Here is a 71,237-nt window from a genome sequence, read left to right on the forward strand (position 1 = left end):
TGAGAAACGGGTCAGGGAAGAACTCATCAAATTTTGGTGCAGATCTGGATAAAAAAAAAACTAAGAGGCTACAGTGTTGTAGTGGACAGATGGACACTAGGGGCAGAGTCGAGTTGTATATGTAGTTTTTTTGTTGGACGATTTGGTGGAGAATAGTTGAAGGACAAGAGAAGCATGTTGCCATTCCTTCTCCTTTTTTTAATCATTTAAAAACGAACAAACTAAACTAAACTAATCCGGGGGCAGATGCAGGATTTATTTTGATCACTTTCTATAACATTGCGAGATAATAACATTGTGTTGCTTTTTTTAACGATTTATTGTTCTCCCTGCACTTCATGGATCTTGATGAAAAAAAATCAGACACATTTAAAGAACTAATATCTACGAATGTGTGCAATCTGGTGCAGCTTGATTGAATTTAAGTGGAGTGATGGGCCTTGGTGCAGGTTTGCGCTCGACTGAGTAACATACTATCAATGTTTACATCTTTGTTACTTATGATGAATGATTTTTATGTAAATATTATGAACAAACCAGATGACTGCTATCTCAACACGTTAAAATCTCCCGGAGGTGTTACAGATTTCACAGACAAAAAAGGTTCTGTGTCACAAGTGTTTGTGCAGATTAAAATATCAGAGAAAATGCTGTTACTCTAGTGAAAGACATGGATTATATGTGGGTAAAATGTAAATTCATAATAATAGATACATTTTATTTAACTGTACCTTTCGAGACACCTACAACATATCCTAGACATGTATAATTAAAGTAAAACGCAGACTATAAAATGGGATTAGGAGACGTAGACACCTGTCAATACAACATATGTGACACACGAAGTAAAACCAAAGTTAAAATCAGACCAAATCTTGCATCTGATCTACAAATATTGATAAATTATATAATCATTTGAGAGCTGCTCTTTCAAGTTACTCCAACACGAGAAGAAATAAGTCACTTGATAAAAGCATCTTGTTTTTTTCCACTGATAATTCTTAGAAATCAGATGAATATGAATCTAAATAAAAATTAACTCGGATCTTAAAACTACACAATAAATTGTAATTTCTTTATCTTCCACCTTCCAACTGGTTCATAGGATTAGTGTGGGTACTCATGATACATTAATTAAGGCAACATTTAGCCTTCTTACACTGGAGCAGGAAAACACTGCTCCCTTGTGGTTCAAAATAAAATCTTTCCAATCTGTGACTATTTGATGCCCTAAACATTAAATTTGTGTCGGAGATATAAATGACCTGCAAATAGTTTACAGTCCTAGTGACATTTTTAACATATAAACTTCCATCGAATAGCATCTGGACTTAGACTATTATGCAATGAAGCTGCTTGGTGACTTTCAGTAAAAGCTGTTCTCATTGTAGGCCAGTAGCCTTTGGATGTGATCCAAACATAACACATCGGAGTTCAGTGACCGAGTTCAGGGCTGGTGAAAGCACTAGTCTTGGCCTTGAACTCCTCTAGGTTGTGAACTGAAAGTCACAGGCAGTAAAGAAACAAAAAGCTTTGTATTTAAACTTTACTACTCATTTACTTTCCATTAAATTCTGTTCGGTCTGGACAGATGTTTGACTCTTTACCCTTGAAACCAAGTGACGGGTTAACCCTTGTGCAGTGAATATAAGCACTCCTCTCACAACATTTACATTTTAAATTTGTTTATTAAAAAATCCAGACATTTTTAAATATTCTGACATCTAGACATGCAGAGGGAGGATATAGGCTAAACGTCAATAAACCTGATCTCATAACAAACCAAAAAAGACAGAAACCTGTGCAGTATTAAGAGGACGTATGATGGGGAAGTTGGTTGGTGCCTGACGTCGGCTTTGACATGTTTCACAAGATATCCTCGAGAATCTTTATGTGGTTTCTACGGACGGCAGCGAGTCTCAGCTGAATTTGGCTTTAGAGAAATCCATCTCTGGGTGCTGAGACATGAACCTGCAGAGAGACAAGGAAACCGGTCACACGTCAACAAACTCTTTATTTCCAGCTTCTTAATACAAAATAACTTCATCACCATCATGTGCCATAACCTAAATGAAATTCTGATCTTGTTCAGGGAATATTTGTTGGTTGATGCATAATTTTTCCTCTACATGTCTTAATTTATAATATCGCAGACATTCAAACCTTTCTCTTGCACTATGATTTTTTCCCCTTTAGCTACAGCACCTCCCACTGGTCAATCAGTGGTATTTTTTTAAACAGTGAAACCATGAAACATGATGCTTCTGAGATGACACGATGAGTCAACACATTTGATTGGACAGACACCATGTGAACTTTGTGTCAATAAAGAAACGGACACCTTACCAGTCACCACATTTGTATTGTTTAACTCCTATAAAAACGGTGCCAGACCTTTACAAGCAGCTTTAACAAGCGTAAAAGAGGAAGTAAACTTCAAAATAAAAGCACCCATTCTTCCTCCGTCTCTGCTAATACTGTGGAATGTTTGATGTGATATCACACAACCTCACATGTGGAACACTGACTTACAATAATCCACTTCGGCATTTTTACATCAGTGAGTTGCATCAGTTTTAATAAAATCGATCTCCCTCCATATGCAAACTAAAACAGAATGCAGGTGTTTTACCATGAGTGGGATATACTTAACATTCCTTTACGGCTAAGTTATATTTTCAGTAAAATGGTTATTTACTCCTGAGATAACCACTGGTCTCAGTTTATTTTACTGTGTAAAAGCAGATAACAGAGACTTGAAATTGTAAAACCAAAGAAATCTAGCACTGGGAACAACATGCTGTCTTTGATTTTATGTTTCTATGGTGACAATGGTTCGAGATTTAAGAGTCTTCACGTGTCTTTTTTAACCAAATCAAATATGTCAACATAAATTATTTGTAAATTAAAAAAAAAAGATATTACCCTCCTAGAACTATACCTCCTATACCTGCGCTGGAGATCACTTAAAGTGGAGCGGGGGTGGGTGTCGGAGATTTTGAGAATAAAGTCACAATGAGGCTCTGAGTTAGAGGGGAAGATCAGCCCATCGCCTGTGTTAAAATGAGTCATACAGTGGACACTGCTCATGGTGATCGTGGATATAGTGATCAGAAGTATCCATATATATGAATCTAAAAAGGTTGGGACAGAATAGTTTCTATACAAATGCTGTTTGAATAGTTTGGTTAAAGTGATCAGGTAGTCCGCTTACAGTGTTCATTATGGGTCTTTTCATACACGTTTGGACTGTGAAAAAGTTGGTTTTTTTCCAGTCTTTACCGGCTCTGTCGGTCATTTACTGCTCCTCTTTGTGTCTCTATTATTTGCCTCTGCGCCCTGCCAACCGAATCGAACCCGCCTTTTACATGTGTGTCGGTGTGTGTGTTTGTGTCAGCATGAGAGAGAGGAAGAGAGCGAACGGGACAGGCTGATGAATGGACGCGCCGCTATGAAGAAAGATTTTACTCATTTAAGAAAAGTATTGATCATTATGTGGGGATCAGTGTTGATATTGTGATGAGTTGGTTCAAGATTTTGGATCCAGGAGAGAAACATAAGTTATCCTTGCTGCTTATTCAAAAGTTTTACTTTCTCGTAATATTGTGACTTTTTTCTTGTTAAATTACGACTTTATTCTTGTAATATTACAAACATTTTGGGGAAAATCTAACCTCTCAATTTTTTGGAGGATGCTGACTGGTGCAATGAGACCGACACAGTAACAACTAAAGTGTGAAATGTTACATCTAATAGAATCAGATGCGTCTCCTTAAACCAGGTCACCGTCTGCACCAAACCATCTTTTATTAGCTTCAGTTAAAGTGAGTGATTTGGCCTTGAGGCAACACTCAAGGTAAAAACTACAGACGACTTTCAGGTTCATCCTTCATATAAAATCTGGGTACACCATAAAGCTTCTGTTAAAATGTCAGCTGACAAAGGACAAAAAGATCTTTACAGTTTGATGACTTAACACAACCTGAGCTGAACCGGTACATTTATTTGAAGGGAATGAAACACTGGACACTTACTTTTTAAGAATGTCTTGTTTCTTCTGTTCTTCAGATGTAGGCAACCCCATTGATTTCTGCCTCTGGTCGTACATCATCTTCTCCACCATACCACGCGTCTCTCCGTCCAGGTCTGACAGCTGCTCAGCGGGAAATACACACAGGATGGGGGTAGTGCAGCAAATTGAAGGAGAAGTTGTCAGTTATCTTTATATTTACTTTAACATAGCTCCTGCAGAAAGCTCCAACTCAGTTCATGTTACCTTGGAGTTCTCTGGACAGACCTTCTTGGTGTTGATTTCTGGATCTGTGGTAATAATCTTGCTCCACCACTCCATTTTATTAATCTGACGTTAAAGGAAAGTTTTTATTGAATAAATAGAACGTATGCACACATCAGTAAGCTCATCACCTTAGTATATCTTTCACAGTCATACACTTAAGCCATTTTCAGACATGAACTGTGGGAAATGTCCAGAAAATTGGGTCCGGACATCTCCCAGACATTGGCTTTCACACATGAACAATGCAGCAGGAGATTGTCTGAGTCAGACATGGTCAGAACCACAGGAAGGCGGTGCCTGTGTAGAGCATGCATTACTTTTGCATTTGACATGTGTTAGAGACGTGATCAACACAGCCACTTGCTCCCTGTGAGTTTTCCTGACATTTTCCGGCGGAATTCTCACATGGGCTCAATTTGACGTTTACCAAACATGTTACTGGGGGCTGGCAGGAAATGTCCCCCCATATATCCAGATTTTGGTGCAGGTCTGAAAGCAGCTTCAACTGTAGTTAAAAGGCTGGAACCAGTCAACGCCGCCTCTTTCTTACCTTTTCCAGGTGCACAGTGACCACCTTGCCGTCGTCGAGGAGCCAGGAGCTTTCTTCCACCTTCACCTCGTTGTAGAGCTGCCCTTCAATAATGGGAGGGTGTCCTTTCAGGCCGACTTTGATGGTTCGCCGCTGGATGTCCACCACCACGTCTCTCGCCTTAATGCGGAACTTCACATCGAAAGGCACTACCAGCTGTGGGAGGAGGATAGAATAGTAAAAGATGTAAGACGAGGTTCACACTGCAAGCCTTGGTGCTCAATTCCAATTTTTTTTATGTAGCTGTTCACATTATCTTTCAAAATGTGGACAATATCAGACTCCAATGGTAAGTGGTCATGTCCCTGATGTGACCTGCATGTGCAAAAGAACAACAAGGCGTCACACGCAGCGTGACTTGAATTCCGATACAGGTCACATGGCTGTTCAGTCTGAGGACACATTAAAAACTAAAAATATGTATCTGATTCAGAAACACACACGAAACTGGCTCAAACTTCATTTGAAAAGATCATATTCCATCTAATTTGTGTTGTTCCCATTGTCATGAAACAGTCAGATCTGGGTCACATGTAGTGGATCAGATTCCGCTGTGTGAACGTAGTCTTTGATTCTTTTTAGTTTGAAGGTATCAAAACTTTCAGAGCATGCAGGAGACACAAGAGGGTGGAATCAAGTCGTGCAGCTGCCACACTGGATTGACAGCAGGCTTACAAACGCAGTAAACATACCTACACTTCTGATTTGGTTAATTTGATACAAGAACCATGAGAGGAAGGGTGATGTTTATATATTACTCAAAGTAGCTTATGATCAATTATATAAACAATGTCTGCATATATAATTCATATGTCTGTTACATTAGAGATTTTGGAACATGGGCAATCACTTGCTCATCATAACAGGGGCCAAGGCCATTTAAACTGGGCCAGGAAGAAAAGAGGAGAAGGGATGACGCTGTCAAGGGTTTTCAGTAAACATCTCAATGCTTAAAAAGAAAAATCACTCTTCTGGGAGGCTTAGCGTACAGCCATAGTACCACATTTTGACTTTTGCCATTGCTGCTCTTTTTGCAACCAACAACCAGATGCTTCCTGTTCACACCAACACGTGCATGCTCAGTGTACATGAGTGGTCACATGAGTTGCGTTTTTAAGCGTGTTGGTATTATTGGCGATTATAACTGATACAGAACCAAAACGCTCATGTGGACAGAGATTGTTTTAGTTTGATAAGGTAGCAGGACGGATGTAGCAAGTCTGTTCTACAGAAAGAATACACAGAAATAGATCAAAGCATTATCCTGAGGTCAAAATGAACTCACATCCACTTCAGAGAGGCTCTGTGTCCACTTGTAACTGGGCAGATCAGCTCCGTTTCCTGCATTCGGCTTCAGTTTATCTTTGTCCTTCTCGTCTTCCTCTCCTTCAGATTCAGACTGTGGACATGGACATTAGCAAGTCAGTCAGCAGAGCCACATGAGACATGGACATTTCAGTGTGGAACTGTCCTGCTGTTGCCTCACCCCTTTCTCTTTTTCTGTGTCGTCAGATGACTTTTCTGCCTTCGTTGTTGTGTCCTCGGTTTTCTCCTCTTCTTTCTTTTTCTAAAATACATAAAACACAAATGAAGATGTAAAGTAACACATGAATCAGAACATCTGCAGTTATTCTTTTTATGATGGAGCATCAAAGCAGCCAGATTTCACCATATCAAGTTCAGACTGAAGTTTCTCTGCTTCTTCGTCAGTCAGTTCCTGAATCTTGGGACCGTCGTTATTCTTCTTTTTCTTCTCTTCCTCTGCCAGCTTAGCAGCTCTCTCAGCTTTCTCTTTCTTCTCCTTCTCCTGCTTCACCTGCTTATCTTTGTGGGACTTCAGCGCCAGCTTACTTTGGCTGGCGAAAGCATTCTGCACTAGCTGAAGAATAAAAAAAAAGAGATGAGGAGACATGGGAGTTAAGTAAGGATGTGCAGGGTGCAGGTTTTTGACAGCACAGTGTTGAATGTCACAGAAGCTACATTGGCGGTAATATTACTCACCTTCTCTGCAGCACCTGAATCACCGCCCGTGAAGAAATCGGTTTTGCGGCGGAGGAAGCTGAAAAACGTGTTTACTAACTGTTGAGAGAAATATAAAACCATCACACACAATGAAATAAAGAATGAAGGAATATAATGTGCTACATTCTCTCTCTTTGTCTGCGGACTCTGAGCCATCCAGTACACAAGAGTGCCTTTAATTATTAGCAAATCAAAGTTTGTTAATGTGTTAATCTAGAAATGCCAGTCATCTGACGTCACTGTGACAAGATCTAGTTGCTCAGAGCTATTTAAAAACGTTCAAACAAAAGAAAATCCTACACAACATTTTATTTAAGGGGAAACAAACTGTCAAGAAAATGAGTTGAACCACAAATACGAGATTTTAATGATTGCCGTGCTGCATTAATAGTCACGTGGAAGCTGAATTCACCACAACACCTCCCCGACGAGCAGAAGCGAGGTTATAATCTGCTCAGACAGGTGTTTTCTCACGAAGACAACGACCTGAGCTAAAACGTGCCCGATTATTGAGAACATTTGCTTAGTCGCTGCTGCACTGCTAACGGCCGATGTGTGCCATGCTAGCATAGCTGCTAACTTCATTAGCTTCAGGCAGCGGTGTGGAGGCTGTGTGGCGTCAGCAGCGGAGTGCATTACCTCGTGTACACCTCCCTCGTGTTGCTGCGCCATAACCAGCAACATCCCGTCATACTTCTCTTCGTCGTCCCCCATGTTGGTGGAATCAGAAAAGGTTTAATAAAACACTAACTGCGGGGATGACGATGCGGAGAGCGGAGTTAGAGACAGTGTGAAGGGCCACTTGTGTCGTCACTTACTTCCTGGAAACAAACCCCGCCTACGCTGGTTTGCACCAATGGGAGGAGCGCATTTAATCGACAGCTGTACTGACCAATGAAGTGAGCGCTTCGTGTCGGCGAGGGACTGAGGCGCCTAGTAAGAATGAGAACTTTCTAGAGAAAAACTTAAACACTATGATTTTACTGTCAAAGTATTTTTTAAAGAACTGTGTGTTAACCTGAGTATGATTGAGTTATTATTTTAGAGTTAATCGCTTAGAAATAATAAATTATATCAACACAACAGTAAAAATATCTAAAAATAAACATTAGTGCATATGTTAGTATTATTGTTCTGCATATAATAGATATTATGATGAAACGATCTCTTTTTAATCATTAGAAAATATTTGTATCCATTTCATTGCACATGAATGATTGAACCCTTGTCTCTGGACATGCTGTTTTAGATGTAGTGGGAAGACAGTAAGTGTCATAGATTTGATATAATAATGATTCAATATAATCGAAGGGGACAATTGTGTTGAAAACATTCTATAATTAATCCCTCGTAACATCTACAATTGAAAATATTTTCATTTTAAAACCCAATCGCAGTTTCAACTGCTGGACGTGTTTTGTCCCATGTCTCAAGAATCAGTGATACAATATCCAGACCTCAAAAGTCAGCAACAAATTCTTATAATACATTCTAAAATTTACTGGAAGCCAGTGAAGAAAAGCTAAAATATGAGAAATATGAATTTCAGCACAGTGTCCCTACTTGCCATTAGGTAAATATTCCATGGCTGTGACACCACTGATGCATTGTTTTTAACAATTTAATGACTTGGACAAACTGAGGTAGGATTTTTTTTAGCATTGTGGAATCCAGTTTGAAAACACACTTCACAGCAAGTTGTGGTTATTTTCTATTCGTAGAATTTGCACAAATGTTGGAGAATGACAGTTTCAAAGCAATGATATCGCAGTTAACATGACGTCTTGTTTGAGCATAAGCAAGCTACCGACCCATTTATGGTGTTTCGTGTAAAAACAAATGTTATGCAATATAAAAAAGATTTTTCATTGATGATTAATTTGTGACACTTCAGGCCACAAATATTTTTAGAAAGTGATATCCATAAGTGATACTGGGCAAGTTCACAACTCTGTCTGGCCCAGATAACATATCAGGAAACTTATGTGAACTTCATTCACCTTAATTAAACCCGTTATATACTACATACATATTTAAGATATACAAAACAAATCCATACCTATATCTTGATTTGTCCAAAATTCTGAAGCCCACAAAACATAAATAAATATTGTTATTATCATTGTACTGTGTGTTAAAAAAAGTCATGCAGGTACAAGGTGTAACTGGGGCACAGGTCAGGTGGCAGCCTGTGCGTTGACCCTGTCAGTCCTTGATGGAATGGTACAGGCGGAGTTGATGACTCAGGTAAACACGATAAATGTCATTCACCTCAGCCAGCTTCAGCATTTCCTCTCTGTGCAGCAGCTGAGTTTAACCACTCTTATCGGCTCCACGTGGAAGTAACCTGCATCAGTGTTCATGGGAAGTCCATGGTCACAGCTTTTATTCCTCAGTGCAGGGGCTTAAAAAGGCGAGTCAAGGCTGAGTTTGTCGTGTGCAGGTGACATCCTGGATAAATAGAGGACTGAGGTTAAACACTAAGTGAGGCGGTTTGTGCTCTCTGGAGGTTTTTCTTAGTAAATTTCCTTTCCTGCTTCACCATGTTTTCTGTTGAAGAGGACATTGCAAACCGCGCTTGCTCTGGTTACCAGGATCAGCATCCCCACACTATCCTTTACAACATCTTGAGCTGGAGGGACAGCGACCGCCTCAACGACGAAGCAAACTCTTACCTCACGTCACACACCTGCCACTGCAACCAGAGGAAAGTTCGCCTGAAGGACCCGACGGCCACCTGTCAAGTTGCCTCCAGTGTGCTCATCAAAACCGTCTGCTTCATGAGGAGCTTACCATCCTTCAGTCAGCTTCCACTGGGAGATCAGTCATCGCTGTTAACACACTGCTGGGTTCCGTTATTTGTTCTGGGGCTAGCACAGGAAAGGATTATGTTTGAAGTGACTGATGTTCCAAATCCAAGTATCTTGAGACAGATTTTGCTCAGGCCGGGACTTTCTGAAAAGGAGGCCGACCAACCAACTCTTGCCGGAGTCCACAGACTAAGAGCTAGCTTGTATCAGCTGTGGGATCTGGATCTCAGCCCTAAGGAGTATGCTTACCTGAGGGGTGCTACGTTGTTTAACCCAGGTACAAACTCTCTTTCCATTGTCTGTTTTAATGTCAAAGTATTTTTTAAAGAATGTGTGTTAACGTGAGTATGATTGAGTTATTACTTTATAGTCGTTTATAAATAATAAATTATAGCAACAAAACAGTAAAAAGTTCTAAAATAAACAATAGTGAATATGTTAGTATTAATGTTTTGCATATAATAGATATCAAGTTTCTCTTTTGATGAAACAAGCTATTTTTTGTATCCATTTTATTACACATGAATGATTGAACCCTTCTCTGTGGACATGCTGTTTTAGATGTAGTGGGAAAACAGTGTCTTAGATTTAATACAATAGTGATTCAATTTAATTGAAAGCGGATAATTGTGTTGAATACATTCTATTATTAATCCCTTATAACATTTTTCTAATTTTCATTGTTAAATCCAATAGCAGTTTCAACTGCTGGATGTGTTTTGTCCGATGTTTTAAGAATCAGTGACACAATATTATATTAGCATATTTTTGTAATTAAAAATGCATAATGTAAAAAGTTGCTCCTCCAATAGGCGGTCACATTAAATACAAAGAAATATATGATGCTGTTGTGTTTCAGTTTGTTGGATATGAGCAGAAACCTCTCTTCTCCCACTATAGCTGTTCGGGGATTGAGCGCCATGTTGCTCATCGAGAGCCTCCAACAGGAAGCACAGAGGGCTCTCCAGGGAGTCATCCACCTGCTGCACCCGGAGGACACCAGTCGCTTCAGAGCAGCCTCTCTAGCAGCCTCCACCACCCGGAACGTCAGCCACAGCTTGGTCACAGAGCTTTTCTTCAAGCCAGTTATTGGCAACACAAACATGTTGCATTTATTAACAGACATGCTGTTTGTCCAATGAGATTACAGAGAAAATGTTGTTTTTAAACAGATTGTTTGCCATTGGGCACATAATGTTTTATTCACTGCGAATTTTATTGATCTTTTTGACATGTTGTTTTTGTTCTGTTTTTATCTCTGCCATGTAAGGTGACCTTGACTGCTGTGAATAAAATGTACTATTATTAACTACAGTGAAAAGTGGATGAAAGAAACGTTTCAATCCCTTTTTAATGATGCATCGCTTCTGTGAAATCATGGAAATCAACCACAAACAACATACTTTGACTCCCTCATGTGGCCATGTGGCAAACAACAAGCAAATGCCTCCTTCTGTAGTTTCACTTAATTAACTTTATTGCTTTACAACGAGACATCAGTTAAAAGATGGTTTATTGTGAATGCCAACACATCTTTGCTGAAAATATACATTTCCTTTTGGTGAAGACCCAAGTGTTTACATGACAAACTCTGGTACAATGTACGAATGAACTGAAGATGCAGGACTTTCCAGTGGAATAAAAAAGCATGTTACAGTTAACACGTTTGTCAAGCCTCATTAGTCAATTTGCCCTTTTTGCATCATGACACAAACCAGAACAACCAGTTTTACACATTCAATTATAACAACGCTGATGTTGCAGCCAAATCATGACTCTGTCTTATTTCAAGCATCTTGGATCATGTTACCTCAAGATAAATAATAGTTAATAGTTAAACATTCCTTACACTAAAATTTCAATCTGCTAGTGATCTGGCAAGTTATGTTTAGAATAAGTGTACAAGCTACCCATGTGTATTAAATGAAGCCGTTACTGTAAGGTCCATGCCCAACAGCAACCATAAACTAATGCTGATAAGACGGCCACAGCGCTGAAGAAAGAAATCCCCTTGAGTCACCTGGACAAATTCCCACCAGGATCCAGGAGCAAACACAGCAAAGCGCATTGGTATGAAAAACAGGCTTTCACCTCGTGAGACCGCCTGATACAGTAGGTTATAGTCCTTGACACAACCTGAAGTACAGCTGCAGCTCACAAAGCCAAAAACAGTGTCATACATTAACAGCTATCTACTTCATATGAACTTCATGTTACAATATTATGACACTATGCACTACACACAACATAAGTCACAATGGAAATAAAAAAAACTTATTTTGACAAAACAAAAAAGCTAACATGCGTTTTTGGTTGTCTTAGACATAAGCAAAAAATAACAAAACATTTTTTTTAGTAAAGATGTTGTCAAGAGGCATAAAGACAAGAAACCACGGGGTAGAGCTAGATATGTCCAAAGGTAAAATGCCCACCAGCACTTTTTAAAAGGTGCGGTAGGGAACATTCACAAACATAAACTTTTTGTCATATGTGCTAAAACTGTCGGTATCACACCTAAAAAATGAGGCAGGTAATATCAAAACTAAATCTGGCTCCTCTGGCTCCGCCTAGAGCCCGTACTACAATTTGGTAGAATCCAACGATCCTGTAACTAAATCACCAATAAGAGCGAGGAGGAGTGTCTGACTGAGGTTCAATCACAATACGACTGGTTAGCATGGTTCTACTTTAAAGTTGTGAAGTGCCTAGGCAGTCAGCGGTTTGGCCATCATGTAACTGCTTGCAGAATTGGTTTATTGTGTAGCATGAGCTAGCTACATGTCCGTTTTACATGCAGTTAGCCCAGATGTCATGTCAAGCCGTTTTCAGACATGACCTGTGGGTAAAGTCCAGAGAATTGGGTCTGGGTTTTACCCGGACTTTGCCTTTCGCACGTGCACAACACAGCAGGAGGTTCTCTGCACAGACACGTTCACAACAGCATCAAAACCTCCACATTATTCAGGTGAGAGGTGGAGCAGCCGGGTACAGCAGGATGAGGCAGGAAGTCAAATATTAATTCCACTGCTGTGTGTTTACAGCACCCAGACACCGCTCTTATCACCGCAAACTCTCTTGACACCTTGAAGTCTGTGTCTTCTACGTGGATGACGCCGCTTTTGGAAAACCTTCCACAGCAGTTTTAAGCCCACTAAAAACATTTCATAACATTGTTTTTAAAAAACCGAGCTGCAAAAGGTTGTGGTAAAGAAATGATCCAATAAAAAAACCTGCAGTTAAACAACTTTTTTGTTTTTACATTTTTTTCGAGTTAATGAATAAACAAAATATTGCATGTAAAAAGGTTTAGCTCGGCCAATTTTGTTACCTTTGGACAGATCCAAGCTAGATAAAGTATTTCCATATATTTTCAGTCTAAATTCTGAGCTAAGCTAATTGTCTGTCATTGCCGATTCCTTTTAGCGTACAGACATCAGAGCAGTATTAATCTTCTCAATTAAATCTCTGCAAAAAAGCATATGAGTGTATTTTTCTAAATGTTGAACCATTCTATTGACATGTTTTTTTCCCCCGTTTGTTTTTAGATCACAATTTACAATAAAAGCACTTTCTTATTTCTAGTGTACTACCAGGCACGCAAATCATTTATGGCCCATGATATAAAACTGTCTTTTTCTTCAGGCCAAATACAACCACTTCATTATTTCGACTTGACTTCTTGAGACCTTTACTGGTCACGTCAAATAGAAATTTGTCAAATTATGAAAAGCATAATTTCTGATCATTAATCTAGAATTACTAGCTGTAAATAGGTTGTATAAGAGTACAGCTTAAAATCCAACACACAACTGTGCACAATCAAATCTACAATGATGATGTGAAAATCAAATGTGCCAAAAAAACACAACTCTTCAATTCATTTTTATAGAACTAAATTTAAGTGTCCTTTGCATAACAGCACAATAATCTAACCAGCAGAAAAGAGTCAGGAACACAACTCCTTCAAACGCTGCTGGTGATCTCCATCAAGCAATCCTTCAAATATACACATAACATTCATCAACCATAAATATCTACACACAGAGCCCTGAGTTCACTGAAGTCCTTCAAGACAATGTGAATTTTCACATTTTCTTTTCCCACTGAAAAACCATGGTCTCTTCAAAGAGCTTGGCTCAGCCAGTGACTCCTGTGCAAGTAGTGTCCCCTTTCAATGTCTCATAACTGACCTTGTGGACACAGCAGGACAAATTATTCAAGCATAGACCAGCAGCGTGGAGCAGGAATCATGTTCTCACAGAGGAGCCAATCATTGAGACACCGGAGGAGTTAGTCTCTGTGTGAGAGGGCGAGTGGGCTGAGCTAGATGTGTGACCTATAAGGACAAAAACAAGGATAGGAAAAAAAACGGCGATTAATCTAGATACAGGAGACTGAGCAATGAGCTTTGAGTTCTCTAACTGTCATCCTCATTCACACTGCACTGCAACTACAAATCATTTCACACTCACTGCTGGGATGATACAGAAGAAAGACGATGAGCATTTCAGGGAACTAAAATGGCCGCCCTGTGGTTGTATGCCTCAGGGCGGTAAGTGCAGTTTCAGCCTACATACAGTACATTTGTTCCAGACTTACATGTCGTCACTGTGACCTTTACTGAAATCTAATCAGTCAATCTGTCCAAGTGACAACTGGTCATAATTTGAAGAAATTCAAGGCAAACTTGAGATATCATGTGCAAGAAAGCAAAAAATATGTGTTGTGACCTTGACCTCTGGCCAACCAAAATCCAACCAGTTAATCTTTGAGTCAAAGATTAACTGGTTGGATATAACCATAGACTGTATATAAAGACAATGTAATGTATTAATTCCGCTGCTGAGATCACAGATTTTTGTTTACAGCACATCAACACTGGCGTCTGCCTTCTTCACCAAAAATTCTTGACAGTTTCGCTTTATATTCCTGAAATATTTGTAATCTTTCTTTTTGCTTTTTACTTGTTTTCGCTTGTTTGCAGTGAATCCTGCGGAGGATCTCCTGCCGAGTTCTCACATTGGCCCCTCCTGACTTTCTGCAGAGTTTTTACAAGGAGGTTCAGAGATGAAACTCTGGAGAAAGTCTGAAACCTCTCACTCGGACAATTGCGTTGTCAAATACAGCCCCTCTGGAGAATGTCAGTAAAGGTCTGAAAGGAGGTATACAGTTTCTGGCGTCCTAATACGGAGCACCTACCATTATATTGAAGAGCAACCAATTTAACCAGACGTTATGATCAATAGCTACACTAACTACACCTGTTCCTGAGTTGAGGGTTTAAGCAGCTCATGTAAAGGAAAATGTCTTTACTGCAGTTGTGATGACAGTGAAACATCATGGTGTGTTCGATAAAAGTTAGCGAGGGCTCAGTCTGCAAGTCCAGAGCGTGCAAATTTGGATTCAGCCAAACCTTTAGGAAGAACTAAATATGCAAATGTTTAATGAGGAAGTAAAGAATTCTGTATTGTTGTTAAACCTCAGGAACTCACAGCATGAATTTTACTGTAACCAGAAACTGAATTTACAAGGACATCCATATAATAATATATGGATGTCCTTGTAAATTAAGGAAATCCATATATATATATTCATCAAAATGAATGCATGTGTTTAAATTTGACACGAAAAGCAACTAAAAACAACTAAAAGAAACTGAATGAAAGTTAGAGAGATTTAGGATTCTAAACCAAAAATGTTCTGGCTTTAGACCCATTTTTCTTTTCTCTTTTCGTCATTCCCACTTTAAAAATCTTGTACACATGTAAGTCATAACAGCAGCATGTACATGTTCACCCTGCAGTCCTCATTTCACTGATAAAAACTATTGACATTTCAGTTCAGCCTGGTGCAGCACTCCGAACACTGCAGGTTCAGGGTAAATTTAAACAGTACCCTGTTATGGTTGTTTCCTGAAGATATAGCTGACCCAGTAAATGTTTACACATCACACAACAGTTTACATGGAAATAGATCAGGAGCTGAAATCATGGTGTCTGTCCATATGAAGTGAACTGGCCCAGACTCATTGTTCTTACCAGATTAAAGAAGTAGATACAAAATACAGAATCAAATCAATGGAACTTCACCATAAAGACTTATTTGTCTGTGCAAACAAGCCCTTTGTATTATCAGATTAAAGGTAAATTCGCATTTGTATTTTCACCTATTTTGTTAATCCCTCAACCTTCATGGTTATTGAATGGTAAAAGAAACCTTGTAGTGGTGCACAGAGGTGTCTAGACACATTTTTTAAATTAATAAAAATTTAATTTGATTACTTTTAGACCTGAATTGTATGCCTGGTAGTGAGGAGAAAGCTTATAACCTGAGTTCTGATGCTTGCATAACAATCAAAATTAAAATGTTGAAATTTTTGTATTCAAACAAAACAATGAGCAGTAGTTGGACACATTTTTTACAGGGATGCAAAGAAAACAAGGTGATGTCCCAGAAAACATATCGGCCCTTTCTGTAATAGCATGAAGCTTATCTTGCTCTCTCTGTCAGTATTGTGAAAAAAATGGCGGACAGATTATTGATTTTTTGGGTTTGTTTTTTTTGTGGCATGAAAGAAAAATAATCACAATTTAGACCTTGTTTTCAGGTCACGGCAAACAATTAAACTGAAATGAATCCATTACATATGAAAAGTTCAAATCTAGATTTTAAAAAATATCCCTGAAGCATGACCTCATTAGTTTCGAAATCATGACAACAGCCCTGCACCTACAAAGAGATCCATGTGATCTGTTCTTACTATAATCATTTAATTATTGGTTAAATCAACTTGAGGTGTTGCATTTGATGCAAGTTGATTTGAGTGCAACACCTTACTAAAGAAAACAATGCCTTGCTTAAAATTCAGCCTCTGAAGTTGATGTTAAAAGAACTTATCATGAGGAAGTCAAACCAGATTATTTACTGCTCATGCAGGACTATGCTGATATTATGGATAATCCCCTCTTACAAAAGCCAAATAAATCTTGGTATACAATATAAAAAAAATATACATACTTTTTTAAATTACAGAATACTGAGAACATAATAAAGACTGATTTCTTACCTCCATTGTGTCTCCACATCTCCCTGGCACACTTGTCAGAGGAGGTCAGTTCTGATATTTGGATGTTTGGATTTGATTTGTAGTCATCTGCAGGAAAAAGTGATGGACACTCAATGGTAGAAACAGCACCTTTACAGAGGCAACACTGATGTTTCTGGGGTCACTGTGACTGCATTTAATATTTCTCCTGGTATTTTTATATCTATTATATCTATATATAGATATAGATATAGATATATCACAACTTTCATTTGTGTTTACAAAGACCAAATTATGTTGTTTTTACTCATTATGAGGAGGCCATTGTTTATTTTGTGGTGGTGGCTGCATGAAAATAGGTTTGAACTGTAGTTGGTCCGAGGACGTCAGCAGAGTAGGGCGAACGTCATTTGTGACCCTGGGTCATGATTATAGATATGATTATCTATGTTCAGCTTGTCTTGTGTGTGTTAACTTACTGGAAACCTTTGACACCTGTGGGGCTCTGGAAGTATTCAATGTCACAGAATGAAACATATCTCTACACAGAAAATTACTCACATTTAACATTAGAAATAGATAACATGAACTTAATGACTCATCACAAAAAAACTAACTGACTGACAATTTACTGAAAGTGTAGAGGACAAAGTTGCACTCGTATAGTGTAAGTTTATATTTCTTTGAATGCTCCCCATATGATCACAATATTAATAAAGTTATTTTGAGTAGGTTGAGCATTATTTGGGCAGGAAAAATCAAAAGTGAAAAATGTTTGAAGGAGTGCTTCCTGGACTTGAAGTGAGTTAGTTTGAGGAGCTCTTTGGATCAGGATTATGGATAAAGAAATTATAAATTATTGTCATATTGACAGTTACAAAGAGAGTGCTTTGAAGTTTTTTTGTAATTTTTCCTACATTTTTAAGTGTCGGCCTCAGCACTTCATTATTGATCTAGTGACTACAAAGTGCTGACTCATTCATTTGCACATTGTTTGTGCTGACAAGACAAACAGTTTTGCTTCATTAATTCTCAATTCATGAGCATTAAATGTCAGACCGGTACATTTTCATAACCTAACCATCCTGTTAGGACAAATAGGGAGCTGCTGCACACGTACTCTCACACAAACTAACTGATAACCTGCGTTACTGTACATGCAGTGTATTTGTTCGTGGGTGAGCAATAGGGTCACCTTCCTGTGATACTAGCCTGAATCAACTACGTGAGGCGTAGAAAGGCCAATTTGTAGAGGTTACGTTTCATTGTGAATATAAATACATTGTGTGAAAATTTTACCGAGAAACTCAGAATTAGCTTATTATTATGAATGCATATGGGAGAAACACTGGCTTACTGTTGTTGCTGAATTTCAAGGAATCGCTCTCCCTCATTGTCTCATTCCCGCTGTCCGACAGAGTCCTCTCCATCCTGGACGGGGTCGGCCTCTTCTTCGCACTCTTCCGGGTGCTGATGCGGATGATGCCACGCACCAGCCGACACTCCGCTTCCTGCTCGTCCATCTTGTGCTCCTCTGCCAGCGAATTGATGAGCTGATTGATGTCCTTGCTCTTCCTCAGAAACAAAGAGTCTGAGGTGCACCTCGCCAGCTCGTCGATTTGATATTCAGAGTAGAGCTCCAGCAACTTTTTGGTAATAAGAGAGTCCAGGTCCTCTGTGCCATCCTCCCAGTCGTCGAACCTCATGGACTCATGTAGGGCCGGATTGCTGGGCTGTGTTTGAACACCGGCCGGAAACACATATGATAATTTGGGTTCGACCTCTAAATACTCCCTTGGCCTGTCCACTTTGACTCCAGCGATGTGGAGATCCCCAAGCCAGTCTGTGTGATCCTCCTCTTTGTTGTCCCCTGGGTTCACACTTTGGAGGCTCAGCTTCTCTGGCTCATCTGGAGAGCTCTCGTTTGGCGCAAGGCACGGAGCAAGAGTGGAACTCTGGCAGACCCTGTACAGGCCGCAGGTCAAAACGCTGCATATAAAGGTCCTGCAGCTCCCCGGAGAGGTGCAGGGGTTGCAGGTTTGTGCTGCAGAGGAAGGGTCGGCAGAGCCAGGAATGAAGCCAATGGTCTCGGACGCCTTCCCATTTGCGTCCTTCAGGTGAGCTTTGTGGACGGTCTTGGGCTCTGGGCTCGGCGGCCTCTCTTCCACCGGGTCCACACAGCGCTCCTCGTATGACGACCTCTGGCTGCTGCTCTGGCTTGGTCTGTGCCTGTAGCCACCACGCCCTGAGCTGTGCCTCAGACTGCCAGTGCTCTCAGCAGACATGACTTACTGGCTCCGAGGTCTGCATACACAAACAAAGAAAAAAAAAACAAACACTGTTGAACTGAAATGAAACAAGACAGTCGGTGTTGAAATGGCATCACTAAACAACTTCTTGATATTCTGCTATCAATCCAATCAATCAGTCAGACCCAACCTGAAATCACTTCTAGCCACCTGAGGGCATCTCTGTTTAAAACTGATGTGAAACTACTATCCCCAGGTGGCGGGTAAACCAACCCAACTGGTTCTATGGAGGATGTGTACGCACTAAAAGTCTCAGATCAAATATACTGCATTGCGTTATGTGGACTTCCAAAATTGAACCAAGGTGTTTCAATGTAAAAAAAAGTGGTAAAATAAAGCAAAATAAGAGTTATATGGACGTGCAACCAAACACCGAAGCTATATTTAACAATCTTGGAATTTAATGTCCCTTTGCTCATGAGGAAAAATTTGGTTTGACTATCAAACAAAAGTAAGATAAACTAACATCATTAAATCTGATTCAATCAATAAGCCAATGCAGACCTCTTTAGAGTAATACACTAATAATAATAATAATCCACCAATACAGCAAACCAGGTTATTGTTAACAAACTAAAACTACATCTCACTGGGTTTTGAGTTATCTTCGGTCGCTATTCCACCGAGTTTGAAGACGGCGACAGCAGGTTAGCAGCTAATGTTTATTTTCACTTTCATGGCGACCTGTCACTGCTGCTCTTTCCTCCATTAGAGGACGTCCGACTTCCAGAGTAAACACTGACTTACAGCAGACTCGTCCACAGACTCGCTCCCTGGTCAATGTCGTCTTCTCCGACTTCTACATTAAAGACGTCTGGATTTTAATCCATCCTCCACGTCCCTCACAGCGACTCCGCTCCACAAAACCTGCAGCTTCCTCAAAGTTTTCCAACAAATCCGTGTACCTGAGCGTCAAGGTGGAGCGAGCGCACCAGGTGGCGACAGCAAGTACACGTTCCGGTTACGGCTTTAAAAATAAATCGGGGTTTAATGACCACTTTGGCTTAGAATTGTGTATTGTACGGGTTTTACGGTTCTAATCACACATTCTAACCCTTTTGGATTTATCCCAATCACTAAAGAATTATAACACAGCTGAAAACTTCTTCTTGACACTCCTTCTTACAGTTTACACCACCAAAACGAGAAACACAATGTTAATACTTTTATTTTGAATTGGTTTCCGGCGGCATTGTTCCTGCCTGGTTGGCCTGTGTCAAGTTAGCGTCAGTCCGGCGTTGATTTACCGGATATTGTACAATTTGCAAACAATTTATCTACATTTTCCTGAATCTACGAATTGTATTTAAAGAGAAACATTAATATTGATTAAATGGTGCTATTATTCCAAATGAGGATATTTCAAAATACTCAAAATGTAACGCTTTAAAGAGACATTTATTTTTTAAAGAAAACCAACCGGAAATGCATCTTTTCCTTGTGTCAAGTTTGACAAAAGCTAATTTTGTGTTTTATCACTAAAACTCAGTCGTGAATGTGTCGCGACTAATATGTTTTATACAGCGCAAAGTTTAATGGCTGCTTTTTAATTCATGCACACAGCACAGAGTGGATATCCGTGAAAGCGTTTGGCCAGAACGTCCAGGACGGACATGACGGTATGTGGTGTTTACTGATGTTCGAGTCCGCAGCTGGATGATGTGAAATAAACACAGACACTCGGCTAACGATGGACACCAGGGAGCTGGTTGTTTTTGTGGCGAGTATTTCCAAGGACGGGCTTTAAAACAAGTACGCGAGGAGACATGGAGCGTGAGGGGCTTGTCGTTTCGAGCAGGGGGGTCTTTGGGTCATTTACGCCGGAGACCCGTGGTTAAGCATTAGCTTGTTTTCTCCGTGGAATGACGACGTGTGCCCCGCTCGGCTGCCTCCAGGCACACGGCTGCGGGTGATGCTACCTGTCCCCGGCCACACGCCCCGACTGCCCGCAGCAAACTTCACTGTGAACCATGAAGAACTGCGAGTACCAGCAAATCGACCCGCGGGCACTTCCGACACCCACCCCGACCCCTCCGCATCCCCACCAGGGGAGCGTCATGGCAGAGGATCCGAGGAGACCCAGGAGGAAGTGGGAAGTGTTCCCCGGGAAGAACCGCTTCTACTGCGAGGGACGGGTCGTCGCGGCCCGGCAGAGCGGGGTCCTGCCCTTCACCCTGGGCCTCATCCTCGTCACCAGCGGATTGTTCTTTACATTTGAGTGAGTTCACGTTTTTAACATCAGCCCCGTGACCCCAGGGAGCTGTCTGGTGTATTAGATCAGAGCCGAACTGTAGAGCAGATCACCATGACTCTCATAAAAAGCGCCAGGTCATGTTATACCTGAGTTGTTACCTAACAAATACCAGATTCTGCTTAAAACATCAGATTTCTTAACGTAGTCCTGCAAAGTTTTCCCAAAAAAGTAAATGCTAGAGCTTTATTTTTGTAGCTATGAATGTAATATGTAATTAATAGAGAATACTGCCAGAATATGGAAATTGCTTTCATCTTATTACTGGGTAGTGAAAGGGTTTTCAGTCTCCAGGGGGTGACATGGTGATTAACAGCCCAGAATAATAATTAAAACCATATCCCTTAGTGGGTGAAAAAGTAGGCGCAGTTCTAAGAGACTGGGCTGTGTTTTAATAGGTTCCCGTCCTTTGATATGGTCAGTTCATCTTCTCCCGGTCTGTGGTTGCTCCCTTTCCCCCCAGCTGTCCGTTCCTGGTCAAACACCTGACCAGCTGCATACCTGTTATTGGAGGAGTCCTCTTCGTATTTGTGGTCATCACCCTGCTGCAGACCAGCTTCACCGACCCCGGCATCCTGCCCAGAGCGACACCGGACGAGGCCACAGACATCGAGAAGCAGATTGGTGAGTGCAAACTCTGCCCCACAGCTTGGGTCACAACTACACAAGTGTCTGAAATGCCTTTGAAATGGAATTGATGGAATTTAGACCACCACTGGCCCCAGAGCTTTCCATGAGTCCTTGAATTTGATCCCTAAACACAAACTGCTTAAGCTCAGCTCATTACTTTGAGAGTTTACTCTGTAGCATTCAATTATGTCAAACTTAAGAGAGCATACTATTTTTAGCACTGTCATAAAAGCTTACGCACACTTTATTTTGCGACAGAACACAACTCACAGTGGGGACAGAAGGCTTTGTTGTGCTACCGTCAGCTAATTTCCTCTGAGATCGACATAAGGCAAATTCTAATGGTGCAGCAACCACCGTTTGACAGTTTAATGATGATGAAACCTGTGACACAGCAAACGTTGAATGTAGAATTTTTGAAAGGACATATTTCTCGTGACTGTGCAAATATTTGGGCCATTATTCTTTTGAAATGGCATCAAAGCTCCTCCATTTGGTCTGAATATTTCAGGACTGAGAGATGTGTGTCTGTCCTTTTTCCACCACAGACCTGTTTGATGCGCCCCATCTGTTGTGTTCTCTGTCGATTTCAACTCTTACCAACATGATCTTTTCTTTCCAAATGGCATCCTTCCGTGTAGTGACCTCAGTGTTTAAAGTTGGCTTTGTGTGCATCATGTAAACTCCTACTCATGACCAAAGTTTAGTGGTGATGTAAGACTCAGCTGTACTGCTGCTGTTCCAGCTATTTTCTGAAGCACAGTTTTAGTGCTGGATATTTACCCACCATTCTATCTTCAAGGAAATGCTCTGGACATTTAGTTTAACTCAGGTAAGCGACGTTAAATATATTGAATATATTGAAGTCATAGTTAGTGGTGGTGTTGTGGTGGACTTCATTATAGGCCCTGTTCAGACCTGCTATTAACATCTGTCCTGGGAGATCCGATCACAAGTGGTCTCTTGTGATCAAATAAAGACAACAGTCATTTGTGTTTGCAAAGACCAATTGATGTTGTTTATTCCTGGTTTGAGTTTATAAATGTGTCTGATGATTTATGTGTGTGCGTGTGTCTGCACGAGCGAGCTAAGAAGAAAGATTTAGCCAATTTAAGAAGTATCAATCAATATGTGGTGGCTGCAAACAAATCAACGTATGGACACCGAGAAGCATTTAAACTGCAGCAGGTCAGAGACGTTAATTGAGTCGGTGATCCTTCATATGTGGCCCAGGACGGATTTTCACTCACACAGCCAAACTAATGTGGCCACATGCATCTCAGACCACCTCCCAATATGATGTGAGTGATAGGGTCTCAGGAGGCATTGGGGTGCATTCAGACCTGTCCTTAGGGATGGAACCATGTCTGAATGGGGTCAAACTAAGAGGGGTTTCTGATACTACTGATGCCAAGTGTGAAGGACCAGGATAAGCATAAAAACTAGGAGAGCTGGAATTAGTGGACAAATAAGGGTTTTATTCACCCAAAGTTTTTACAAAATCTATGATGGGTAACAAAACCAAGCAACAGGCTCCTGAGAACACCCCCTTCAGTCTAAAGCAGAATGGTGCAGTCCAATCATTCAGCCTTCTCTACTTAAGCTGTGGTGCTCAGTCTTTGCCAGGTTGCCGGGAGGATGGTGGACTTCAAGACACTGACAGGAAAGTGATTAAGCAAGCACTTTATACCTCACTAAATTGAATCAATTGTGTGCACTCAATTTAGAAAACTAAAGTGGGCTAAAGCAAAGCAAACTGTCTGGTGTTTTAATGGTGTAGCAGCCCCGAGAAACGCCTCTCAGTCGAATGTAGTCCAGTACAGCAACACCCCAAACTATGACCTGGTGATAAATATATAATTGAATATACATATTTCCAGCAGTGTGACCAAAAACTGAGCATGATGAGATTCCTAAAGATAGACGATGTGGCAGGGCTATCACATTATATATTTATCACATTATAGTATAGATTGGTTACACATGCTGCACAAATATGAACAATAAAGGTGTGACCTGTCATGCCCTGATTTTGTGCTCAGACCAGGTTACGTGCTGTGGGAGGGAAGGCAGGGGCAACATGGTGAAAGCGAGCATGAGCATCCTCCTACAATTTGAATAATGATTCAACCTTAAATTGTAAAAGCTTTCTTTTGCGGTTGTTGCACCCACTGCAACTGAGCAGCATCTCTCTTGTTTCTTGTATTATTCTGCCATGCATTTAAATAAGCAATGATTGGTGTGTATCCTGTACTCCATAAAGAGTAAAGGCAAAGACATTAAGTGCTAATAAGTGGCGTTTTGACCGCAGGAACTTTCCCCTGGAACTAGGAACTCCTTGTGTTTCCACAGCAGGGACCAGGGTCTAAAAAAGTTCCGGTCCTTGGTTGGGGGTTAGTACTTTACGAAAGTACTAGAAGGTGTTGGGTTGAGGTTTGCAGTGCTTAACGTGCTTGATTTTGCTGAGTATGGCAGCATTTTATTCCAGTTTTGAATTAGCTTAGTTGTTAGTGCTCATCTCATTTCCAGCATCGCCTCAACAAAATAATTTGCGAGGCGGTAAATCACGAACAACAGTACCACCGTCTGCATCTCCTCCATGTTTTCTCGGTTTATATAGCATCGTCATCGTTGTTTAGTCTTATCCATTACTACCTCCTGGAGGCCTGGAGTGGAACATCTGGTTGTAACTGCCATTTGTTCACACTTTAGCAGGCTAATTTGCCTAATCTCCCAGGGTCCTTAGACCGCGGTGGAAAAACAGGCGAACAGTGGTCTGCAGGAACCTTTCATTTCCTTGAAAAAAGTTCCTGGGAATAAAGGTTCTGGGTACTTTTGGTGGGAATGTGGCGATAGGGATGGGCGAGACTATAAGTTGTTATTGCTGCTTTAACAGATCAGTAAATTTCAAAAAATGTTGTCCTCCTGTGTCTCTTTCCTGTCCTCTGCTCTGTAGACAACACAGGAAACACCAGCTATCGGCCTCCACCGCGCACAAAGGAGGTTCTGATCAACCAGCAGGTGGTCAAGCTCAAGTACTGCTTCACCTGCAAGATGTTCCGGCCTCCACGCACCTCCCACTGCAGCCTGTGTGACAACTGTGTGGGTGAGTACCATGACATTTACCAAGGATAAATAATAAATAAAGGCGTCACAGGGCTACAGAGAACACCAAACCTTTACTCAGAGACAATTCAGCGTAACCGTGGAACCATTCCTCTAAATTAAAAGCGTTTCTCTTTTGAGTTTTATTGTTAATTCTCCTTTGTTGTGCACTTCTCCCTCAGAGCGATTCGATCATCATTGCCCTTGGGTGGGGAACTGCGTAGGGAAACGCAACTACCGCTTCTTCTACACCTTCATCGTGTCACTCTCCTTCCTGACCTCGTTCATCTTCGGCTGTGTGACCACACATCTAGCACTGAGTAGGTGTTGACTCGGGTCCACAGGAGCTTCATGGTTGAAAAGCAGGCAGGAATTTACTGGTACTAACACAACTGCCTCAAACAGCACCTGCCAGGAACTGTTTGTTTTGCCTCGCTTGTCAGACTGCCAGACGGGTGGGGTTTACCACATCAGAGCCATTCAGGTGTCTGATAAGAAAAACATACAGACTGTTTTGATTGTGAATGTAATAAGTGCCTGGTATTTGTCACCACCTGTCTGTTTGTTCATATTTAATTTCATCCTTACATCCTGCTCTTTGTAGGGTTAGAATAAACAGAACTCATTTCAGCTTGACTCTGGTGTTACTGCTTCCACAAAAGGACAAACTAAATCGCATCTTTTGGTTTTGAGAATTCCAACACACACTTTTCACTTTTTAATAGATTCACAAACACACTTGGGGCCTCACTGTTATTTACTTCCTCTCTTTCAGGGGCTCAGGGTGGAAAAGGTCTGGTGTTTGCTCTGCAAGAGAGTCCTGGCAGATATCCTTTACTCACAAATGTAATCTGTGATTTCCTCAGTAAATGGACTCTGTCAGTGTATAGGGTTTTATTCTACCGTTCCTCAAGTATACTGAGGTTCTCCTTAACCCAACCTTTCACTGCAGTGGAGCTGGTGATATGTTTCTTCTCAGTCTGGTCCATCTTGGGCCTCTCAGGCTTCCATACTTACTTAGTTGCTTCCAACCTGACCACCAATGAAGACGTGAGTAATGCATTATGCACCCTTTAAACGCCAAAAAGTATGGATTTGTGACGTTTGTAAAATGCAAAGAAACACGTTTGAACCAGATAAGTTATGAGGAATACAAATATTCAATATTTATTTAAAATAAATCGTAAGCTGCATGGTTTTGTGACTGTGTTACAGTAGATTATTTCTGACATTGTGCAGGAACTTATTGTTGATGCTTGTACTATAGTTATAACTTGATTAGAAGAAAAAAGAAAACAGCAGAACCCCCCCCCCAGCAGATTTTTTAAAACACGTTTAAAACCAGGATGTACTGTATATTTTTTCCAGATAAAAGGCTCCTGGTCAGGGAAGAGTGGAGAAGATGTCACTAACCCTTACAGTCATAAAAACATCTGTATCAACTGTTGTTCTGTGCTCTGTGGACCCATGCCACCCAGGTTAGTCTTCAAAGATATAATGTGCAACAATTATTCTTTAAAGTGTCTAAAAGCGAACACTTACATGATCTAAAATGTTTCAGACAATGTTCACATCCACAAAAATGGGAAAAAACAGGATGGTTCAGTTTGGTCGCCTTTTAACTGCATCATATCTGCTTAACCCTGCCCACACTGCTAGCCAGTTAGCCAGTCAGCTGACCCTTCCACTGTTTGTATTGGTCACTTACAATGGATCACGATTATTAATTGCCATTTGCAGTGTAAAGTGAATACAACTTTATACCTTATTTGTGAACATGAATCGCATCAGAAAGATTTTCAACAGCAATGGTGGTGAAGATGGCAATTCCCATGATCCAGCGCTGCTAAACAACATCATCGAAATAGGTCTTTTGTTGTTGTTTTGAATGAGAGACCCCTAACAGCTGGAATAACATATTGTACGCTAGAGTCTCACTAAGCAAATGAATTATAATGGAATCCACACACAATTAGATCCTTAAGCTGAAGTCATCTTAACATATCATATTTACATATCTCATATACAGACTACATTCGTTTTATATTAATCCCTCAGATATGCACGTAAGAGACAATTTTTTATGACCAACTGATTATTTTTGAAAATGCACATTAAATACTCAAGTAAAAATAATTTCTTTGAACACTTTTGAACAAACAGCAACACATTCAATCACGATCTCTTGTTCATGTGATGCAAGAATGAGCTCTGGTCTCACAATTTAAGTTCTGGCACCACAGTTAATTTCAGCGATGCTTCTGTAAATTATGCGGTTTAACCCTGCAGGGAAACGTTTGCAAATATTCCAAAACCTTTTGAGTCTACATGCTGTACAGTTTTCAAAGTGTCCAATGGATGCCGACTTTCCTTTTGTTTCTCTCCTGTTTCAGCTTGATCGACAGGCGAGGATTCCTGCCCTCAGATGAATCTTCCCAGACACGCAGCGCGGACATCGAGGTGCCAGCTGTGGCCGCTAAAAGCGAGATAAATGTGGTAGGCGGATCTTCCCAGCTTGCTCTTGGCTCGCCCTCTCCCCTGTGCCTGCACCCCCCAACTCCCAGCACAGCTCTTCCTCTGCCTGACAGAAGCCTTGTTGCCTGCTGTGCTGCCTCGTGTTGACTGCAGTGTGTGGGCTAATCCGTACAAATATTGTTTTTATATGACAGTCAGAGGTTTACATATCAGTATTAAGAAGTTCTGTCAGTGGAAACAATACTTTTTGAGAAAGTGTCACGGTGTGAAGAATGCTGAAATGAGTTTATTAATATTTGATCATTACTAATCAGTTCAGCCGAAGCTCCCTGGTGGGAGGCTAAAGACGAGAGCATCATCGATCCCACCCGTGACCCTGGGGGGGTGAGGTGGAAGGGAGTTGCCTTGTCAGCCTGATTTCTTTAGACACCTGCTGCAGGCAGTTAATGCACTGCTGCACAGCTCAGTCCATCATGAACAAATCAGGTTAAATGCTGTTTATTTCCACAAATATTGATCGCTACATATATCTATATGTTTATGTTTTATATTTTTTACTTCCTTTTATCTTTTTGACATTCTACACCTTGGTCTTTAGTAGTTCCTGTGCTTTTTGTAGAGTGCAGGGGTTGTTGTAAGAAGTGAAGACTGAGGTCCTCCTCTTCACAGAGCTGCACTCTTGTTGTTCTCTGACAGCACGACATAGAAAAGTGAAAACTTTACAGCCAACCTTGTTTACAAAACCTAACTGTGAGCCGCAATACTCTCACATCAAGAAGTAGAGTAGCTGCTGTTTAGCATTTAGAATTGAAAGCGGCTCTTTTTTGTTGGCACCAAAGGATTAATTTGTGCGTACGGAATAAGCTGAAAGCCAGTTGAAGCTGAAGTGTTTTTAGTCTAACATTTGTTTTATCACTGAGTTGAGTTTGGTTAAGGTGTAAAAACAGTCTTCTGAGTGAAGCCGTGGAGAAAAGCTTTTTCTGCTCAGACCCAAACTCGTTTTATTGTGTTGGTTCCTCTTCTCCTGTCTCCTGTTCACAATAATATTTATATGTATTAAAAAGGTTAAAGTGCCAATTTATCTGTTGCAAATCAATTCCATCACCACATTTTCCCCTACATCCCATTATTCTTTGGTTTTTTGTTAAGTTTTTGGAGTTGTCCACCCGGTGTTTATACATATTTTTGTATTTTCATGCATAACAAATGCAAAAAATGTAATAAAACAGCCCTCCTTTTCCATGCAGTTCATCATCTGTGTGTGCTCAGTTTTCATTGTTTCATTTGTCCTCCTTCCCAGTTTCCATATTAGAGGATAATTGTGTTTTCCAGGAGGAGAAAAGCTCTGAACTAACTGCCCCAGCATCCTAACTTACTGTTCTGTATGTGGTCTGTCTGTATCTGTATTACCACCAACACCAGCAGGACAAATGTCTTTCCAGTGTCCTGTACTGGCTCATTAGCCACATTTAGAGCAGGAAAAGCAAGACTTGAGCTTGGTAAGCCTGTATCGAGAGAGAGGGAAAGTGAGTGCAGAGTCTCCTGTGCTGTGCCTGCATGTCCTCCTGGCTTGCTTCTGCCCTCATGCTTTGCTTTAGGTTGTATGCACTGCAGAGTGCATGATTAAAACAATACAGGTTGCATTGTTTGTAAAACTAATACACAGTGCAAAGGGTTTTAGCTGTGGCTCATATGTATTATCTTTAATATTCACAATTTCTATCCAAGAGTGTTGTCAAACATTTTAAAACAACACTTAGAGCATGATGGGAAACTAAATGGGGGTTAGACTTTTCATGTCAGGTAAAAAAAAAGGAAAACATTTTAATACCTAGGAGGAAGCTCCCTCAGACCTAGATGACACGATAATTATCCATTTAAATGATGATTCTATCAGGACAATGACATAAGATAAGAACTGATCCAGTAATGATCCAGTACCTGATGGATGTATTCTTTTTAAGTTTAGGGAGGGCTGTTGGAATCTATCATTGCAATGTTGCCACATGCTGCCCTAGGAACTAAGTTGTTACACAGCTTTCTACACAATGTAAAACTAAACACATTCCATTGATTATTGATTAACAGTTGTTGAAATGGACTTCAGCTTCAGGGCTGAAGACATTTTAACTGTTGCTGAAACGCTGAATTAATTAAAGCTGCACTAATTCCTATTTTTATGTTGACAATTAAAAAACTGCCTTTCTGCCCCAATGTGATTCGCTTATAGTGATAGCTAATTATCACACAACTGCACTTCCCTATTGCCCTATTGTGTTTTAGCCTCTTTCAGCTCATTGCTTGATTTTTATGGCACACAACACAACTGTTTGGTTCACTCTCTCCACTCACATCAGCTTTGTCTCCAGCAGCAAGCAGCTGTTTTCAGGGACAAACATCCAAGCAATCCCCAAACAACCAATTAACAAACGTAGTTAATGAACGTAATGGAATATTTAGCCGCTGATAGTTTTCTCACTTGGTGGAGTCTAAAAGAGAGGAGAGCTAAAAGGAGAACACGTCGTAGATGTACAATCATTCAAGCTGCTTTCAGAAATGCACTGAACTCCAGAGATTCTCTGTATTTTCTCCGGAGGCGGTTCATGTGTGAACACAAAAGTCAGAGTGAGCGGCTCCGGATTATCTGTGGACTTTCTCCATCTGGCCCCCCAGTATAAAGTCCACAGAAAGATGGGAGAATCCGATGTGAGAACACAGCAGGGGATTACAAGGGCCAACATCAGTGTTCGATGTACTGTAAACAAAAACAAATTGATCTCCGCAGCAGAATACGTTACGTCCTGCCTCTGCCGGCTGCACCACCACTCACCTGAATCCTCTGGAGGATTTGTTGCTGTTGTGAACGAGTCTGAGCAGAGAACCCACGGCTGTGTTGTTCATGTGGGAAAAGAATTTCTCCTGAGTTTCTCTCGGAGGTCATGTCTGACAACAGCTCTACATATTTCAATTGCATCATGAGAAGAGTAGGATCCACTGTTTTGGTTAAAATCTGTACCTTGCATGCCACTTAACTTCATTAAGTACACAGTTACCAGGCAATGCTCTAAGATGAAACTGCTGATTCAGATCCCTGGTGTGGCCCGCTTGCACTGCAGCTTGTCTTTTGTTCATCTTGCACAGTTGTTGATGTATTCACTGAAGTGATTTAATACCCTGTTGTTCATCCTGCTCGTCTCACCAGTGCTTGTCTCACCCCCGTCTTCCCTCCTCTTTCTTGTGGCTCCTCAGTGCACACAGGGAACTAAAGGTCTGCTGGAGTCAGCCACTCTCCCTCCGCTCCTGTCCTCCTCGTGCCATCAGGGGAAACCTCCGACAGCTCATACCTGTCCAGACAACAGTGCGGCGGTGAACTCCGACCCCTCACCGACACTCCCCACGGGCTGCGGGGCCCGCCACACCGCCGGCCCTCAAGGTGATACCTCTCCTTCACAACACACCAAGACTCACTCGAAGAAAAGTAAACCAGCAGCTTAACATAATCCCAACCCCACCTTGGACGCCCCTGTTTCCCCTTTCTCTCCGGATGCTGCCAGCTTCGCCCCTTTGCACTGACGGACCTTATGATGACGACTTTCTCAAGTGAAATCACACATTGTCTGAAGCTTGCATGCTGTAAAACAGTGAAATACAAGTATGCATTCAATTGTTTCTTTTGTTGTGTGTTGGAAGTCCTGGGTGTTGTTATTGAAGAAGGGGATAACTATCACAAAAATTACATTTTGTGGGATGTCTGTAAAAGATGCAATTAGCCTTTGGTTTAGTATGGAAAGCAATGTTAAAGACTAGTGGACTAACCGAGCTATATGTCCTTCAGTGGTTCTCATGTGAAACATGAATTGTCCTGATGATGCATCAGGTGGAACAGTCTGTGTATGAAGGGTTAAAGCTCAGAATGTGTATGTGTAAAGAGAGATGCTGCTCTTAAAGGGACAGTCCATCCCTACTATGGAATTCACATGTGTGATTTCCATACTATTGTGCAGCTCAGTTTATAGTGTGAATTTCAGCCAATTTTTCCCTAAGCTGAAAAGCAGAGATACAGTTTGTACTGATGATGTCATGTCGAGGCGCTGAACAATGGAACAAGTGATGAGGTTTGGCGAGCAGCCGTGGATCTTTTTCAAGAATACGAGGGACAGTTTCTGCATTATTTTCGTATCTGAAAGCTCTGAAAACAAAAATTTATGGTGGCTGACAAATTAAAGGAAAAACCTACATGAATTTCTTTGTAAATACACATTCAGCGCTCACTGTATGTGAGAAATGTCAGAGTCAGTTGCTACGGACTGTGCAGCCCATGTAATACAGCACCAGATTATCAGGAGGTTTTATCAAGATCCGAGCTTCAGCACTTTATTGCTACTTTAGCATTGTTTTTGGAAAGATATTGACACATTAACATTAATATGATTATAAATCAGATCACTCAAGGTTTTTCCTTTAAACTTGTACAAATAGCCACGTGTCCTGGTGTGAACAGTTCAGATTTCCGAGCTGTAAAATATGGCAGTAAATGCAACTGCATGCTAATAACTAAAGATGTATTTTTCTGGTATTTGTGTTTGTTCAAATCCATTCATACATACGTTCATACATCATGTCACACACCTCAGAGGACCCCCACCTTCTTTTTGTGTACCTGAAATGAAGTGTTATTATTTATTTCTGCTTGTGTTACCATTAACATCAGTCATTTAAGGCTCAAATGTCCACTTCCTGCTCACACTTTGCCTCAGCAGCAGCAAAACCGGCTCTCTCCTCTCTCCTCCACTTTTGACTTTGTGCACTTTGACAAATCTAAAATATCTGGTTGTGTTGGTTTGCTCTCAGGTGGAACGCTACAGTGGAGCTTAGCTATCGAATATGCAAGTTCTATGTGACTTATATCATGTTAATCCACATTTTATCCTGATTGCAATGGCTGCACAAAAATGTTTGCAAATGTAGGCATGCACACACAAACACACACACACGCACACACACAGTTTGTAGTTCACTCGAGGAGCGTTAAGTCGACAAGCATCACTTCATGTGGCGTATTCAACGTGTCAGCCGTCATCTCCATCATCACTGAGAGCCAATGCAAGCAATGAATTTAAGAGGAGAAACAGTTGCACTGTATTTGTTATTTAAATGCTACTGTCGAAATAAAGGAAAATAAACTTCACTGCAGTGACTTTGATTTTTACTTCCTCTGTAGTGCTGCAAAAAGCCACTAGATGACAGTGATGAGCTGTAAACGTAACGCTTCCTTCAGATAGTGTCAGTCGAATTTAACACCATCACCTTCTTTTGTGTCCTTATTACTTTGCTTTAATTTCTAATCTCCACCTCATTGAGTCTTTTTTTGAGTTAAAGTGTCTTTGTGCACAAATTGCCCCTGGAGTGTGTGGATAGTATGTGATGAGAACATTGAAAAATCGCAGTTAATATGTGTGTGAAAGGGGGAATGGTGTCTGTGCGATGAGATAGAAAAGATATAAATACAGTTCATTTACCAAACATATCCAAGTTAAAGTCACCTGCAGTGTTGATCCAGATCAGAGACGACTGAATTCTACAACTGGAACTAGAAACAGCAGACGGAGAACATTGTCTTAAAACCGGCTTTATTATCAAATTTTCAAATATATTTCTATCTATAGACGGTCATGAGAAAAGTAGCAAAGTAACAATGAATACAAAATATAACATTTCAAGTTTGACATCTACATGATCCCATTTGCTTCACTGGTATTGTGTGTGCAGTTAGATCACATATATTTGACTCCATGGCAACACAACAGAAACCCGACGACCTGTCATCAGTTCACGTGGTATTGGGATGAATACATAATTTGCCTCACTTCTAACAAAACAACAACCAGACCTGTTCTAACTTTGGCAGGCATGAGTGTGTTTCATGTGGGAATCATTAAACACTCAACGTCAGAGACAAACATGTTGTACGGTGCTTTACCTAAGCAACTGAATGCCATCCCTGATTTTTTTATGTGACACCAAATGCAGCTCTGTACATTCTGTAAATCCTGCAAGCCATAAATCACTGCTGTTAAAGTTGTGTGTTACACGAACACAAAGGCCAACTGAAACGTACACCGAGTTATTATTAAGTTTTATTCAGTAACATTCTGACAGGTGTGTCAGCGCTCAAGGTGCATTTGGTAGCTTTTATCTCATGCAGCCGGAATGGTTTTAAAGGTAGTCCTGTGTGTCACGCTAATGCAGAATCACTGAAAGGTTCCCCCATACTTGACTGTAGTCTTGCCAATCCACTCTCTTAAAGTAGAGGTGAATATGCAAATCAGGACATGATTGTGTAAGAGGAACAAGGCTTGAGAATGTTACTTAAAAAAACTTTAAAACATTTATTATTTAGAATTTTTTTTCAAATTAAGTTGCTTTCAGAGAGACATTATTGGAAATTCTCCAGCAGCCACTTCAGCTGGACCGAGAGAAATCGCAGCGATAGACTCATTCAGTTCATTTTAAGGACACTTGGTATCTGCATTTCATTTTCCACAGTGGAGTTTATGACTTCTGTCTGAGTATTTTTCAGCATGTCACTGAGTGGCTGTGAACAGGTGGGCTGTCGGGCCTTCAGGTTGCTTACTGTTGATAAAAAAAAAAATGGCTGTCTGGTACTCACAGCATGTTCTGTGGGAAAACACTCGGCCCCCATCACCAACACAAGGGTAAAGAGGTGTTACCATCAGAAATGTGATACTGCTTTGACTTTCAGCATGTTGTTCTCAACATGTTCTCATGGTGTTTCTCATAGAAACAGTCGGGAAAAAGATATTCCCACTTCAGGGATTAATTAGGTTTTATTTAGGATGTTGTTGTTGTGCAAACTACTCCAGGAAGCTCTTCCATGAGCTAAAGTCCTCGCCTTGTCTCTTAAAGTTGCTTTCAGACATGCACTGAACTCCAGAGATCTTCCTGACATTCTCCAGAGGGGCTGTATGGGAGAACACAAATGTCATAGTGAGAGCCTCCGGACTCTCTGTGGACATTCTCCGTCCCCTTCTCCTAGTATAAAGTAAGAATGTCCGAAAGAGCCAATGGGAGAACACAGCAGGAGATCCTCCGCAGTATTCCCCACGAGCCAGTGGGTGTGTGTCAGGTTTGGTTAGGCAGGTGGACCAGAAGCAGAGTTTTTAAACAAAAAGTGTCCTTTTAATGCTAAATGTCTTCAACAGAAAAAAACAACACACATAGGGATCTCAAAAAGTCTAAACTGAAAAACAACTAAGATCACACAGGGGAAAACACCAGGAACATACTACGACGAGACAGAGAGGATGCAGGGGACGCGAGCACAGGAGACAAGGCATTGACGACAGAACATTACGACAACGAACCGACAAGGACAAAGGGAAGCACAGAGGCTTATATACACACACAGGGAAGGCAGGGGCAATTGAACACAGGTGGAACACATGAGGACTGGTGCAGACAATCACAGAGACAGGAAGTGAAGAAAGAAAACACACTAGGAGCAGGGCCTACAAAATAAAACAGGAAACAGAACACAGGGAGTGGGAAAACCTGAGACACAGAAACAACAACACATACAAACATAAACACAAGGATATACATGAAACACGAGGAGGTAATAATAAACTGAAAACACTCTTCAAAAAGAGGCGGAAAAAGAAACACTTAGAAGACAAAACCATGACAGTGTGTTGATAATTATTGTAATGTGTGACGGATACGAAAATGGAAACAAAACAAAAAGAGTGAAAAAGCGGAGCCCTGCATGTAGAAGATACAGATGAAGATGTCAAGAGAGCTTTTGCTGATAAGAGCTGATGCTGGTGTGGATATACTGTAAACAAAACGTGATCTACGCGTCGGAATCAATACTGTACGTCCTGTCTCTGTGTGCTGCACCACCTGAATCCGGACATTTCTGTGTTGGGAACGTGTCTGAGCTGAGAGCCTCCTGCTGCGTTGTGCATGTGTGAAAGATAAACTGCGGTGAAAGTCCAGACCCTATTCACTGGACACCCTTCGGATATCATGCCTGAAAATGGCTTTACTGTTTTGGAGGCCAAGCTTTAAAGCTGCACTTATCAGTATCCTTATATTAACAACTGTTTAATTTGAATGACCATAATTTGAACAGTGTCCCTCATTTGAATGCACCCACAAAAAATTATCATTCCACTCTGCACTTCCCCCGAGCTCAACCTGAGCTGTTTTAAGCTTCTATTAGCACATTGTTCTTGGTCGTCTGCCCTGCGAACTTTGCTCCTACCTCCCAGCAGCAGCGGCAGCAGGCGGATGATTTATACACCCCCTGCTCAGCATCAGCCCTCCAGTATAAATCAGTAAGGCAGCGTAAGAGCCAATTATTTTTGGGCTCTCATTCAGCAGGTGGACAGTAACACAACTCCATTGGGATGTAATGTACCTCTGTGTCTGCTTGGTTTTTAAAGATGCGCTAATCCATAGTATGGAGGAAACCCACAAAGAACTATCCCACAAGGCTGCTGTTCCCCTGCACAGTTTTTAGTCAAATTTAGCTCATTGCTTTGATTTGCAGGGTCACAACCTCATTGTTATGATCCAACACTGCTCTATCAGTCCACCCACAGCAGGCAGTTGTTTTCAGTGAAAACCCATTACATGCTACAGTACCTGCCCAACAACAAACAATAGACAAAGTGTTACCTGGTATATGCAGGTTTTTTTAGGCGTTCTCTCATCTCTCTTTCTACCAAATTAGTGCACTCAACCGCGTGTCATGTGTCCGTCACTACTTATCAGAGCTGGAGCTGATTAAACCTGTGTCTCCTGCTGGGTCATTTGACCCGGGAGTGAATGCCGATTGTGTCCATTCCCATTGCAGACAAAAGCCAGATGTTGGTGGGTGTTGTTGGGTTTTTTGACCAGTGGAATTTGGGCTTCAAGTGAATGTTTGTGTAATATTGCTGTGTGTTTGCCAGCTGTTCAAAATGGCAACTGCATGCTGACCTTTTACCAATAACAATCTGGTAGACTCCAGATGAAAATGTGGCCATTTGGCTCCAGAATGTGTGTGAGGGAGTACCTTTCGAAGGAGGTTCATTCCTCCAATACGGTTCCACAGACTTGGCGAGGAGCATTGAAGCTGTTTTGAGCACCAATACTAAGAGCTGAGATTAATTTCAGCACTCTATGATTAACAAATAAAGACACTGGTGGCATAACAGTGAACAGCTTAAGGCAGCACTCTATATCTCCACTTATATTATATTATATATATATAATTTTAATACTGTTGGCAGCCTTGATAGAGTTTAGTTCTCCTAGTTTTCCACATATGCATGTATCAAAGTGGTGGCGCATGCGTAGGTCTAGAATGGTGGTTCTGACTTGCGCATGTGTACGTCTGAAACAGGGGGGCTCTCCGGCTCTGCAAAAATATGCTTCTCCCTCTGACCTCTGATGGTACTGTCTTTGAATCTGGCAAGAATTTTAAATGATTCAATCATAAATATTAAATGCAACTACTTATTACCTTGTTATTAAAACAAACACACCATTTAGGCATACAAGATGTATCCCTTTGTATATAGCTTAAAACACTGACCTCTGTGTCATTATGATATTTGGTTTGTCTAATCAGTGTATTGCTTAAACACGTGAGACTGCACATCAGCAGTATAATATCTTCACGAGTTTTCTCCAGCTGTCTAACTGGCATTTTACCTGTCTGTCTTACATGTGTGCAGCTAACGAGGGAAGCGGGGCTCCCCTTCCTACGCACCCTCTTAGGAATTCCAGGAAAAATTAGGTTGCTCGGGGCCGAAGGAGTCTGCCATGTTTAATGAGTTCCTCGGAAGAACAAATAAATGTTTATGGAGAGCCGCTGCCCAACGTGGTTGATCTCCCCTTCCTCCTCTGCCGTGTATGGCTTGTCATGAAAACACAGCGCTGTTGCCAGGGAGATCCCTTCACTCTGCTTTATGAGTTGGCTCTTTGTCTGCGCCTTAGGCTTCGGGTTAAAACTTTTCATCACCCTTTACTATGCATTCACGTCTTGGCACTGATAACATCTCATCAGCCGCTCTCATTTAGAAGTATAGGCCTCCTGCAACAGCCTGTGCCAAAGTCAAAATCAAGGACGGGAATGGTAACGTTATGTCACCATGACTGACGGCTACTGTTCAGCCGACGTGACTTTTAAAGGCTAACCGCTGAAGCCTACATCATCAGTTGAAACTATGTTCCATGCCGGCTCTCAGCCTGACTGCTTGAATCTGCTCGTGGCGTCTTCATTTTCCAAGTTGCTGCTGCTGCTCTCCATCTGTGCTGCGGTTTTTCTAATATGGGATCAGACTCAAATGGTGTATTTCTCTGCGCGACCTGCCTTCCAAATTACATTCATATGCAACTAATTTGCTTTGTCTTCAGGAGGAGATTTTCTTTTGTAGCAGTGTGACATCCTTGCGCTGCAGAGACAAGTTGTCGGGAGTAGGCTGGGGTGAATTCTTGGGCGTACAAAGCACAAGAGTGACACCGGAGACTCCCACTCATCTCTCACGCTCCAGGCCACTGTTGACATTTTAAACATGTAACTAGGACCATGATCTTTCTCTAAATATTACCAAGTGTTTTCGTCTTCTAATCTTGCCCATTGGGGACTTCACTGACCCCAGTGTTTTACTTCCTTAAATGAGTGCTTAGGTTCGGCTAAATACAAAATCCACAACCAAAGTACTTCAACAGAAAAGTTATTAAGTCTTTATTTTGTCTGGGAAGCAAAGGCATTTTATGTGAAAATGCTTTGTAGGTGGAGTTGAAACATAGAAGAAAAGGGCTGTCATTATTATAGCTTCTGAATGGAAGACATTAATACAATGGACAGGAGGGAAAAAATGACAGCAAAAGGGTGCAGCAACAAGATGATTACATAAAAGATGACAATGCTGGTTGAAGTAATAACAGTCATCACACAATAATAGAGCGCTAGGACATAAACAATGAGTTAGGGATGCCAACTCTCATGCTCAATTGCAGAGCAACGATGGTTGGAACAATGTCCAAGGTTGTACCTTTTTGTTTGAAGGTGTTTCCTTATCAGGTGTGTGTTATCAGTGTGGCTCCACACAATGTCATTCTGCCAGTCAGTCAGTCAAGCCCCATTCACTTTGGACAAAAGTCCAGTGACATCCGATAACATCGGCAGTGAAAGAAGCATGACGCCCAGCTAACATACAAATTATTTTCCCTTTTCCGACAGAATTCTATTATACGAGTCACAGACGTAAAGAAGGCCTGTCGCCTCCCGTCAGTAGCAACTCTTAGCCTCGAATATTGTTCAGTTGGCATTGAGTTATAAGAGACTAAAGTAAAATATATAAAAATGGAACTGCCGTAACACAATCGCTAGCCTCCATGCTGCTTTCTGCTGTTTACTTACCCGGTTCTCCTGCACATGTGACATCAAACATGACAGAAAAAAACATAATAAAAAGGAAAATTACTGGGAACAGAGTCAATGGATGTATATGTTTCAATGTAGATATAAAGAAGGGGCAAGTGACTTTGCCTGACATATTTTAGTTAATCAAATAGATGGAAACATGCTTATTGAGGCCTGTTTACAAAACCAATATATAGGCATAAAACTAAAGTCATCAGCAGAGTTATAGTGATTAATTCTTGCTATTTCATGAATAAGACACATGACAGACTACACGTTGCTCCACGACCAACTGCCGTCTTTTATGATGTGTGTGACGTCATAACAAAGGAAGCACTTGTGACTGACTTCCAGGTACAAGAATGCAAACAAACATGGCGTCCGAAGGGGTGTGTCTGATACTGGCAGCTTGGAAAAGCCTGAAAATCGTTCCCGTTTCAGAGTTCCACCTCGCAACACCAACAACCTCCTTCCTCTTTCCCTTTGCCATATTTACATTTGTGGACAGCTTGATCACTTGCAGTAGAGAGCTGTCAGCTGTGACTCTATTGGTCAATATCACAGGGGTGACGAAGTCCGTTGTGGAAAATCAATCAAAGAAGCTAGTCTCTGCTAAGACATTGTGAGGCGTCCCAGATAGACCATTGGTTGCTTTCCATTATGACTCACGACAGGAGACAAAACCCATTGATCATTTCCTAAGACCCACACGACAACGTAGCTCTTCCGGGTCAAAATAAAATCCGGCTGATGTTGCATAGTCTGACTCCAGCACAAAGACATGACATTCTGTAATTTCATTAAAGTTAAGATGCTTCTGGGAATGTAGAGTTAAATTACTGAGCAGCAGATTGGGAAAAGTGTAAACTAAGAAATACTAAATTTGTAAATGTGTTTGTAAATGGTTGTGAGGCGAACAGTGTTAGAAGGACCCTTTGACCTGTTTGTCTTGACATCTTGTGTCAGTATCCACACACCTCTTTTCTCTCTGTTGTAGACCTTTAGACTTTTTAAAAAATCTTATTCTTTAAAAGCTTTAAAACTTGAATCATGTCATTTCCACCAAACACTGAAGCAGTGGTTCTTATACGTCCTTTTGTAAACACCTCCAGCATTTACATTTTCTTTTATGTATGGGAGAGCGAGATTAAACAGGTTCAATCAAATTCAAAAATTCCTCCTGTCAGCGCCCTCTTCCTCAGAAGGAAATAGTTGATTTGTCACGTCCAAAGCGTCAACACAGATGTTGGAGAGCTACCAATGCTTTGAGAAGATTCATGCATCTCTGCAACTTCCTAAATCCACTGCTGACTCCATAACATACTCACTCACAGCGTGTCTCTTCAATCGGTGTAACCCCGAAAAAGGTAAGTGTTTTGTCTTGATGTCATTTTGTGTGCGCTGGCTCACACTCAGATGCAGGCTGTCTGACAGATGGCAGAGGGAAATTGTGGTGGAGCACCTGGAGGCCACGTGTTGCCTGGAACGGAGCTGGAAAGTTCGTGTTTGAAGAATTTGTGACTCTGCAAAAGAATAGTTCAGAGCCAAAAAAGAAGTTCTTTATTTCTCAGTTTGGATTTCAAGTTGCTACTGGGTAACTTTTCTTTCCTTTTTCCATCAACTTTCAAACCCCCTGCCTCCTCCCTTACACTGTGACAGAATCACTGCGTCAGGTTTTTCATGGCACAATTAGTATAAACTGTGGCCAGTTTTACAGTGTGGGCTGGCATTGCCTCACCCTGTTCCCCACCAACTGTTCAGCCTGTAACGCTGTGTGGGGTCTGCCAGCATGAAACCCTGCTGAATGCATGGGGAGTGGGAATGTGCAGGTTAAAAGGTGCTTTATTACCAGTAGTGAAAAAATCAAATGCAGCCACTTGACTAGTAAAGATAATTAATTGATTGTGTATAACCATTACCACTTTTACTATTTATTCTTATGATCTTATTCTATTGCCTAAGTAATTTCCAACAGTGGTATACATGGTCGGACTTGGAAAGAAATTCAGCCTTGGACTTAACAGCTGCACCTACCTCAAATGTCAGGCACACAGAGAGGGCCGCTAAAAAGTTCCCACTACACTACACTACTGGGACTGCGCAGTTCACACTACACAACTTGGGGTTGTGAGATCAGGAGTTTTGCAGGCGTAGTGGGTTCATACTACACGACTGACTGGTGACAGGAAGTCACACGCTACATTTTTCCCTGTAAAACCGGTCCCCGAACTACATTTGATCACGGAAACACAAAAGGAGAGAGACGATTAAGCAGGCTGGAAATCTGATTGGACAAAGAGGGCAGCGTGGGTGAAGACAGTATTTGTGTTGTGTTGCTTCTTATCAGACTTAATGAGCAATTCAAGAAAAGTTACTCACAATCTGATTATCTTGGATTCAGGTTACTGGCTCTTATAAACTTGATTGCAAGGATTATTTTTCAATGACAGCTGCTTTGATATGTTTGGTGTTAGTGTTATCATCATTAAACGATTGTATTTCTTTAATCTTTTATATATATTTGAGTTTTAATTTGATATATAGGAACAGATTCGAGTGGCAGATCGTGCTGTCCTGTCAGCTGAAACTGTTCCAAAAAGGAAGTGACAAAGAATTGTCTTCTTAATTCTTCCAGTTAAAGTCTAAAGAAACAAAGCTGAGCACAGCTGTCATGGGTGTTGATCAATGAATATAACCACTTACAATATACAAGAAGAACAGTGGCTAAATGCCAGACCTATTATTTACAATCATAGTCATAGTCGTCAGGTATGTTCTCAGGTTGTTATACCCAAATCCAGTATCATGTGGTTACACCCACAAGAAGCAGCAGCTTAGTATGTGTTTCAGCTGTTCACTACACTTTACTACACTAAGAAATACAATTTCATGATTTTGTGCTGCCCAAGTTTCCTGTGCTGGAAATCTATGGTAATAGTCAAAACCATTAACTTAAAATGACTGAAAATGCTTTTTATGTTTTTACCTCAATTAAGTAGCTACAATAGGCAACAATGAGCTGGTTACATACCCCAAAAAACAGGTGACATATATGTGATATTAATGGTTGACCAAAGATGTTTTTAGCTTTACAAGACAAATGACTTAAAGGATGAGGACTTACTAGCTTATTTAAAAAAAGTTTGTTTGGTTGAGTACCGGAATCGGCTGGCACCTACCGGACGCAGATTTAGCTCAGCCCTCATTTCAGTGCCTGAGCTCTGTACTGAAATAGTTGCCCTGCTTACAGGCAACGTAGACATCACTGCATATGTCAACACACTCTGTACATGGCTCCGGCAGCACATAACATTAGCGTTAAGTATACTCTTACTGTCAACACTTAATGTTGACTTTCAATTCAATGTATTACATACTATTTTGCCTTGGCAATAAAAAAGCTGTTTTTATCCCTGACTTTCATTGTTTTGGGCCTTATTAAAGAAATAGGTATCTGATCAGGCACCAATACTGTTGATTTTACACCAGTATCAGAAAAACCCAAACCCAACCCTATTCATTTGCCTACTTCTGTTAAGAAGTTATGACTGATAGCTTTAGGATGGACCAAGTCACCAGTGGAAGAAAGAGTCCCTCAAGGGGGGGTGTCGTAACCTTCAATGTTGTCACGGTAGGGATATCCAGCTGGAATCCAGCACTAAAGAAAAACACAATCTCAGATGTGTAGATCAGACTGTATTTTGCTAATGCAACATAGCTGCACATAATCTTTAAACCAAATACTCAAGAAAAGTGTATGTTCACATCTCTGTGATCAGTAACAACAGATGCCTCTTTAACTTCTCTATGTATGCGTTATAAGGATATATAATATAGTTAAAAAAAGAAATACTGATGGTTAAAATAAAAGAAAGGCTTCTGAATGAACAAAGAAGAAAGAGGATGCACTGCTGAGGTGTTGGGAAGGTTGTTGGACGTGGAGGCCTGAGCTATGGTCGGGCCTGTTCTGCAAGTCCAACCAGGAAGCAGAAAATAAGAGGCCAAAAATAGAGCAACGGACTGCAATTCTGTCAATGAGCCGTGTTGTGTGAGTAAAAATAATCCAGTGGGAAAATATAATCAAAGGGCCCTCCACTCTTTATCCGTATTTGATTCCTTTCAAGTCAAACTAAAGACACCGTGAAAGGAAAGTGTTGGATTTCCCACAGCACTCACAATACTATTAGGAGAGAGTGGCTCTACACACACACAGCTGACATAATGAGGGAATTGTTTCAAGCTGAATTAGAGCTGAAGTAGGGTAGGCCTCCTAAGAGTACCCACTCTAGTGTAAGTATGACAATATTCAATTTGTATTCTGCTATCCAACCCAATAAATCAGATTTTACATTATTTGTATCCACATGGTATGAAATCAAAACTATCAAGAATGAGCTCTGGAAAAACCGACAACAGTCTAAAAATAAGAAAGATCTCATTTCACTTTGTATAAGGTATAGGGGTACCTATCAGACCAAGGGTTTTCCTGCATAGAGAATTGCGACCCGGCCGCCTCCTTGAAATTTTGTGCCACCGTGGGACAAAATTTGAGTACAGTGGAAACTACTTATAGTGATCACGATTGTCCTGGGCCAAATTGATCACCATAAGCGAATGCTTACTATAAAATGTCTACGCCGTTGACTCGCCATTGTTCTGACTGTTTGCACTGATCAGAAATGAGCCTGGCTTGAACACGTTCCAGGGGTGAGTCACATGATCTTGCTCTCTCTCTTCATCATACGTATACTCTCTCTTTCACTCTCACTTATGTATACATACCCTCTCACAGGTACCAAAATTTGGCACCGATTGATTTCACGAGAATTGATACCCGGTAGTACAGAGTTTGGTGCCCAACCCTGTCTGTAGTCATTAAATGGTAGGACACAATGTACTGTGCACTGAAGACACTCGCAAATATGTTGGCCTTTGATACACTGCTTTTACCGTAACACACCGTGAGTAATGTTTTAATTTCCTGCTAAATGATTTGTTAACTAACCAAACCCAGAGCCTCTCCCTTCTTCACAGAAATTGTTTTAGTTGCCTAAGCATAGCCAGAGCTTCGCCCGAGCCATAAGTATAGTTGTTTTGGTTGTGCAACCATAACCCAAACCCGGTGCACTTGCTGCTTAGATTCAGCCGCCATCTTAAGATTAAGGTGAAGCCCACAGGGAATTTATTTGTTACGTCTTGCTTCCTGCATGCTGCGCCACCCCTAACTTGAACACTCCATTTAGAGTTGAAGATAAGCCCCTAATATCTTCAGGTGTATTGGATTTGGCTGCTACTCTGTTTACCCCTGAAACTCCAGAAGTGTTTTGTGGACTCAAACACTTCGCCCTCCCCTCCATCGGCATAGGGGTGAGTAGATAATGAGTGAATTTTCATTTTTGGGTGAACTATTCCTTTAACACCCTTGCCACATGTACAACTTTTTAAGACACCATGACCTGGATGACTGAGAAGTGTGTGCCCTGAAACTGAGCTGGCCAGTATTGCTAACACAAATGGAGCACCAAAAATGTATTGTTTTGAAAAAGAAAGCATGTCAAGGGCTGACAGGTACATGAACATAACTATGCAACATTTCCCAGTGGTTTAGGGGTTTGATTAGTAGTAGATTGTAATTTTTTTGTAATTTTTTTCTAGGGTCACCTGCCTCAACCACTGTGTCTGATTCTTTTGGAGGTTTCTTCCTGTTAAAACTTTTTTTCTCTCAACAGTCGCAGAGCACTGCTCATTGTGGGAACTGTTGGTTTTCTCTCTTTAATACTGTGAGGTCTCAACCATACTCTATAAGCAAGTGTTTTTGCGCCACACTGAAACTGGAAAATTGAATGGAACAATTTCAGCTAAAATCTACCCATCCCAGTCTTCTGCTCCACCACATGCATGGATTCAGCACGTGCACTTTCCAGTCTGCATCAGTCCGCTGACTCAAACATGGATGTTCTAAAAGAGATGTGATTCAGGATGGTGCCACATTCATATGCTGAGAAGGTTCCAGGCATCCTAGGACTACATTAGAGCATTAAACCATCAGACACGTCCTCTTGCTGGCTCCCTGCACACATGAAAATAATTGACTGCTAATGTGTCTTCATCAACTGAATGGACCTATTTGTAATCATCCAGATATTTTAGGGTATTGTGGTCAGAAAAAAGAATAAATTGTTAATAGACAAGCATGCTAACAACTTTGCATACAAAATAATGGCTTTGTAGATCAGTTTAAGCATAGAATCACAAATTAATGTGCCTGCTGTTTCACAACAAAACAATAGCATGACATCTGCAGAAAGCTGGCTAGCTAGCGTTAGCTGAACTTTGGCAGGTGTACATAGTGTTGGCAAATATATTTGTTATATTACTTTTTAGATAGTTGTGGTTGATGTGAAGTACCTTCATTGTGAAGCTACATTTTCTTAGTAACATACAGTACAGATAGCAAACTGCTGTAGTGTAGCCTAACTAGCCATATGAAAGAACGAATGCAGTACATTGTAGTCACTTCATACGGCTATGAACATGCCATTTATTCAAGTGCTTGAATAACCACACCTTTCAAGCTACTCCCATTTCCACATTTCTCAGGTTTTTCCCACACACACTCGCTATTCTGTGAATACAGTGTGGCACCATTGACCATGTCATCTGCCCACAAAGTCTGTTTCAATGTTCTCAATCTGAATAGCTCTAATGAGGGAAGACCACCCCTGGAAGACTATGCCATCCATTTCACCCCTTGGCCCTACCCCTACCCCTTGTTTTCGAGGGTTATCTTGCCCCTTGAAACGGAGTCACACGGGGTAGTGGTTGAAATTTTCCCCTACGAATTGGGACAGCCCTTCAAGAAGACGTTACATCATCAGTAGTCATGGCGAAAACCCGACACGTCATCAGTAGTCAATGCGAAAATATGGGATTATCATGCAAAAAAAGATCGCTAGAATGCTTAAGCTATAATGCTAATGCTAGCGCGCTCATTATCTTTTTTTTAAGGTTGTTCTGAAAAAAGTGACCATAATACATTGAAATGATATTAAACTAAGATATTATCGTAATTTTTAAATCCTTATTAATGGAGAAAATACTACATTGGTGGCCGCAAAACGAAGGGGTGAAATGGGATTGGGCCCAAGTCGCCATTCATATTTACAACTGCACAAAGGTGCGTTGTTGCGATGTGTTACACAAGGACCTGTATTTAAAACTGTCAGTACTTTAATCAAACACATTTATCACATTTACTGTATTCTCATGGCTAATGAATTTTTCACAGCTGACTACTTTGAACATGAAAGTGCCCATGTGGGTTACATTTTAGTGGTACGGGAAGGGTGTGAAGTTGCAATGTCCTAATATGTCAAACAATTTAATACAGGCCCAGTTTGTCGAAGAATAGGCAACTACCTCATCTACATTTGGTATGGATCATTTCATCCAATAACCCTTCAAAACACCTGCATTATCCTTGTGAGACTTCAAAGACCTTTCCTTTGTCAATCCCATAATGTATACTGCCCTGTACTAACATCAAACGAATGGACTCTGATGAATTGACTTGGCTGTAAAAGAAGGTTTTCGGCTGAGTGTAAAACGTCTGACATCTGTGCTCAATCTTCACTGTGGCATGTAATGAGGATCACAGGGCTTTTTTTCTGTCCTGCAGGAGAGAAGGAGCCCAAAGCGTAGGTAAGCCTGTGTATGTGCCTGACAGCTAATGGAAAACATTAGTGAAGGGCTGTGGAGAATTGAGGCTCTGTTGCTGAACTGGGGGTCTTTCTGTTGGCCTTTAAACCATGTGGTTGGAGCATTAGGGCTCACCTCTGACCAAAGGTTTCGAATCTCCCACAATAAAAGTGAGGAGTACAGCTAGAGCACCGACCTGAGTCTTACATACATTACTGCAACTTTGACCTGTTTATGGCTAAAACTGGGGCATGCTACTTATTATACCACTTCCTTGTCTGCTTGGAGGAAGCATGTGCAGTTGGTACTAGTAGCCAATGAGCTGCACAAAATGTAATTTGTTTAAAATGATCTGTGTATGCTTTTTATTTATTTATTAAAAAATAATTAAAACTGGTCAAAGTTAGAAAATTTCCAAAACCGTAGAAAATACAAAAATCGTATAAATCGATCAACACAAGTCAAGAAATAGTCTTGCACATAACCAGTGGTATTATATTATAATTATTATATTACAACTGAGGTGATATAGTTAAAAAGAAATCTTGGTCAGCATATGTATTTATTTAGATGTATAAATCTTAGGCTACGTTTGACCATGTTTTCAGTCTTTATGCAAAGCATAATGCAAAGTATTGTAAATGTTATTTTGGTTAATATGGCTGCTTTGGTATTTGTGATTTTAGTTCAGTGAAACAGAATGGACTTTTTTGTCCATACCACATGAGCTGATATGCTGTGTGATGATGTGCAGCTGCTTACATACAACTAGGAAGCTATGCAACACTGTTCTCACCAAAGGTCACTCAACACTTGGGTGGTTGTTGGTCAGCAGACTAGATGTTGAAAGACTCTAAATCAGCACTGTGTTGTTTAAAAGGAACCACCGAGAGCTGTGAAATGTTAAAGCTTGTCCTTTCAGTTGGGGTCAGTAGTGGAAGCCCCTCTGTTCATTTCAAAGAGATCCTTGAGAATAAAACATAAAGAACTGCATTTATCTTTTTTATCTTGTGATTCAGCCACATGATATTTGAAAGATGAACAAAGCTGCACTGACCAATATTTGGTCATCACAATGGTTCAAATGAGTGTGTGAAAGGGAACATTGATTCTACACTTCACCTTTACCCTCAGGTCGATGGAGCTTTTTATCGTTTCAGCTCTTGCACTCACTAACCTCTCCAGCCATGAGAGGCACTTACTAGCAACAAACCTCCACTGCATACTACCTGCCCAGCATCAAACGCTAAAGTTACTATCTGCTAAATCTACAGAACCTTTTAACTGCTTTTAGCTCATTGTTTTGGTTTTCCGCACCATTATCTTCTCTTATTCTCTTATTAATCTTGTTTTAAGATGCAGTTGACATCTTTGTCTAAGTTGGCAGAGACTAAAACAGAGTTAAAAGGAGAGCAACATGTGACTGACTGTAAGGTGGCCACAACGATGACGAATGAGTGTGAAAGTTGCTCAATGTCTTGACAAATGTGGGTCGTTCAACCATTTAGGAGCCAGGACAGCAACAGTCGAGATTTTGTTGAGTGGCTAGCACGCAGGCAGGTTTTTTCAAACTGCAGGCACTGCAATGCAATCTCTATGACTTCCTGGAGGGCTCGCACTAACGTGCTTTTGTCATACGTGAGCTGTTGCACTTGCACCTTGGTCTAATCACGCCGTTGTGCATGAACGGCGTTCATATTTTTTATGAACGACTAACTTAACGAATCACGTTCACGTTCATTTTTTTAATCATTATCGTATCAGGCCATCATGTGAAATACCAGGAGCGAGAGAAAACATGTGTGCTCCCAGACAGCACACACACACACACACACACAGGCCCCGGGGTCCCGCCCCCACTCACTCGCTCAGAGCGACACACGCAGTGAGATGTGAGGAGCGTTCACGTGAATCAGCCGTTAAGTGACTTTGTAGAATAACAGTGTAAACACAGAGTTTCTCTGGTCACAGAGTTTATGAGACTGTATTTAAACATCATGAAAAATGACTCAACATTTTGAGCTCAGTACAACACGAGACGTGACATGAACAGCAGGAGCGATTCATGTATTTATCAATTAACAATTGCCCACCCTGAGAAATTTGGCAGTAGCTGCCACTGGTAGAGGCCATAACAACTTAATTTTTTATAAGAATCTTTCATATTCAGTTTTATCAGTGATCTGCCTCATATTGTTCCTTCATTGAGGCATCTTTTCAGACTAAGTCAAAACAGCTGTTGCCAGGCCCCTACTTAAAAAACACAGCCTCATTACTTCTGTTTTTGGTAATTAAAGGCCCATATCTGACTTGCTCTTTATGGTAAAGATTCTTGAAAACACTGTCTTAAATCAGTTGGATCCATTTTTGCGTAATAACATGTTATATATCATTCTGGTTTGAGAGGGGGACACAGAAGGACAGCGCTTTTAAAAGTTGCAAATGATCTTAGAATTCGCGCAGGTAATAAAAAATGTATTTGACCATGTTCACTGTTATACAGATGATAGTTATTTAGTGTCTGACAATAAAGAAGCCTTGAATTCTTTGATAATTGTGTCTACAGTATTATACAGTGGTTGAATCAAATCTTCAAAAGAAAAAGTTCTTATAATTGGTACAGAGCAAAACTATTATTCAGGCTTAGAAATCTGGCTCTGTAGATTAAACCAGAAGTAAACCAGAGTGACTCTGAATTAGAGTTTGATTACTGTAATGTACTCTAATCAGAAATCATTCACACATTCAATCACACGCAAACACAGAGGAGGGAGGGGCAGCCACGGTGCAGACCATGACATGAGGATACATTTAGAAATCCTCCAAAAATGGCCTGATACCATCTTATCTTTTAGAATGTCTATCGGAGTATGTTAATTTGCTGAGGTCGCTTGCTGAAGGTGCCACACACTCGAAATTATGCACCAAAGATTTGCCCTTACCCTTTTTTAAAGATTTAATTGTCTTAACATCCTATTTTCATTATCTTAATATGTTCTGTTCGTAAGCTTCTTCTTCTTCTTCTTCTTCCTCTAAATCTCCAAAAGGACAGATATTGACAGCACTGACATTCCAATCACACTCTGGTAATGATGACATTACTCTACTGCAACTATAACTAACTGATTCCATCTTTACAGAGCTGTAATCTCATAGAAAAGGGGAGTTGCCACAATAGCAACCACACAGGTGGATACAATATCAAACCCTCAGAGGGGTTTTCAATAATAAGGTGTAAATCCTGACACAAGCCACATCCTATCCCCTGGAAATGGACCAGGGACTTCTGCTGCTTCAAAGGCTTGAGCAGGTGTGTGCGGATCAGCCCCCAGCATTGGCGACCAATGGGGTGGAGCTAGAGCTGCAAGAGGTCTAATTAGACCTGACGCTCGTTTGCTGCAATACAGAAAACTGCTTTACCCCTAATGGTGCATTCATAACCTTTTACTGCCATTACACCTCATAAAGTATGTTTTGATCTCTACTGATCATATGGTGTGAATTCCAAGTGGAACAACTCTGTGTTAGTTATTTTTCAGGTAATGATTTACTCTGGACTTGTGAATGTTCAATATGAGATGTTTGTGTGATAAGATCTTAAGGCCATCCATAGTGCGAACAATAAATCCCACTCTTCTTCTTCACACCTTGTATTGAAGTGGTTCAATTTATTGTTAAACACATATGCAATATATGCTCAGAGTAATTACCAATCACATCTCGACCATTTTAACTTCCTTTTGTAACACTTTGAGCAGGCAAGGAACCATTGCTGCCACTTTGACCTGTTTCTAAATAAGACATAATGAGCTATTTGTAACAAGAAACACAAAGAGAATTATAAGAATATATAGCAAAATGAGAGCAAGTATGTACCTTTAAGGTTGAATACAACTGTCAACAACCATCTTTCCAATCCTTAAATCATCTGTGTCTTAAAAAAGCCAATAATATGAACATGAGAAAATTTAATTTAGGGACTTTTTAGGAATGGCTGATTTAATTTGGGAAAAACATAAGGAAGCAACACTACTAATATCTTTGGTTGAGAAGTATGAATGAGATTCATTAACATGCAGATACAAGAGGGAACGTGATAAAGGCTGGAGGGAAATAACAAAGAGCTAGAGACTCTGGTGAGTTCTGAGTTTAGACAGAGGCTAAGATTAACACAAACACAGAGAAACACTCTCTTACCCAAACTGTGTCTAATGTTGGTAGCTTTTATCTATACAGATAATACATTGGTTGTTTGGGGCAAATAACAAAAACAGTCCAGTATTTTTTTTGTGGGAAAAAAAAGGCTTCACTTTTTGCTTGAACACACAAGAGTCATTTCCGCAAGTTGCCTCACAACATCTTAGCTAACATCCACACTGTTTTAGTTTTATCGGTCACAACTGGACAACCTGTGGTGAAAACATTGCTAACTCTCTGACATATGTTTGGAGTTGTAGTAGGACATACACAACGGAAAACAGAGATGGGGCATGTAAAAGAAAATAGAACCTTGAGGGACACCCAAGATAATTAGTGATGGAAAAAGTTTAGTTGAGGTACCTTCCTTATAACTCAGATTATAAATAAGAAAGGAAGATGTTATGATGCTGAGGTAACATTTTGGGTAGTCTTAACCCTGTTCCATCACACAGTAATAAACAAAACTGCTTTGCTGTGTTTACTTGGCACAAGCCCAGTGTCTGCAGTGAACCAAAGAATCAATAACAACAACAATAAAATCAATATTTATAAAAATGTTAGACAGACAGAAACAAAGCAGGTTAAAACAAGCGGAGTGAGTTAGGTGACAGCCAGCTGATTTAAAAAAATGAAAAATACTGGCAAAGTTTCAAGGTTACTTTTTAAACTGATTCTGTTTTTCAGAAGTATTCTTAAGGAAATAACAAGTGCTCCCATTGTTAAAAGTAGAGACAAAATGTACTTGTTATGATAATATGATTCCCATAATGCGTCACAAGTGCTCAAAGCAGTTTGACAAGAAAAAGGCACTGAGCGACTTGTTTTTCATAAATGTAGCAGAGCTGGCTCAGGTGTCAATGCACCTGAATGTGTTAACTTACTGGAAAACCCCCTATCGTTAAACTTTGACTAGCTGCTATTTTATACATCTCTTTGTTACATTTAACCCTCTCATTTAATACAATTTACAGGGCCTTTCTGGGTATTTGTCTCTACTAGTACATGTCTGCTCTTAACCAACCTATTTGGAATGGGCTGTTCTCTTAACCTGTGTTAATGCTTGGGAGCTTCTTCAGAATTCCTCCTCAAACAGTTCACACAGTGTTTGTGTGCTGGAACTTGTGTGCAGAGATTGCTGCAGAGACAGTCTATGGTGCAGAGTGAAGTCAGAAACCTCATGTCAATCCTACCTGGTTTATCTATCGTGAAGATTTCATTAAACGTTTTCATTGAATCAAATTGAAATTGCTTTATTTCTGTTCACGTGTGTGGCTTATAAATCAGTTATTATTTGTTCATACATGTGAGCTACTTTAGAGGTTGTTAAGCAATCAACATAACCCAAGTTCCCAACTTTTCAATATAATAGTTCTGTAATTCAACTCGATATAAAGCATTGCAGCAACATAGCCAATGTTGTGCTTTTACTTTGAAGACAAATTGCCCAATGGAAGTGATTTTGTTGAATGTTGCTGTCATTAGAGATGAGCACCCGCTGTGCCCATGACTGTCTGTGTTCATCCAAAATGGTTAAATATAAAAAAACACCAACAAATTACGAACTACCTAGAAGAAGGTTCAAGGACATAGAAGAAGGTTCAAGCTGGTCTGACGACTGACGGCACCCCCAACGCCCCAGTCTCACATACTGCTGCAGAAGATTGTGTCAATTTATTCGATTTTATAAATGTTGAATATATAATGTGTCCAAATCACACCAAACTTGGCCCTGCTATTTCCATGATCACAAAGAATGCACATGCCAAGTGTGAAGTTGATCAGAGGAATGGTTTGCGAGATATACGTTTCTTATACAGACAAACAGACAGACAGACAAACAGAGAAACATACATTGATGGAATTAGTTGGTAGATGTGTCAGCCCTGTGATAGACTGTCGATCTGTTCATGGTTTACTTGAGCCTTTACTCTCCTAAATCACCAGCCCCTCAGAGGATAACCCTTATAGTTAATACATGGACAGATGGAGGTTTTAAAATAACGACTGTTAGCAGTTTTGAGGTGTGATGGTTCAGTTTAAAAGTTTCGCATGGTTTTGCACGTTTTAGCCCATTAACTGCAAATTGCAAGTTCTCCATATTATTACTAATCGTTTTCTATAGCAAAGAACATGGTTTTAGTTTTTTCCTTCCTCGTCCAGGGGGCTTTGCTTTCAGCAAATTTCACAAAGGTAAGAAAATCAGCTTGAGTCATAACCAATCACAGCTCACATACATTTATTTTGTGTAGGGCAGCTGAGAGCAGGGGCTGTAAACAAAATGGCAGCTATGTGGATGCTGTCAGATGCAGGTTATTTTCTCAGTGATCCAAAATGATCCTCCAATCACCTAATTTCATTATCACATTGTATTAAGGTGATATAACAGATGCATATTCTCATCACATGTCATTTGGCGGACGCTTTTATCCAAAGCGACTCATAATATTGTTGTTCTTATTTATCGTGTCAGGGAAAATCTTCACAGTTGCCGTATCAGACAGACTTCCCAGTGAATTGAACAGTATCAGTAACACGTGTTTTCTGCTTGTATTGCAGCGTGATCATAATCGTCCCCTTTGATGTCATGTCACAAGGCCAATTTAGTGCCACTGCATCGCCACAGAGTTGGAGGTAACAGCTCATAACTCTGGTGTACGTACAGCACACACTCCCAGAACAGCAGCTGGTGTAAATGTTGAATTTACTGGGGTGATCATATCAGTTGGGCTGCGCCACATTTTCCATGTTGACATGAAAACATGCAGGCTGTTATGTAAGACGATATAAATAGCAGCGGTCTTTGTCAAAACGTCATTATAACATTATCACAGCTGAACATGTTAAGCACACCATTCACCCGTACAAATTTCGGGAATAACAATCCATAACAATAACATGTTATGTGGGTATCAGTGGGAATCAGTCTGACAAGATAAGTGGATCTGTTGCAATTCACATTCATCACGTCTCACAAAAGGCTGCTGTTAAAGGGGACATAGCATGCCCATTTTACCACAAGTTGATATGGTTCCTTGGGGTCTTAATGAAATGTCTGTAACATACTTTGGTCAAAATACCACAAGGATCATATAAAACAGCACCCTTTTTACCCTGTATAAAACAGCCCTCCACAGAGTGACCTGTTTTGAGTGCCTGTTCCTTTAAATGCTAATGAGCCAGCTCCCCCCTCCCCCCTCTCCCCCCATGATTTTAAACGATATAAATTACATATTTTATATGATATAAATTATCAAATATGCATCCCATACTTTGTATTCCCCTTCTGTTGTCCTGGAGTTTTAATTTTCCCAATCACATAATTAAATGTCCCCCTCTGCCCATCCACTACAAGCACACAAGCAGACAGACAGAGAGAGAAAGAGAGGGGGGGCTATGAAGACCATCATTTACCCCCGAACCCCGACATTCAACGGGTACAACAACAAGCGGAGAAAGCAGAATCGCGGGCTGACCTTATATATACAGTCTATGGGGCTGACCAGCGGAGAAATGCTCGTCCCGGTGAACAGCCAGGCGGCTGCGCGCTGGAGAACGGCGCTGCGCTGCCTCGCAGCGGTGCTTCCGCCTCGGTGTACCCCGGCGTAACTACTGTAACCTGCCGAACTACTGTAACCCGGCGTAACTACTGTAACCCGGCATACAGTAGAGCTGAACACTGCGGAGGTCTTCTACACAGCTGGCAGTGTGGAAGACCGCTGCGAGGCAGCGCAGCGCCGTTCTGCTGCAGCCGCCTGGCTGGTTCACACGGGACGAGCATTTCTCCGCTGGTCAGCCCCATAGACTGTGTATATAAGGTCAGCCCGCGATTCTGCTTTCTCCGCTTGTTGTTGTACCCGTTGAATGTCGGGGTTCGGGGTTACAGTAGCGCTGAACACTGCGGAAGTCCTCCACACTGCTGTGCGCTGTGTGGCGCTGACACAAATTCCAGCTCACGCTGGGAGAGCGGCGGTCGCTCCCGAGCAGCTGCTGCAGCCTCCCAGTCCCAACGATCCAGACAAATGCCACATGTGAGTGAATCGCGGGCTGACCAGCGGAGAAATGCCCGTCCCGTGTGAACAGCCCGGCTGCGTGCTTGGGAACGGCCACTGCTGCTCTCGCAGCCTCGCTGCCTCCGGTGTAAACCGGAAGTAACGAGTGTGGGGGTGGGGGGTGGGCCAAGACCATGTAGGGAGACTTCCAGTTCCTTGTTACGACACAATACCCAGGAAGCGCAATCGAGTCGCTCAAGCATGATGTTTCTGACTTAGAGGAACTATAACAAAACGCGCGAGTGTTTTTTCCCCAGAGTTTTTGGGTTGGTAGACATGCCAGATACCCACATTAACGTGTAGAAGCACTAACAAAGTGGAATTTGCATGCTATGTCCCCTTTAAATTGTACTGTTTAACCTGTCAGCACAATTGTTATACTGCAGTCTAGCGTGTCATAGAGTGACATGTTTGCCTCTATAAGATCGCTGGCACTCTTGCTGATAGAGCAACAGAAACATTTAGCCCCATCTGACAGACGTGAATAACGCCCGACAGGGTTTTGTCAAAGCCATGAACTCTGCTGTCATAAACTATAACATTCACCTGTCATATATACATGCAAATTTCATTTCGACAGCACGACAACAATCTGCCACATTAAAGCCATTCATCTGTTAGAATGCTGTGGCTCTATTTATGCAAATGATTAAAAGCATGGGAACTTTATTTTAAACATTAGGAAAATGTTGTTTGTAATAAAATAGAATCTGTGTATTATTTATTCTTTCCATATTCGAATAAGGATCCAAAATTGGAAATTGGAAAAATTATTAGATATTTCAGGATTTGTTTTTTTATTTGATACCAAACACAAGAAGCTGTTAATGTTCCAAACCTTTTTTAATTTGTATTCTCAAATCAGAAAAAAAAATGTTTTCGCTCACCTTCACACATACACCAGAGCAGAGGTTAATTAATTTGTAACAGCAAATACATTTTGTTGGAAACAACTGCTTTAGAATTATATTTTCAATGAACATAATGAGGATTTGTACATTTTTTATGCAGGTCACATATTAATTGATACTGTTATTTGTTTTCTTTGTGTTTTTGTAATTTTTGCATCTGTCGCGTCATCAAGCTTCAGGTCTGGGTTGCAGCTGGGCTCTTCAATCCCTATTGTTTTTAATCCGGAAGCCAGTGAATCCTGTGAAGTTGCAGCAGCTCCCGCAGCATCCAACAAACTCTGGATGAGGCCTTTTCTCTTCTTGATAGTCACATCCAGCTTGTGGGAATACCCGTCACTGTGACGCATGACCATCACCAGCTCCAGCTGTTGGCCAGCGATGGTGAGGTCCTTTCCTCAGAAGCTGAACAACACGGTCATGACTGATGGTATCTCTCAGAAGCCAAATTTTAACAGCTCCCTGATGATTCTAATGTTGGCAACCAAACTTTGGCAGATGACTGCCCCGACTGCAGACAGATATATTATCTTATCCCTTGTGTTGTTCCTGGGTCGGATTGATCCAGAGTGTGTGTGTGTCTGTGTGTGTGCGTGCGTGAGTGCGTGCGTGTGATCATACGCAAGCCCTGGCCGGTCAGGGTTAGGGTTAGGGTGACCCAAGGATTGTCATTATCCAATTCACGATGACCCTAAAACTCTTCCACACGTACTCCAGACTGCTGCGCTTCGACGACCGCGAGACGAGATGCACAAGACGAGCCACGGACAAATTGGCGGCCGTGTGAGAGGTCTGGGACGCGTGGGTGTCGCGGCTACTGCACCTCTACAACCCGGGGCCCGAAGTGACCGTGGACGAGCAACTGGTTCCGTTCAGAGGTTCGTCTTTTTTTTTTAATATTATTGTTATGTTATGTTAGTTATGTTATGTAGATAGTGGCTGCTAGTCCTCATCCTCATCTCATCTCCTCTCTTCTCCTCCTGTTTTTCTCCCTAGGCCGGTGTCCGTTCCGTCAGTACATGCCCAGCAAGCCAGCGAAATGCGGGATCAAGTCGTGGGTGGCCTGCGATGCCAAATCAAGCTATGCTTGGAAGATGCAAGTGTACACCGGAAAGCCGAGCGGCAAACGCCCAGAACGGAACCAGGGGTTGCGGGTAGTGCTCGATGTAACGGAGGGACTGCACGGTCGTATCGTCACGTGCGAGAATTACTTCACCTCCTACGAACTCGCGCGGCAGCTCGTGGAGAGGAGGCTCACCGTGGTAGGCACGGTTCGGAAGAACAAGCCCGAGCTCCCGACCGGGCTGCTCGCGATCAAGGGAAGAGAGGTGTTCTCATCCAAGTTTGCATTCACGCCCACTGCCACTCTTGTGTCCTACATCCCAAAGAAAAACAGGAATGTGGTGCTCCTGAGCACACGGCACCCCGAGGCCGACATCAGCAACCGCGAGGACGGGAAACCGGTCATCGTCCTGGACTACAACCGCAACAAAGGTGGCGTGGACAACCTAGACAAGGTGATCGGAACGTACAGCTGTAGGAGGAAGACCGCGCGCTGGCCCCTAGTCGTCTTTCACAACATTCTCGACGTCTCTTCCTACAACGCCTTCGTGATATGGAGAGAGATCAACCCAGACTGGATGCCGGGCAAGCGGGAACAAGCGGAGGGTGTTCCTAGAGCAGCTGGGAAAGGCTCTTGTGATTCCGTTCATCGCACGAAGGGAGCGCATCCCCCGCACGGACGCGTCCGCCGCGGTTGTGAAGGCTGTAAAAGCCGCTGCTGCCACACAGAGGGCTGTTGACTACGAGTAAGAGGAAGAGGTGTCAGATATGCCCCAGGAAAAAGGACTGTAAAACTCACACCGTGTGCCGCGAGTGTAACAAATACATCTGCAAGGGCTGCTCACTTGTCTATTGCCCTACGTGTGCGTCCTAATATGGGGTGGGCTATGTGAGGGGGGCCAACAGCCGGGGGAAGCAGGGACAACACAAGGGTTAATTCTGATATGTAGCTACAGAGAAAGATCATATTTCTTACGTTTGCTTCTTCTCCTGTAAGTCGCCAACTTTGCAGTGAATCTCTTCACATTCCCTCTGGCAACACCTGAGGAGCAGTGTGAGGAATGTGACTGAGGACTTCTTTGTAGTTGGCTCGATCTATGAAATATCGATCAAAATAAGTTGAAATGTGCTAAAGGACCTCAAAAAGGTTGAAAACACATTATGTTTATTATTATTAAAATAACCAGTCAATGTCAACAGGATCATTTCAGTCTTCACAAATTGCCTGTGTCATCTGGGAATTATTTGATTCTGCTCCTGGTTAATTCAAAATGTAGTAGTTTTAATTTGTAGATTGATTGGTCATTGGTTTCATAAAAGCTTATGTAGTATTCTTCTTTCCCCCTACACACTTATTAGCAAATTTGTGTACAAGTATTACGGTTGATTATTCCATCCAATTACATACTGATCATTTAATTTCTATGTATTTCTTCTTTAAAGCATTCAGCACATTTCAGCTCTATGCTCAACACCTTTATGTAGGCGGGGAAGCTTTGCATTTTCAATGGTGAGGGTCATCTTCGGTTAATGGCACATTTTTAAAGGGTCTCTCCCATGCAGGTCAAAAAGAGTTTGACGTTAATGTCAATCAAATGGTCAGTGTTTATCCAGTATCTATGGAAATATGAGGCACTTTAGCCACTAAACATAGCTCTATGTTCACCAGCGAGTCTCTTTCTGGGCCTGTCTTTTGTCTGGTCCCGAGAACCTAGTGTACAAAGGGGTTTTAAGGCTTTACGCTGAAAACAGCTCCCTGCTGTTGCTTAAAACAGAATTAATGAGAGTGGTGCATCTGAACCAAATCAGTAAAATTGTGGCATGTAAAACCAAAGGGTTCAGTAAAAACACACCAATGCTCCATGGAGCAGAACAGCAGAGTCAGGTGATACAGCAATTATCTGTGGGCTTGTCATTAAAAGTGACTCCTTTTACATTATTTTGTGTATTTCTATTCATTGTTGATGTAAGACTTGTCTTTGCCTCTACATAAGCTGCTTTCAGACATGCACCGAACTCCGGACAATCTCCTGACATTCTCTGGAAGGGCTGCATGTGTGAATGCAAATGAGAGCCTCTGGACTTTCTGCAGATTTTCTCCGGCCTCACATCTTTTTAAAAGTCTGCAGAATGTATAGGACCCTATGTGAGAACACGGCAGGAAATCCTCTGCAGGATTCACTGCGAGCAAGTGGCTGTGTTAATATGGTTTCTAACATGCAAAAATGAAAAAACAAAGAGAAAATGAATATCCATGCATGAAAAAGCTGAGCCACACATGTAGAAGACACTGACGAAAATATCAAGACAGCTTTCGGCGATGAGGGCCAATGCTGGTACTAATGTGCTGTAAACAAAAACACGTGATCCCTTCAGCGGAATTAATATGTCACGTCCTGGGTCTGCCTGCTGCTCCACCCCTCACCTGAACGCTCCGGAGATTTCTGTGTTGCCGTGAGTGCATCTGAGTGTATATTGTTCATGTGTGGGGAAAAACAGCATCAAAATGTCCTCTTGTAAAACAAGGCCCCATAGGTCAGCAGTGCCGCAGCTTATTAAGACCTGTAGCGGTGTTTTATTTTTAGATGCGCTCTAGTGATCCTAGTTATTATGAGAGGGGCAAAGGACAAAGTCCGATGACGTAGTGTGGAGGTTGAGGTGAATGAATGGGTCAACACAAACACAGGACGTTTACACAGGAGCCCACTGATAGTTCCCTGTGTGAAACCAAGTCTATGTTGTTACTTTAATCCATGATTATTCCACAACCTTAACCACGCTTTTATTGTTGTAACCATGACAACGTACATGCTGTAATCAGAAGGAATTACTTACTTTGATTCACACCACGATCTTTTCCTAAACCTGACAAAGTTGTTTTTGTAAACAAACCATGAAAGTTCTATAGGCTTAACTGCAGAGTGCTGCTGCTGGTTTACTAAGCGTGTTTATTATTGTAACCAACCATTTCAGGAGATTCTCCAATGGGTTGTATATGTGGGTAAGGACAAATTACCTATACGGTCTTTCAGGTCAAATTAAACTGTTACATCTTAATCTGCCAACAAATTGCACATGCAAAAATTATGAAATGAGTGAACTGATCACAACGTGTCAAACAGAACATTAGTAGAATTATGGTTTGGTATAAGTTTGTATGATACATTTAATGTACTGTTCGGAATCAATGTAGGGTTCAAATTAAATGAATAAATATAGAGCTGTCTCACATCAAAACTTGAACACATAAAAGCAGTAATATAATAAGTAAAATAAAAGGTGAAAAGAAAACGATATAAAACACAGTAAAAACACTACATTACATGAAAGCAAGATTATAAAAATGGTTCTAAGAAGTGATTTATAAGAAGTCATTGACTCTGCGAGCCCTATCTTGTCAGGTAGGCCTTTCCATAGCCGAGGGGCCCTGATGGCATAAGCATGGTCACCACAAAGATAATGTGGAGTCACTTATCTCTCCCATTCTGCAGGTAACTCTGACTCCGGAGCTGCAGGATCCAGATCTGGCAATAATAATGGTGCTGCTATCATTAATAACATCATAAGTAATGTCTTTTCATTACAACCAGCACAAAAGAGCTTAAATATGACAGTAATAACTGTTGTTCGGGTGTGCTTTAAGATAATGTATGGTGTGAATCAGCGCTATAAAAATAAGGCAAATTTAACATTTGATCTTTTTTTTTTTTATCTTGCCAATACTGGCTTCCACACCAAACCAACGATCCAAACCAACATGGATATGTAACAAGTTGTGAGGTTGTTTGGTCACACTGACTCGTCACTGTCAATAACAGTCTGATGTAAAGCCCTACTTTATTCACAAATATTTCATCATAGTTGTATTGTATAGGATTCCTCCTTCACCCCATATACAACATACTAGCCTGGGTGTAGATTTGGGTCTGGACATTAGCTGATGTCTCTATCAATATATTAACCCATTTCAAATTATCTATCCTTCTAATTCCCCTCTCCTGTCGGTCTTACTGGCAAAATATGAGTTTCTAGATTTTTGTGTTTTCTGCAAAAATGTCAGTCATTGTTTGTATATACTCTACTATGACCTGGCAACCTTTAACTTCCATCTGCATTAGGCGTTGTTGATCAGCTGGAGCCCAGTGGCAGTGGTGGAGTTGCTGATGAGCAGTGATGAATCTGAACCAGGAAGTAGCCAATATATAGTTTGAAGCTTTCATTTATTGTTTGCTCATTTTTGTGATGAAAATGCCTCCCGAAGCAAATCAAGACATTGTGTTCTAAGAAAGTTCCGTAATCCGGCCAAACAGGAGTCTTCTTTGAAATGAGTGGGAGTGATGTTTACCATTTAATGATTTCCTCACCCATTTTCATGGGTGGATCAAAAGCTCAGTTCTGACCACAAATGGTTCCTGAACATTAGGCAATTTTTATTGAGCCAATTAGCCTCTGCTCGTCCAACTGATCTATTCTGGTATTGCGAAGGCGTCCTTTTATTGTGAAAGTGTGGTGGTTCCGGAGTGCAAATCGAAACAACAAATGGGAACACGCAACGGAAAAATCACAAAACACAACAACCATTCAAAAAACACAGCAACAAATTATAAAACACATTTTGGCAAGGTCTGCCAATGCGTTTTCTTATTTGCCCTTGTACATTGTGATATGTTGTTGTGTTTTTTGTTTTGCTGTTGTGCTTTTTGTTTGGTTGTATTGTAATTTGATGTTGTGTTTTTCTTCATGGTGATTTGATATGTTTGTGATTTGCAGTTTAGGACCAAAGGTGCTATGTGTCATCCTCTATATGATGCAAATATACAAATCCAGTTTCAAGTTATATCAGCAAACACGTGTTAAATTCAAGTACACAGGCTCTATTTGTGTAGAGAACATCTCATTTTGGCCATTTGAAAAAAAGTGTGTGTTACATCTTCACATTATTTATCTGTACTGTCACTTTAGCTGATTATTTTCTGTGTCGAGCTCATATCTGCAATGTTCTCAACTCAACCATGAATTAATATGACAATGCAAATTGTTTTCAGCAGCATCATCTCCATCATTCTTTAGTAATATGTAATAGTCTGTATTATTCTTGTTTTACACACAATATACTGCTTACTGCTTAGTATATTGCTATATAGTAGTATTTTTACTTTTAATACTTCAAGTATATTTTAAAGCAAGTACCTACTTACTTTTTGTTAAATAGAAAAGTTTGTGTGGTACTTTTACGTTGAAGTGATTACTTCAACTTTTTGTCTCTTTATTTGTAGTTTTACTTGACACGCTTTACTTATACTTACTTGCTTAAAAACTTTGCGTGCTGAGTTCAAGAGAATTTAATTGCGCTTAACTAGTAATTATCATATTTCCTACAGTCCTTGAACCTGGCGTCTGACGCATGGGAAGTGTGTGTGCGTGTGTGTGCGAGTGTGAGTGTGTGTGTGAGTGTGTGAGTGTGTGTGTGTGTGTGTAGGCTGATTGTAGTCCTCTGTATGCTGAAGCCTCATAAATCTCTGTCCAGCCAATAGGGAGGCTCGTGTTAATCCCGGCTCGGTAAAAAGCGCAGATGCGGCTCTAACCTGAGCAGAGACAGTGGAGACACGCAGAGGGACACACGGGCAGAGACAGAGAGGAGGACTCAGGCTTTCAGTTGTGGACATGCGCGACACTCGATCACACTTTCCCATCACTTCATCGCATTTTGGAGCCGTCTGAAACGTCGATCCGCTTTTACGCACCTCACCCACGGTCACCACTCACCAACATCACCTGGGAGAGAAGAGACGAGGATTGTTGCCCGAACAGCCCGATCACATTCTCCGGACGTCCCGTTCAGTGCGGCCGTCATGTCCTCCGTTGATGCCTCGGAGCAGGTTCGGCGGGTCAGCGTGCTGTCCTGGGATCAGGTGCGGCGTCTCGACGCCATCCTGGGGGAGAGCGTCCCGATCCACGGCCGCGGAAACTTCCCCACGCTGTCCGTGCAGCCCCGGCACATCGTCCAGGTGAGACCCTCCATCCACACAGCTCCTCGGAGTTTAGCTCGACATGAGGCTGCATGACACTAGTGATGGAGAAGGGGAATAAAAACGTGGATCACAATCTACATGAACAAATAATGTACTTTTCTTTCTTTCGTTTTTTTTGAAGAAAAAGGGAAGTTTTGAAGGTCTTTGCAATAAGGAGATTTGGTTGAAGAAACCCATCAACCCCCCTCCTATGTCTTTCAGATATCCAATAATCATGTTACAAATCAGCTAACATGGATTCATTATCTGTCATGTTACCTTTTGTTGGACCAGACACTAACTTGTTGAAAGTTCCTATAACATTTGAAGTTCTGTCCCAAAAATAATGTCCCTGCATTGGGTCACAGACTCTTCACTGGATGTCAGATTTCTTTAAAAAAAAGTGAATTCACTTGTTGCTGTAGCGATGATGTAAAAATGACCTTTGCTTGTTTCACTTTTCTTGCGCTGAATCCCATAGATTGCAGCTGCTTGTATTTGTTCGGTGGTTTTGTGGCAGAGTTGATCACACTTAAAGAAAGACATTTGATCACTCTTAATCTCAACACAGACATAAGAGTGGGGGATGATCTAACAGTGTGACTTCAGTTTTCCACTAGCTCACTAATGCTTCTTGCTCTAAGTCATTTTTTTTTCACAGCTCTCGTGAAAAATGAGGGAGAGATAATAACTGAGCTGTATTAACTAGGAATGAAACATTAAGGGGGAAAAGGTCTGGGATGCAATTTTCCTTGACGTTATTATATTTGAATGTATTTGCCTGTAATCTGTGGTTCACTTGAGTGATTCATATTTCCCGTGGTGCTCCTGCGGGGAAGAAAGACCCTCACCCACACATACGTAACATTTCAAGTTCCTCTATAATCATGGGGGCCCAACCATCTGCACTGAGCATCCCCACTAACGTCTTTCCTTCACAACACAATCCGGTAGACAACAGGGACACCCTAACTTTTTTATTTCTTTCCAGAGTACTTTTTAAGGAGCTTTTAAAGGCCAGCTCTTGGAAAACCAGCCCACTGCTGATGAGAGGCCACAGGGTCTGTCCCCAGTATCTGTCCTGCCTGATAGCTTGTGTGTTAGCATGTTGGATGTAGCATGACCCAGAGTACAAAGATACACATTTTAGTCATTCAGAGTATTTTTTGAATGAAGTTATTTGCTGACGATGTGCAAATCAGCAGGAAAAAAAGCGTGCTAATTCCTTGTGTAAACAAAAAAGAAACAATTGGAGGAGTTTCAGAACTTTTTGAGGGGGATAGAATTTCCTTAGCAACCAAATTTCAGGTTATATAGCATCCCATTGTGTCAGTTTAAGATAACGCTAGCCATTAGTAATTCAAATAACCCCTATCTCAGCTACAGCTCTGTCTAGTGCCTATGCTAAGCACTGCCTATGTGCTGTCATAGCACATTTATTACATATAACATATACTAACTTTACACTTACAAGTCTTTCCAAAACAACGCTGTTGTCAATTTCATTAGCAAAATGCGCATGTATGTATAGGTCTGAAAATTCATTTGTGAAAAATAAAATTAGATGCCATGTTCTCTGTCATGGAATATGTCGAGCAGGTTTCAGGTTTCTGATTTTCATACCATATGGACACAAATGAAAACCAGTGGCTGCCAGGAAGGAAGGAAGGAAAAACACATTGAGAGATGAAAACCACTATGATATGTTTTGGAAAATGGTTGACAGTGATGTGAGGTATTTATGATTCATGGTAAATGGGCTAAAACATGCACCCAAAGAAGAACAGTCTGCTCCTGATAGTTCATGTATTTTTAGCCTTGGCACCAGACAGAGCTGTCTACCTGAGACAGATGGAGATGATTTCGCAGCCCGTCCTGTCATCACCTATTGGGTAAGACGATCACGCTCCCAGAGAGTCAGAGGAGCCCCTCTCAGTGGTGGGTTTGTCTGGGGGCCACATTTAAATAACATCTGTTCGTGGTCTGGTTGTGAGTGAGCCATGGGAGCAGCGAAGGAAAACTTTTACTGTTACTGACACTTCTGTACTCTGTACTTTATTTGATGCTGGCAGTCATCAACCCATAGTCAGTATAATTGGGAGCCATACATTTTCCCCTCAGCAGCTCATACCTACATAGGCCCTATGTAGTTTATGCACTTGGTAGCATTATACGACATGATGATAATCACAGATACTCATGAGTGTGTCATGTCTTACGTAATTTCTGTTCGTTTGTGTGTTGGGGCGGAGGTATGGGGGCCAGTGTGTTTTTGTTGGCCACTAAGAGGGTTGTTTCTTATTCCAGCTCTGCAAACAATCATATTTTAACTCAATTGTTGTGTCTACAGTACATTCAATGGGGTCTAATCGTCTGAGACCACTGTTCTTGAATGGGAAATCCATTTTAGATTTTGGACCCCATGGTATCTTTCTTTTTCGTGTTTTGTACTCTACCTGCTCCCACCGTTGTGCTTTCATGTTTTTTTTTTCTTTTTTAACCGGAATTAATACTTCACCTTCCTGCATGGTAGTGAGTTGTCGTGACTTGGAGCAGAAAGCGAGTAGTGGATTAGTGCCTGTAATAACACTGGGCTTGTGGGTCAGGCAACGTATCACTGTGGTAAATGAAAACCAGTCGCCTGACTCCACTGTGGCCCTTGCCAGACTGTAAACTAACTCCTCACTAGACTATTGTTGTGAGATTGAACAACATGAAGACACCACATGCTTCCAGTGGTCCCCAGAGAGGGTAACGTAGGAAGAAGTCAGTTTAGATTGTTTGGTAATGATTTTTCTTTGGCAGTTCGCATCCAATCATTGGCTGTCAGTTCAGATTCTTGCACGTCATCGTGCTTCTCAGGGATCAAAACTCAGGGGACAGCACTGATGGTACCACTTAATTTGGATTTAGTTCAATTGGAGTGCCTTTGTTTAATACTGTCTTTTAATGCCAAAATGGATAATGCTGCTCAGTGAGAGTTCACTGTCTATATTTGTTCTTTAAATATCACAACAAAAACCAATCATTTACTTGGTATCTTCCTTTGAAAATGCTATACTTAACGACGAAGGAGGATGGATTTGCGCTGGTTGCAGGGGGTAGATGGCAAGATTGGAAATAGCTTTATTTTACTAGTAAATCACAGACACAGCTTCAGGCTATATAAGGATAACTACTCTTACCATAGCTTTCACTCTCAGCCGTTTTATCTTTCTTGGCTAGCTCCGTGAATCTTCTACAGCATCCTCAAATGGGTCCTTTGGATCCAATCCTGGACATTAAAAGGTCTGTGAACCCTTGAAGCACACAAACAAATCCTTCACTGAAAACACACAGTGCATCACATAGAGGAGAAACAGCTTCACGTTTCAGCTCGTGACTCACTCTGGTCTAAGCATTCGGGTGAAATGACCACCCTTGCATAGGAAATTCAAGAAGGGGGAAAAGCAATCATCATCATCCCCCGCTGCCTGCCAAGCTACTGTACAACTGACTGGCTGGGTTAGTTTTGGAGTGGATGCGAAGGTCAGGGGCTTGTAACTTCTCATTTGCTGTCGCCATTTCCTTGGCACAGGGGTGATGCCCAGAGCTCTTATTAGCGTCGAGGGTACTATGGACTGGTAAATGGCTCGGTCATTTAAAGCGGCCATAATAAAAGCGCATTTTGGCCACCGCTTAAATGAAGTACTCAAGGAAACTATTGCGACTGGGGCAGGAGAGTGGAGAGACTGTTATGTGTCGCCAAGGCGTTGTCAACACCAGACAGTCTGGTGTGTTTGCGGCTCTTTTTACAAGGTTTTTCTGCTCGGACGTCAGCGGAAGTGTCTCCCTCGCTCAACTCACCAGGTGCCAGTCTGTCATGTAGGAGACGTACGAACCTACTTTATGAGTGCTGAAGGATGGTGGGGCTGTTAGAGCTGTGCTTCGCCATACGCTTTTCTCAGGACCCCCAGACGGGCAGATTATGGCGTGCTGTTAACTCGGACCAACTGTTTAAGTGTGAGATCAGAGCCAATACTGCTGCGGGTTTCCCTTTGCTGGATAGTGAAAAAAATACCAACTCAACCTTTCTGCAATGCGTCAAGTGCTCTGTGTATTTTCACTCTAGCCCATTGGAGTTTGTAGTTATATGGTTTCTTTACTAAGTTTTGTTACACAGTTCAATATGGATAGCTTGCTGTTAATATTCTCAAGTCTTCTATTCTCTCTCAGGGTTTAGGTGGCAGAAAACTGGCAGATAAATATATGTATTAAAGTAAAATTTGTTTTTTGAAGGAAGGCTGTGACATTTTCTCCTGAGATGTCTGTATACAGAACCATATGTATTAGTCAGGCATAGTATTAACAGTGAAGGCTAAGGGAAGCAGCTAGCATGGAGCTCAAAATAAAAGCAAAAATTAAGTGTGTGTAAGGGCGAGTTGTTTTCTGTAACTTTTTTTTAACGAAAATGTGTTTTTATTAACCCGGTACTATTAATGTGTAGCATTTCTAGCTAACATTCAGTTTGCTGGATATCAGCATTACTCACAGGTATCGCATAACTAACCCTAAATCCAAATATCTCTTTGTGCAGTTTAAACAACCAGACACAGCATTTATAAATGTGAGCGATAGTTTTATTTATTGATGTATCATTATATTTTGAAAAGAGCTAGTTACATTGTTTCCCCTGTGTTTAGCTAGGCCGCAGGCTAAAGGCTAAAGTCCAGCTCCATACTTGACACAGATGCAACAATTGGAAACTGGAAACAAAGCAAATATGACTCATTCCTTTAACACCAGGGCCTGAAATAGGAAGAAATCTCTCAGAGCTGAAACAGTTTGCCGCAAAAGTGATGACCCTGAAGAGACGACAGCAGGTGTGATCAAAGGGAGGAAAAATAATTACAACATATAAAGTACCTAGGTTCTGAAACTCATAAGAAAATATGCAAGAAAAACTACAGATTAGCACATGTCCATCCTTTGAAGCTGTCACACAGTGAAGCTTTATTGACGAGAGATTTATTGGATTAAGATTACAGTTATAAAAGTTTAATATGCAGGATAACATGGCTGGCTGGATAGAGGGTTGCCTACATAGACTGAAAGCTGTGAGAGTTTTCTAATGGACAGCTGTGTTTTGGATTTCTTGTTTAGTTGTTTTCTCCGCCCTGTGTCATTCGAGTGAAGCAACGTCTCAGCTGTCTGTAGCTCAGCAGTTTTCCCAGGCATCGCAGCAGTGCATGCTTGGTGTGTGTGTTCCAATAATCAGATAAAACCTCTTGCTTTCCAAAGAGTGTTTGTCCAACACCAATGGGCTCGCATTTTTTCAATATAGGCCATATGTTGAAAAGTTCACTGCTTTGTGAATCTGGAGCAGACAGGTGCTGACATGTTGCCCTCCACAGCTTCTCCCTGTTGTGCTAAAGCTATATATGTGTCCTCCAACAATATAATGAAAGATACCTCAGGAATCTGCCACTGGCCTTTCCTGCATTTCGATTCTCGATTAACCTGCAATTAAATATATATTTTAAAGATTTATGATTCTATCAAGGTTTTTACTTTATAATAAACTTTAAAAATTGCCTTATTTTCACATGACAGCATGTCGGGTTCTTTATTGTATAGGGCAGAGCAGCTCCTTTTTTGCATGTACAAACTTGTGTTTTCTGAGTCAGACTCTGCTGATTGTTATCATTTTTTTGTGGATACAGATCACTCAATTTTTCCTCTCTGTCTCTGTATCTTTCAGGTGGTCAGGGCTCGACTGGAGGAGCGGGGCGTGGAGGTCCGGGACGTGAAGCTGAATGGCTCGGCAGCCAGCCATGTGCTGCACCCGGACAATGGTCTTGGCTACAAAGACCTGGACCTGATCTTTGGCCTAAATCTAACTGATGACAAAACCTTCCGGGTGGTGAAAGATGTGGTGCTAGACTGCCTGGTGGACTTCTTGCCTGAAGGGGTGAGCAGGGACCGAATGACAGCCCTCACCCTGAAGGAGGCGTATGTGCAGAAACTGGTGAAAGTTTGCAATGACACAGACCGTTGGAGCCTCATCTCACTGTCCAACAACACCGGCAAGAACGTGGAGCTAAAGTTTGTAGACTCCCTGAGACGACAGTTTGAGTTCAGTGTTGATTCCTTCCAGATCACTCTGGACTCATTGCTGCTCTTTGACCGCTGCTCAGAGACGGCCATGTCTGAGACCTTCCACCCCACAGTGCAGGGGGAGAGCATGTATGGAGACTTTGAGGAGGCTCTGGGTCACCTTTGCTCCCAGACTATCGCCACCCGCAGCCCAGAAGAGATCAGAGGCGGTGGGCTGCTCAAGTACTGTCACTTGCTGGTGCGCGGCTTTCGGCCGTCCTCTGAGACGCAGATGAAACAGATGCAGCGCTACATGTGCTCGCGCTTCTTCATTGACTTCCCTGACATATGTGAGCAGCAGAGGAAACTTGAGGGCTATCTGCAGAACCACTTTACGGGCATGGAGAACAAGCGCTATGCGTACCTGGTGACGCTGAGACTAGTGGTGGACGAGAGCACTGTGTGTCTGATGGGCCATGAGCGCAGACAGACGCTGGCCCTTATTTCCGCCCTGGCACTGCGTGTAATGGCAGAACAGAATGCTATCCCTGCTCTGTCCAACATCACCTGCTACTACCAGCCAGCTCCCTATGTCAGAGACGTCAACTTCAGCAATTACTATATAGCACAAGTTCAGTCCCCCATGGCCACATTCAGTAACTCTTATCAAACGTGGTTGCCTTGCAGCTGAAAAGTGACTTATGGTGTCTGGAGAGATTTCCATTTTAACTTTACATTGATGTAAGCTGAGCACTTATTGTGCTTGGTAACTCTGTAGCAACGGGCTTTTTGCTATAAGGCCCAGTGTGGACAAAAAGGAATTAATGTTTCTTTTTTTTTGCCAAATCTTATATCAAAACCATTCCACTAAGTTATATTGATTAATACTGCTGTAAAGAATTCACATTCGAGCCATTATAATTATAGTCTTATTCTGTTGGCATTTTATAACCAGTGTGGACACGCATGGACAAATGAAGGGTTGATATGTGACAGAGGAACTTTGCTAGTTCTGTTTCTGGTCTGATGGACGTTCGTGTATTGTTTCTTTAATAAAATGTAAATACTTGGTACGAAACCAGAAAGCTGTTTTTCGTTCTGTCTGTGGTTTCAGCTCACCTGAATGAGAGAGGTTAAGGACCAAAGAAATACTTTTCTTGTGTAGCATGACAAACAGAGACTGTATGTGGTTCCAAGTGCCTGAAATTGACAAATGTCTTTATAGAAGTTACGATGTAAGAACTGTTTTTGAAACTTTTTTCATCCAGGTTACTGTAAATTTATATATCAATGGTCAAGGTATTTGTTTTTAAATCATTAAAAAAAATGAAAAAATATAAAGATGTTGTCTTTTTTTCTATTTTCTGCAAAGGAGGGGGAGGACATATGCTCCAGTTGACTTTAAATTATTCTGGGGATGTGCGTCATGAATGCATTCTCCATCTCCCCATCTCACTGTCTGCGTTTCTATGTCTCTGTAGACCTCTTCTTCATTATCTACCTTTCACTATCTTCCTCAATCACACAAAAGCTCCACAGTGTGTTGTCTGTGTTCCATCAGCCAAACACTGACTGGCCTCACACAAACACTTACTTGTTTAAGCTCTGTGCATCCCCCCCCCACCCCCCAAATAGTCTGAGCCCTATACATTAGCCATTTCCGTCCACTTGTGCATCCAACGAGGGGTTTCCTTGGCCTCATTTCAGAAAGGGGAGATTGCTGTTGCTTGTCTTGGCCGAGTGGAGCTACGAGGGGGCAGCTGAGGACCAGGTGGTGAAATGGGTCTGCTGGCTTTTCAGCAATTGTTCCAGCACTTCACTTCCTGGATGATCCAAACAGCTCAGTATTTCATCCTCTCCTAGAGCAGCATTCCTCCCACAAGACATTTCATCCTAATTACTTTTGCATGGGGGACGATTCCTTGAGATTTAGTGCAGCATGTAGCCGGGACACACACCAGCTTGCTGTTTCCTCTGATGGTGAGGGAAAGCATGTGAACATAAAGCAAATGCTGGAACACTGGAGCACTCACTGAATTCTTTCTAAAGAATTAATTTGGAAGCAAAGTGTCAGTCAGAGTGATTAAGGGGCGAGATATTTATGTGACAAGGGGAATTTCCCTCCCAGGGTTAGCTGTCAGGCTTGTCTCTTAACTGCTACAGAAACATTTAAAGAAGCCTAGGACACCTCCGGAGAGTTCCTGCAGCTGAGATGGAGCTTGTCTTATCTTTAACAAACCAGTGATTCCTGCGCCTGGTGG

At 41.4% G+C, this 71,237-nt stretch overlaps 5 protein-coding genes across 5 annotated transcripts; 3 read left to right on the forward strand and 2 right to left on the reverse strand.

Annotated features, from left to right (window-relative positions):
- Positions 1–1,668: 1,668 nt before the first annotated feature.
- nudc (nudC nuclear distribution protein) lies at positions 1,669–7,745 on the reverse strand. Its single transcript, XM_035183330.2, has 9 exons — positions 7,548–7,745; positions 6,888–6,965; positions 6,556–6,765; positions 6,373–6,453; positions 6,172–6,285; positions 4,848–5,042; positions 4,277–4,360; positions 4,035–4,153; positions 1,669–1,971 (listed from the first exon to the last, which is right to left on the reverse strand). Exons 1-9 carry the CDS (start codon positions 7,620–7,622, stop codon positions 1,920–1,922), a joined length of 1,008 nt encoding a protein of 335 aa, XP_035039221.1. The 5' UTR covers positions 7,623–7,745; the 3' UTR covers positions 1,669–1,919.
- Positions 7,746–9,242: 1,497 nt separating this feature from the next.
- nr0b2b (nuclear receptor subfamily 0, group B, member 2b) lies at positions 9,243–11,379 on the forward strand. The gene is made up of 2 exons (XM_035183331.2): positions 9,243–9,995; positions 10,619–11,379. Exons 1-2 carry the CDS (start codon positions 9,452–9,454, stop codon positions 10,858–10,860), a joined length of 786 nt encoding a protein of 261 aa, XP_035039222.2. The 5' UTR covers positions 9,243–9,451; the 3' UTR covers positions 10,861–11,379.
- kdf1b (keratinocyte differentiation factor 1b) lies at positions 11,173–20,013 on the reverse strand. The gene is made up of 4 exons (XM_035183329.2): positions 19,820–20,013; positions 18,121–19,067; positions 16,785–16,871; positions 11,173–14,054 (listed from the first exon to the last, which is right to left on the reverse strand). Exons 2-4 carry the CDS (start codon positions 19,046–19,048, stop codon positions 13,966–13,968), a joined length of 1,104 nt encoding a protein of 367 aa, XP_035039220.1. The 5' UTR covers positions 19,049–19,067; positions 19,820–20,013; the 3' UTR covers positions 11,173–13,965.
- A 512-nt stretch (positions 20,014–20,525) lies between these two features.
- Positions 20,526–32,721, forward strand: zdhhc18b (zinc finger DHHC-type palmitoyltransferase 18b). The gene is made up of 9 exons (XM_035183725.2): positions 20,526–21,290; positions 21,787–21,947; positions 24,910–25,059; positions 25,241–25,378; positions 25,834–25,885; positions 26,006–26,108; positions 26,427–26,536; positions 27,452–27,554; positions 30,783–32,721. The coding sequence occupies exons 1-9, from the start codon at positions 21,043–21,045 to the stop codon at positions 31,026–31,028; spliced, it is 1,311 nt and encodes a 436-aa protein (XP_035039616.1). The 5' UTR covers positions 20,526–21,042; the 3' UTR covers positions 31,029–32,721.
- Positions 32,722–62,356: 29,635 nt separating this feature from the next.
- On the forward strand, positions 62,357–70,313 carry tent5bb (terminal nucleotidyltransferase 5Bb). The gene is made up of 2 exons (XM_035183396.2): positions 62,357–62,898; positions 68,642–70,313. Exons 1-2 carry the CDS (start codon positions 62,743–62,745, stop codon positions 69,665–69,667), a joined length of 1,182 nt encoding a protein of 393 aa, XP_035039287.1. The 5' UTR covers positions 62,357–62,742; the 3' UTR covers positions 69,668–70,313.
- The last annotated feature ends 924 nt before the right edge of the window (positions 70,314–71,237 follow it).

The sequence above is a fragment of the Hippoglossus stenolepis genome, chromosome 17, assembly GCF_022539355.2.
Source record: "Hippoglossus stenolepis isolate QCI-W04-F060 chromosome 17, HSTE1.2, whole genome shotgun sequence".
NCBI lineage: Eukaryota > Metazoa > Chordata > Actinopteri > Pleuronectiformes > Pleuronectidae > Hippoglossus > Hippoglossus stenolepis.

What these genes read in the sequence shown, in the direction of transcription:
- nudc (XM_035183330.2), bottom strand. Translation starts at nt 7,622, where the DNA reads ATGGGGGACGACGAAGAGAAGTATGACGGGATGTTGCTGGTTATGGCG. An exon ending in TTCAGTCTGAACTTGATATG is followed by an intron (nt 6,454 to 6,555) that starts GTGAAATCTGGC and finishes TATGTATTTTAG; the next exon opens with AAAAAGAAAGAAGAGGAGAA. An exon ending in AGAGCCTCTCTGAAGTGGAT is followed by an intron (nt 5,043 to 6,171) that starts GTGAGTTCATTT and finishes CTCCTCCCACAG; the next exon opens with CTGGTAGTGCCTTTCGATGT.
- nr0b2b (XM_035183331.2), top strand. Translation starts at nt 9,452, where the DNA reads ATGTTTTCTGTTGAAGAGGACATTGCAAACCGCGCTTGCTCTGGTTAC. An exon ending in TGCTACGTTGTTTAACCCAG is followed by an intron (nt 9,996 to 10,618) that starts GTACAAACTCTC and finishes CTCCCACTATAG; the next exon opens with CTGTTCGGGGATTGAGCGCC.
- kdf1b (XM_035183329.2), bottom strand. Translation starts at nt 19,048, where the DNA reads ATGTCTGCTGAGAGCACTGGCAGTCTGAGGCACAGCTCAGGGCGTGGT. An exon ending in CTTGAAATTCAGCAACAACA is followed by an intron (nt 16,872 to 18,120) that starts GTAAGCCAGTGT and finishes TTTTTCCTGCAG; the next exon opens with ATGACTACAAATCAAATCCA. An exon ending in GATGTGGAGACACAATGGAG is followed by an intron (nt 14,055 to 16,784) that starts GTAAGAAATCAG and finishes TTGTCCTTATAG; the next exon opens with GTCACACATCTAGCTCAGCC.
- zdhhc18b (XM_035183725.2), top strand. Translation starts at nt 21,043, where the DNA reads ATGAAGAACTGCGAGTACCAGCAAATCGACCCGCGGGCACTTCCGACA. An exon ending in ACCTGACCACCAATGAAGAC is followed by an intron (nt 26,109 to 26,426) that starts GTGAGTAATGCA and finishes TATTTTTTCCAG; the next exon opens with ATAAAAGGCTCCTGGTCAGG. An exon ending in CTAAAAGCGAGATAAATGTG is followed by an intron (nt 27,555 to 30,782) that starts GTAGGCGGATCT and finishes GTGGCTCCTCAG; the next exon opens with TGCACACAGGGAACTAAAGG.
- tent5bb (XM_035183396.2), top strand. Translation starts at nt 62,743, where the DNA reads ATGTCCTCCGTTGATGCCTCGGAGCAGGTTCGGCGGGTCAGCGTGCTG. An exon ending in AGCCCCGGCACATCGTCCAG is followed by an intron (nt 62,899 to 68,641) that starts GTGAGACCCTCC and finishes TGTATCTTTCAG; the next exon opens with GTGGTCAGGGCTCGACTGGA.